The following is a 69,018-nucleotide window of genomic DNA, read 5'->3' as shown; positions in this document are numbered from 1 at the left end:
TGTAACCTGGCCAATGATCCATCAATCGGTCATGAACTTGAGGCCTTTCCCTACCTTTGAGGCACTCCCATGGTGGCTCTCCATTGCCCCTAGGACTGAAGCCACAGTTGAGCATGTGGCCTGGGCAGATTTCTGCAGAACCACTAGGTCCCCTTGGTCCTGGATCAAACCTTCTGCTTCTCCTCATGTCCCCATCCCCTTTTATGCCCCAATGTTAGTGTTGACTCTTACAAAGTATTCAATCCACAGAAAACTCCAGGCCCTTGGAGAGACTGACAGGAACTGATGCTGAGTGAAACGAGCAGGACCAGGAGACCATTATATACTTCAACAACAATATCATATGATGATCAGTTCTGATGAACGTGGCCCTCTTTAAGAATGAGATGAACCAAATCAGTTCCAATGGAGCAGTAATGAACTGAACCAGCTACACCCAAGGAAAGAACTCTGGGAGATCACTATGAATCATTACATTGAATTCCCAATCCCTCTATGTTTGCCCGCCTGCATTTTTGATTTCCTTCACAGCTAATGGTACACTATTTCAAAGTCTGACTCTTTTTGTACAGCAAAATAACTGTATGGACATGTATACATATATTGCATTTAGCATATACTTTGACATATTTAACATGTATTGATCAACCTGCCATCCGGGGGAGGGGGCTCCCCCCCACCCCCGGGGAAGGAGGGGAAAAATTGGAACAAAAGGTTTGGCAATTGTCAATGCTGAAAAATTACCCATGCACATATCTTGTAAATAAAAAGCTATAATAATAATTAAAAAAACAAAACAAAACTCCAGGCCTTTCCCCAGACAAACTATTATCATCATCCTCTGCCCTGCCTTTATTTTTGACTTGATGAAGCTAATTTTCTTAACCTAAGAATAAGATGCCAACATTGATCCCTCTTCAATGTCATCATTTATCTCCATTAAACTGCTGACTGTTAGGTACAGAGAAAGGGGGAGCTTCCTCACCTGGAGCACCCTTTGCCCACGAGATCGCAATCAGTGGCCATTTCTCATCTTAATTTTCACCTTAAAGAAACACACAAACAACAACAACAACAACAAAAAGGTGATAGACTTCCATTCCCTAAGTGTGGTAGACACTTCCCACGTCCCATGTGTTTGGGCTTGGGTTTTGGTGTTCCCCAAGTATTCTGACTTTGTGACCTGGCTTGTAAGACGAAATGTTTAAAATTTATAGCCATTACATATAATTTTAGCATGTTTAACATATATTGGATGACTTGCCATCTAGAAGAGGAGGTGGGAGGGAAGGAGGAGAAATTGGAACACCAAGTTTCACAAGGGTCAATGGTGAAAAATTATCCTTGCATATGTTTTGAAAGTAAAAAGCTTCAATTACATTCAATTAAAATCAATTAAAATGTTATATCCAATACTCTTACATGATTAAATGAAACTATAGCCATAAATATTAATTTTCAGGTTAGAGGGGCGGTATCGAGTGACGGATGGAGCCAGCCTTGCCTTCATAGTCAGGATTAGCTGGCTCTACCACATTCCAGCCACTCGAGGCCAGAGAGGGCACTTAACCTCCCAGTGCTCCCAGAGCTCCCCCCCTCCCCCCAGGGAGCTCCCTGCAACCCCTCCTTTGGAATATTGGAATCAGCCAATATTCCAGTCATCGCAATTCTGTTGTGGCCTGATTGGGTCATCCAGGGGGTAATGAGACGTTTCTCTGCTGCAGGAAACCACGGCTGGGATGAATTCATGGACAAATGAGTGGCTGTGAAGTGAACTGGATCTAGCCAGGAAAACCACGTCTGTGCCCGGGCTGCCCCTTGTTCCAATCAGTGCAAAGGGAGGGGCACTGGCTCGAGGCAGGCTGGGTCCCCTGAGAATGAATGGGTCTCTCCAGCCAAGGGAGCCAATGTGGAGGCAGGTCAGCCAGGCTGGTCCGGGGCTCAAGAACTTCTTGTCGCTTTTGGTTACGCCCAGTGTAGCTGCCAGTATTTTCTAGTTCCAATTTTACTGCCACCCAAGGAGAAGCAGGTGGGGATCCAACAACTTGGGACAGAAGACAGCCAGATTGATGAAATCCCTAAAAAAAGCCCCAGCCCGTCCCCTCCGGCTGGAACAGGCAGACAGCTCCAGCACGTTTCCAGCAGTTCTGAATCTTCTCCCAGACCAGCCATCTAAAATCGCTTCTGGATGAACATCTTTAGAATAAGCCTCACACTCAATATCCTCAAACCTAGAAAGTCTCCCAAAGATGATCAGATTATCTTGACAGGCACTGTGCTGGGGACAGGGGGGAGCACCAGAACCTTGGGAGAAAGGAGGCAGCCCCTCCCCAACGGTGTAGCCCATCCTCCAGCACTGATGAACCCCACTGACTGAAAAGCATGGAGGAGCACGGTCCTAGGAGAGATGGGCTTTGGGCTAAGATCCCTACAGAAAAGGAAGTGCTCTGTAAGAAGCTGGGATTTCTGGAGATATGGAGAAATCCCACTGGTCCTTGTGTTCTTTACACACACACACACACACACACACACACACACACTTATAGCTTTTGTTTTTGCATCACCTAGCTTCCCTCCTGGGTTTATTCCCCCATCACTTCCCAAAAAACAATCTCTTAAGGGGGGAAATGAGGGTTTTGCAAGGTTAATGTTGAAAAATTATCAGTGCCTATCTTTTGAAAATTAAAAAGCTTTAATAAAAAAAAAAAAAGAACCATCTCTTATAACTTTTAAAAGGAAGAAAAACCATTTGAGAAAGCAATCAATACTCAGAAAACAATCTGCCTGTCTGCAGAGCATCCTAGTTCCGGGAGTTGGGAAGGGGCCTTCCTCTGTCCCTTCTCTTGGCCAAGCCTGTTCTTTGCAACTTAGCCAGTTGGAGCTGGAAAGCCTGTTGTTTAAATTTTCATTTTGAGCATTTATGCTCCCTCAGAAGTCGGCTATAAATTAGGATATGATTTCTTGTTTTGTTGATTTCTAGACTTTAAAAAGTGATGATGAAGATATTAATACTGGAGATTAAATGTAAACGTGTCATTTCCCCCCCTTGGAGAGCCAATTGTTAAACATTTGCCAGAACATACCTGTGCAAGGTCCAAGTTCTGGTGCCTTGAAGGACAAAGGTCCGGGATCTCATTGGTGGAAGGCCTGTTGCTCCCATTCAGGAAGGAGAATCTGTGTCCTTATATGGTCAGACTATGGCTTCCCAGACCACCCCCGTTTCTCCCTTCTCCTGGTTAGGTTACCTGGACGCACCATTTCTGCGGAGCTGAGAAGCTGTGGCCAGACCCTCAAGGATCCCAGGGGATCACTCACTGTGACCCTTAGATGACGCCAAAGTTAAAAGGCGCCAAGTTCATTGTTATTCTGCCCTAACTAGAAGTGCTTGGGCCATCTCCTATTAGGGAGATGGAGCTCTTTGACTCTGGGGTGGGGTTGGGATCTCGGACTTGAGTTGGCCATGGTCCAAAAAGTGGCTCCTAGAGCAGAGCCTCCTAAAGAAGGACACCAGGAAACAAGAACAGGGCCCGAGCCGGCTGTGGATGAGGAGGAAGATGCCGGCTGCCCGGTCTTGCCTTTCCCAGAATGAAAAAATGAGTCGGAGCTGGGCATCCCACCCATGGTGCCCCCACTGAAGGGAAGCAGGGAACTGCCACCAAAGTGGCCCCAAAAGCCACCCAAGGCGGCTTCCCCCATCTGTGGTCCCCTGCCGGCCCCAAGCTTTGGGGCTTAATCTCAAAAACAAAGCAGTTGGGTCCCTCTCGTGTCCCCGGCCTTGGGCTCCCACTTGGAAGCTTGCTTTAGGAAGGGAATGGTGGAGGTCAAGGTGGTGCCGGAGAAGATGCCGCCTCCAGCGGTTTCCTCTCCCGGCCCGTCCCGCGAAGACCCTCCGGGGTGTGCGCCCCGCAGGAGCGGCCTCCAAGAGCCGGGGCCCCCTGGGCTGACTGAAAAGAATCAGAGTTCCAGATCTGCCCGCGAGGCTTGAGACAGGCCGAGGAGGTAGCTGGCTAGAGATGGGGGAGGGGGTTCTCCTGGTGTCCGCAGTTGTGGGCCCCTACCCCTCCCAAGCGCCGCCCATCCTTCTGGATCTTTGGGGGGAGGGGGATCCAGCCCGGCGCTCCACGTCAGCCAGCCCCCATCGATCCCCACTTTGTTCCGACCTCCCAGGACACGTTCTCGGGGCGGGGACAAAGGGCGGACACAGGCCGCTGTGTCACCGCTGGGACTGTCTTCCTCCCCCGTGGGGGTGGCCCGTGGGAGAAGCAGGGGTGAGGGAGAGCGCTGAGTGGGGGCGCGGGGCGTGGGCACGCAGCCCATTAGGAGTCAAGTAGGTGAAATATTGGTCCCAGGACAAGAGCTCTCTGACCTAAGTGCAGCCCCAGTGTCCCCCGATGACAAAGGAGTCACGGGGCCAAATCAGAGGGAACTTTCAAGAGATCGCCAACGGGCGGAATAATGTCCACAGGCTCTCTGTGTGACCGGACCCAGTGGGGAAAGGACAGAGCCGGCCCCCGGACGAGAAGCTGGCCCACGGAGAAGGAGGCCCCCGCCCGGAAAAGCCGGCAGCTCTCAAGCCCCTTAGTCCCATAAATGACTGACTGACTGACCAGAACCCTCCTCCCTCCCCAAGTCTGCTCCCCGAAGCTTGGGGGAGAGGGTCGAGGCTGGAAAAAAAAGCCCAAAGGCCAGAAATTTCAGGGCAGAGGAATTGGGGAAATAGTCCCGCCTAAGGGGAAGCTGACCCCTCTCAGTCCCACACACCCTGCAGGATCGAGACCACCCAACGGAGGGGTCATACCCATCCCCAGTGATCCATCAGCCAATCAAAAAACAGCTCTCAAACGTCAACTCTGGGCCTGGGCCAAACTGGAAGGCGCAAGAAGTTTCTGCCCTCTAGGGCCTTCCAGTCAAACTGAGGGCAGCAACAAGTCCACAGCGCCAGCTCTCCCCCAAAGTGGAAATCATGAAAAGAGCAAAGCATTAGCTGCCAGAGGGGCAGAGGCAGCTCCCGTCTGCCTGGCGCTCCCGGCTCAGGCTTGCAGAGACATACAGAGATAAGCAGGGCCCCCAGGAAGAGAGACAGAGACACACAGGCAGAGAGGCCGAGGCAGAGCTGCCCCAGCTTCTAATGCCGGCTGACCACAGTGGCCAAGGTGCTCCCACGAATCCCTTCTGTCTCGGCCATTCCCTGATGCCCTGGGCAGAGCCGCCTCCATGCTGGAATATCCTTAGCTCCAGCTCCAAGGGAGATTTTTAAGGTAATTATTATTATGGAACAGCTGGAATCCTCAACCCAGTGTAGCTTCCACTAGAGATCATGGGAAATTTGGGAGCTTTAGGTTTCAGGCTGCCCACTACAGTGGCAGAAGCCTGTCTAGGATCTAAAAGAGATTCGTGTGTATTTTTTTTAATTAAAAAAATAATCAATTTTTAACACTAATTTTTTTTCCTTTTAATAATAGCCTTTTATTTTCAAAATACATGGAAATCTAGTTCTCAACATTCACTCCTGCAAAACTTTTTAAGGCTGGTTTTTAACAAATTTTTGAATTTCAAATGCTTTCCCTTGCTCCTGTCCCTCCCCCAGCCATCAAAAAGGCAAGCAAACTCACATCGGTCATGCCTGTGAAGTCATGCAAACCAGCCGTGTTGCAAAAAATAAACAAGAAAAAGAAAGGGACAGAAATATGCTTCAATCTGCAGTAAGAGTTCGTCAGGAGGACTGGAGTTTCAGCCTGGTGAGCTTAAGATGATGTTTTCAAATGAAAATAAAATAAAATATCTAAAATTGTGAAAGAAAACTGTTCTTTTGCAGTGAAGTTGTCCCACTGCTTTTAAAAAGCAGTTCCCAGTGTTGGATATGACCAAGGTAGAGATTTGAAGGACTTCCCTCTGGGCCGGGCTGCCCATGTCATCCTAACCAGGAGGCCGAGGACAGAGAAAAGCTATGAAACAATAATCTAACCTTTCTTGAGGTCAAGTTTCTCCCTCATCCAATAGAGGAGTAAACAGGCCCATACAGCTAGCGCCAAATCACACAGATAGAAATGTTGGGGTTCACCCAAGATGTTGGGGTGCGGGGACGTGGGTTACGGTGTCATCGCTGAAAGAATTCCTCCTCAAACGATCTACAAACCAAGCAAGGTCACTTATTTGAGACATTTCTTTGGGGGAAAGAGGGAAGCATCCCATGGGCTTCCTCCTTAAGGGAGATGAGGGTTTACCTAGAGAAGGGAAAGTAAGAAAAAGAAAAGAAAAGTAAAGTAAAAAGTAAAAGGAAAGAAAGCATGAAAAACAAAAACAAAAACTGGAGAATTGAGCAGAGTGGGGAAGTTGGGTAATCTCAGGGACAATCTCGGGGAAAGTGATCACAGGAAAAGTCTGTGATTGGAATAAGTTATGTGTGGAAAAAGTAAAGGCTCTTTTGGTTCTAATGGGTTCTCTGAGAGAGAGTGAAGCGATTCCTGGGCCCCCACCATGGCTAGATTTGCATGGAAAGGGTAAAGGGTGCTTCAGTTCCAATATTATGGGGACCAGGGCAGCGGATCAGACTCTCCCACTATGAGACAGAATTAGGAGTCCACTTTGATGACCTTCCTTGGCTAAAAAGCTTGACTTCTATCTTGGGTTGGGTCTGAGGAGCCTGCAGGCTGAGCCCAGCAGGGGCCGGTCCTCCAGATTGGCCCTTTGGTGCTCCAGATTGTCCCCAGGCCTCAGCCTCCCGGCTCAGCAAGGAGGAGGCCTGGGGCTGGGGGTTGGGGGGGCTGGGTGGGGGCCAGTTTTCCTTCCTCCCAGCTTCTCTCTAAGGGAGGTTGCTCTATCTCCGTTTTTTTCCTCCCAAGGGAGAGCTATTTACATGTTGAATAACAATAATAATAACAAATGATAACCTTGCCTTTTCCCCTAGCCCAGAATGGTGGTATCTGCTTCTTACAATGAGACCCTTCCTATCTCCATTATTCCCAGGATTGACTGAGGATGTGTCTATCTAATCTCCATCATCCTGGTGGGGTGCCCCACAAAGGGATGAAGAAAAATAGCCTCGGGCCACGGAGACAATGTGTGCAGGCCTGGGGCCTCCCCACCCAGAGGAAGAAAGGCTGGAGGCACCACACCTAAAAATCCTGGGAGTTCCCAGGAAGTCTCAGCTGAGGCTGGGAAGTCTGGGTGCGGGCTAGACTGGCTGGGGCCTGCAGCGGGGCCCCAAGTGGGGAGAGGGTGAGAAAGAGCCATGGGCCTCCACTAAGCTCTTGCTGTCTCCGGCTCTTCCTCCTGTTTGCCTTCTGGCAGCCGTGGAAGGGAAAGACCAGATATCCCAGCAGCAAAGAGCCTGGGAGACACAATTATGAAAAAAAAAAAAAAAAAAAAACCAATTCTAAGCATTACCTTCCTGCTTCAGAAAAATGGGACAGTCTGGTCCTGACTGACCCATTCGCTGGGTGACACTGACTGGGAGAACCTGGTCCTGGCCTGTTTCTGCAGCTGTGATTGGCCTGGATGAGCTGGTCACCCAGAACCTGCTGGCTCCTGCTTTCGGTGCTTTTGTGAGACATTTTCACCAATAATCATTTACCTTCAGTTTGATGGGAACAGGGCCTTAGCCTGGAATTCATCGCAATATACATTTATTAAGCACATGTTGTATACTGGGCATTGTAAGAGGATCTGGGAACTCAGTGGCAAAACACAATCTTCAATGCAAATGAAAACAACTCTGAGGTTGTCACCTCTCAGATTGGCTAAGATGACAGGGAAAGATAATGATGAATGTTGGAGGGGATTTAGAAAAAAGTGGGACACTAATGCATTGTTGGTGGAGTTGTGAGGTGATCTAACCATTCAGAGAGCAATCTGGAACTGTGCCCAAAGGGCTATAAAACTGTACATACCCTTGGATCCAGCAGTGTCTCCACTGGGTCTGTATCCCAAAGACACATGTGCAAAATACATGCAAAAATATTCTAGCAATTCTTTTTTTATTGAAGCTTTTATTTTTAAAATTTATGTAAGGATAATTTTTCACCACTGAACTTTGTAAAACCTTTGTTCCAATTTCCCCTCCTTTCCCTTCACCCCCTGCCCTAGATGGCAAGTAATTCAATATATGTTAAACATCATAAACATGTATGTAAATCCAATATAGGTCTACATATTTATACAATTATTTTGTATAACAAATCTTTTTGTAGTGACAAGGACCCAGAAACTGAGTGGCTGCCCATCAGCGGAGAATGGCTGAATAAATTATGGCATATGAATATTATGGAATATTATTGTTCTGTAAGAAACGACCAGCAGGAGGATTTCAGAGAGACCTGGAGAGACAGGAACTGATGTTCAGGGAAATGAGCAGAACCAGGAGATCATTATACACGGCAACAACAAGATTATACGATGATCAATTCTGATGGACATGGCTCTTCTCAACAGCGAGGTGATTCAGGCCAGTTCCAATAGAGAGAGAGCCATCCAGAGAGAGAACTATGGAGACCGAATGTGGATCAAAGCTTAGTATTTTCGTCTTTATTTTTTGTTTGTTGTTGTTTGCTTGGTCTTTTTGTCTTTCTCACGTGTTTTTCTCCTGTGACATGATTTTTCTTGGGCAGCATGATGAACATAGAAATAGGTTTAGAACAATTGCACATATTTAACCTATATCGGATTGCTTGCTGTCTTGGGAAGGGGGGAAGAAAGGGAAAAATCCTCAAGGTTTTGCAAAGGTGAATGTTGAAAACTATCTTTGTATCTATTGGGGAAAATAAAGTACTATTAATATATACTAAAAAAAAAAAAAAAAAAAAAAGCCCTACAACCTTCTCTGGACTCTGGAATCAGAGAATCTAAGAATAAGGGAGCGTGGAAGCAGCCATCCTCCCTACTGGTACCTCTGTCTCTAAAAACTCTCTAAACCTAGCTACCTAGGACAAAAGCCACACTGACCTAGCCTAGTTTCTTCTCCTTAATCCAGATTTGCAAGTTCCCTGGCCCATACCTAGCATAAGTCGCTGACCCCTTTTCAGTCACTTCCCTTGCTTTTGATAAAGCTGGACTCTGTTATGGCTTCTTGGAGGCCAAGCTTGATCTTGGTGGGGGAGCCGATGGGGGAGGGAAGCTGGTGCCATTGGATGTCTGGGGAAGGGCTCAGCCCAAGGTCACAAGGATCCCATTGGAACCTATTTTTTTTCCTTCTGCCTTTAAAACTCACAATTTTCCTTCAATTCCTCATACGTCTGATATTTTTTGTTGTCCCCTCATTTCAGTCATGTCTGACTCTCTGTGACCTCATTTGGGGTTTTCTCTATTCTCCTTTTTAGCTCATTTTACAAATGAGGGAACTGAGGCAGACAGGGTGAAGTGACTGGCCCAGGGTCACATGGCTATGGAGAGTCCGAGCTTGGATTTGAACTCAGGAGGATGACTGCTGGCCAGTTCTCTGTGCACTACAGAACCCTCAAATATTGTGAAATGTTGACTTCTTGTGGCCCTTTAGGCCACCCTTGAGCATGGGAGAGATGAGCTGGAATTTGAAGCCCTGAAAGAGGAAGTCAGGGAGGGAATCATGGACCCCCAGATTAAATCTCAAGAAGTCACTCACCAACTCTCCCTCCACTTTAGTCTTGGCTTGTAGCCTTTTGGAGTTTAGCATCAGAGTGGGAGCTGACCTTGGTGCTGAGCTCCATCTCATTGAAGGTGCCGAAACATGGCTGAAAACATCATACCAAAAAGCAGGGGAGCCAGTGCCCAGTCTCTTCCCTTCACTGGGGACTGGGAAAGCCTGGGCAAGCATGACATCATGAAACTGATGTCCAATGCTGATGAACTTCTCCAGGCAATCTCATTTTCCGTATTCTTCAATAGGCCATTAAGATTGACCATAACTCTAGAAAAAGAACTAAGGAAATTGAATGTAAATCAACATATGTTGTGTTCACTTCTTTTTTCTGTTTTTTTTAACTTTCCCATGGTTTTTCCCTTTTGCTCTGGTTTTTCTCTCCCAACATGATTGATAAAACAATGTGTTAAAAATAATAAATATTTTTTAAAAAAAGATTGACAGTATCAGTGATCTCAGTCAGATCAATGAATCTCATGCACAGGGCTCTGCTCTGCTCCCTAGATTTCTCCTGGAGTTGTCAAGAAGCAAAAACCATATCAACCATTCAACAGTTCTTTCCGAAGCCACGCTGGCTCTCAGGTAGATTCACCTTCCAGGTGAATAATCAGCCAATTGAAGGTGGACTCTGGCAAGAATCTTAGCAACAATGACTAAGAGAGAGAGAGAGATCTCTATCCTCCTGCCCCATGATTGTCCAGGACAGTTAATATTCCCTTTACCTTTATAGAAATGAGCAATGGAGGCATCCTTGGACTCCTGGGGGAATCACCTCTTCTTGCCATATTTGGTTTCAGTCAGCCTTTGTGTGAGTGGTGGACCCCCTGCCTTCTAAACCTCAGCTGGACTAGCACCAGAACCAGGCTCTTTGCTACAAAAGCTCTTCTTCAGTTAGAAGTTTAGCTAAAGAGGGACCGTCTGAGGTCAAGTCAGTGGCTTCAGCACTGATTGATGACGTTCTGTTGAGATCAGCATGGAAGTGTTCAGCCCATCTCTCTAGGACCACGTCCTTCTCGCTAATCAATGTGGCTCCAGCAGCACTCAGTAGCTGAAATACCTCATCGATTTTGCACCAGGGGCCTTCGGGGCCTCCTAAAAGCACTTTGGAGCATTGCTATCAGCAGAAAACAAAATTTCCTCTGCCTGCTCACTCAGCCAAGAATCTCGAATCTCTGGAAGTTTCACTTTCACTTGACTTTGATGGAGTCAAATGCTGCCTTAACTTCATTAACTATAGGATCAAGACTGGGTGAAGTAGGAAAAGTGAAGTGAGATTAGGGGTGAGGACTAGAAAGACCAAAGGGAATGGGAGTGATTTGTGAGTGGAGTCTTGGGGAAATCTGAGAAGCCAGTGGGTGGAGGAGAAGAGGAAGGCAGCTGAAGAGATGTGGTGAATCTGATCTGGGGAGGGATGGCTGAACTTCAAAGGAGAAGAGGTAGCTGAGTGATGGGTCAGAGAAGAGTTCTTGCTGTGTGACTTAAGACAAGTGGCTTAACCTCTCTGATTCCATTTCTTCATTGAGATAATACCTGCATTCTGCCTCCTATAAGGATGCATCAATGCTTTTCTATCCTTCACACCCTTAGACCCATCCAGGGACACATTCACAAGACTGAAAGGTCTCCCCTTACTTTTCTCAAAGTAACCTTGTGGTTTAAGGCAGGGTGACCAATGAATTCAACTTAAGGAGCACAATACAGCTGGCCATGGAGCCTGGATTCTCATCCTGGGGCAGCTATGGACCCTGGCCAAGACCCTTGACCATTCTGGACTCAAGGTCTTCATCTATTACAACTAATAGAGAGGGCACATAAGGTGATGTGGAGTCCCCAGGCTTTCTGTGAAGCCTTTATTTCCCTGAATGCTCATGGTGGTGAATAAAGCCTCTAACCAGGGGCAGAGGGTGAAGGAGAGCTGAGAATTAAGTCTATGAGTGGAATGGACAGAGTGGAGGGGGCCACTCCCTGATCTGCTCCCTTCTGGACACCGGGGAGGCAAGGCTCTTTCTTGAGGGGAGATTGAGGAGAGGATGGCCAGCCTGGAGCTCTGCCAACGAGCACCGATTTGCTAGCTATAGCCCCTTGGCTAGGTCTATCTCAGAGGCCTCTTCTGGCTTGAAAGGCCTGATTCGGGCTTTAAAGGATGTGTTGCAGGAAAGAAGGAAGAGAGAGGAGGGGCAGAGTATTGTAGTAAGGGAAAATAGGCGGGGCTTGAATACGCAAAAGAAAATCTCCAAGTTGGCAAGGAGCAGTTGCCACGTCTGATGCCAGCCTGGTGCCAGCCAGCTCACAATGAGGCATCTCACTTACTCATGTTCTACCCTTCCCACTCCTGTGCCCACCCAGGGACACACATTCTTCGTCCATGGCTCATTACGCCTCAACATGCCTCTGTTCCATCAAATTAGGGTTTTCCCAAAGGGTGGTGACTACTATGTCTCTGCTCTCAGGGGCTTAGGGTTAAGCCTTCCGGTGACCCTGCCTACTAACCCTCATGAACCCCATTAGCATGTTCCCCACTAATAAGGCAGCCGCCGACATTCAGATAACATTCATCAAAATATTCGCTCAGAAGCAAAGCAAACTCGATGCTGTTGTGACATGGCCCTCACAAACCTAAGTCACATTCTCTCACCAACGCACATGTCCAGTGAAGGATGAGCATATTCCTAAAGCCCCAGGGCAACAAGGTGTACATTTTAGAAAGACGCATAGCCAGGTCACAAGCGGCCCTCGAACTGTGGGCTTTGAGTTCTCCTTCTCGTTCAGGAATTGGCCATTAAAGCTCCTTGGTGAGTTTAGAATCTGTGAGACAAATATGTCTCCTGTTACTCAGTCCTGTGTGGGGCTACTACCTCCCTGGGTCTAAAATCTTAGCTGGATGAACTGCACTTGCAGGGATGTTTCTCTATGGCTCCATTTCTTCTTGTTTTTTGGTAACTTTTTTTTTTTTGGATCATCAAATTTTGCCAGTGTCTGTCCTTCCATTCCCTCTACCACATTTCTAAAAGGAAACGAAACAATTCAGCAAAATGGATCAGTACATGAATAGATCTGAAAACAGGTAAAATGCATCCCACCTGTGGATCTCCCACCTCTACACAGAAATGGGGTGAAACTGTCTCCTCATTTTAGGGAACCCTGTTTGTTCTTTGTTATTTCATAACATTTGTACAGCACCCCGACACTGTTTTGTGATTCTTTCCATTTGGATGGCTTTGGTCGTTGTGTATGTTGTTTTTTTTGCCTCTGCTTATTTCACTTTGCATAAGATTGTGGAAATCTTTTCATGCTATTCTATCTTCATATTCTTTCTTTCTGATAGCCCAGTCATATTTTATTGCATTCGTGTGCCGCCACAATTTGTTCAGTCGTTCCCATCTGACGAGCATCTGCTTTGTTTCTAATTTTTTCCTGACAGAAAAAGGGCTGCCATATTCTGGAGAATATGGGGGGGTTCTGATCTCTTTAGGGTAAAAGCCTATTAATGGAATCCCTGGATCAAAGAGTATGAGCATTTCAGTTACTTCATCTGCATAATTCCAAATTGCTTTCAAAAGAGTTGTTTAGTTTAATTTAATCAACCATCAAACCAAATTTAATCACATTTAATAGTTTAATTTAATCAACCGTCAACCAACAAGCTCTCATAAAGCACTTAGTACCAAGCACTGTGCTAAAGGTGGAATACAAACAAGCAAAAAGAAAGTTTCTGCCTTCAAAGATTTAAATTAAATTTAATTAATTTTTTCAGAAGCTTTTTTGGTGTGTGTGCAAATATATTCATAATCTTCGATATTCACCTTTGCAAAATTTTGTATTCCAAATTTTTCTCTCTCCCTCCTCCCCAATCCATTATAGAAATCTGATATAGGTTAAATATGTGCAATTCTTCTAAAGATATTTCCATATTCATTACACTGGAGGAGGGGAGGCAGGAATCAGATTAAAAGAGAAATAACCAAGAGAAAGAAAAAAAAAAAAAAACCAAGCCAACAAACAACAACAAAAGTGAAAATACCATGATCACATTCAGTCATCATAATTCTCTCTCTGGATGCAGATGGCACTTTCCATCCCAAGTCCATTGGAAATGCTTTGAATCACCTCGTTGTGGAGAAGAGCCAAGTCCATCACAATTGATCATCACACAGTCTTGTTGTTACTGTACACAATGTTCCCTTGGTTCTGCTTACATTCTAGGGGGAAGAAAATTCACAAAAATAAATCCAAAAGTAAGTGGAGAGAGAAGGTGGGGAACTTGGGAGGATGATGCAAAAGTTCAGAGGAAAGCAGCCTGGTGGCTAATGAAGAGATGGCTGGTGGGGAACCCTCCTTAAACAAAGACTCCGGGAAGAGCCCTTCACTCGCCAATCAGAGGGAAGGGACCTAGGGGCAGAGAACATTTCTGAGATGGGAATTCTAGAACTAAAGTCATCTGACAGAAAGAACTCTATGCTAACAACATATTAGTGTGTCTATCTTTCTAAAAGCCTTCCAACATTGACCATTAGCAGTTTGTGTCATCTTTGCCCATTTATAGGGCATGAGGTAAAATCTCAAAATTGTTTTGATGTGCATTTCTCTTATTATTAGTCATTTGGGGCATCTTTCCTTGAAGTGGGAAGTTTTGTTTTTGGAGAACTGCATCTTTTGATCATTTATCTGTTAGGGAGTGACTTTTGTTTGTATTCTCGTGATTTAAATATTGTGAATACTAAGCCCTCATTTGAGAAATTTGAAACAAAGTTTTTTTTTTTTCATTGAAAAGATTTCCACCCTCAATTTTCCCTCCTCCATTCAACTGATTCCCTTCTGATGCACCTTCTAAGCTGTTCCTCTGCTCATTTGGGCTTGCTTCTTGACAACAATTACAGTATCCTCCATTTTCAGTTTTAGGCTTTGATGATAACTTCAGCTAAAGTAGTACCGTATTATTTTAAGAAAAAGCAATGACATTTATCGCTTAAGTTGAGATAAGCCTCTCCAACTTGACTCCTTTGTCAAAGTTCTTCATCTTCTCTCTCCAGAGGATCCAATTTGGAGAACTGTCTTCCAATATCTCTTCCTCTTCTTAGCAGCAGTTGACTGTAAAAGCCAAGTTCCTCTTGTTCTTTTCATTTTTGTTCCTGTTCTTCTTCATGAGAAGCAATAGAGGACAAAGGTCATTCTCTCTTCTCGACAAGTCTTATATAAATAAAAGCCAGTGCCCAGTGATATATTAGCAACTACTGCCTCAGATCACTCAGCACCTGCTTTTCTCAAACACAGAAGCAAGCTGTTGCCCCAGATAAGTTAACTGTCAAAATTCAACTTCTTTCCACAGAGTGAGAAGGGATCTCAGAGATGATCTGACTTGTCAGGGCACAAATAAGATTTTCCTATAATTAACCGGCAAGTTATTTGGAGTATTTCTCACAGCTGAGCAGCTAGGGAATTCGGGGAAAATCCAAAGGTAGCAGTGACCACCCATTCCAGCTATATTTATACAACCCAGAAGTCCAGGGGACTATGTCATGAATCACTAGTGGCTGGGTAAGGCTTAACGAGATCAGAATCAGAGAGGAGAGACATCTCAAAGATGCATTTAGTGATCTTATTGGAGCTACAGTCCTGAGAAACTGAAGAAGGAGAGTGGGTTCGGGTGTAAGTCATAGGATCAATTGTTCCCTCAAGTTCCCTCAAGATAAGTGAGCCTGAGCAATAAAGGAGGCAGAGGTGATCATGTTTGGGAGCCCATTTCTTGAAAGGCATCATCTATAGGAATCTAAGGAAGAGATAAGGACTTTGAGTATCAAAAAGAACTCACCAGAAAAAGATCAGGAAATATTCCTTTTTCTTCAGTCAAATGGATCATCTCTTGTTTATAATCCAGAAAACATCTTTATATATTCAGTTAGACAATGGTCAGCTCATAGTACATAAAAGAGTAAAGGAAATGGGAAAACAAATCAGACAAATGGACAGACAGACAGATAGATGGATGGATGGATGGATAGGTAAATGAATGGATAGATGAATAAATAGATAGTTGGATGGATAGAGACAGAAAGAGATAGATTGATAGAGAGATAGATGATACATAGATAGATGGGTGGATAGATAAATGGATGGACAAATGGACAGATAGACATCAGATAGATGGATAAATAGACAGATGGACAGAGATGGAGAAAGATTGGTTGATTGATAGAGAGATAAATGGATAGATAGATGATCAAATAGACAGACAGATATATATATACATAGATTATAGATAGAGAGATAGATGAATAGATTAGATAGATAAACAAACAACAGAATTGTTATTAAGCAATTACTCTAAGCCAGGCAGTGGACCAAACACCAAGGATATAAAACCAAGAAAATAAGCCAGTCCCTTCTCTCAAGGAGGTCACAGCCTAAATACCAAGGAGAGCTGGAAAGAGGGAAGGGATGGTAGGTGAGAGGGTGGAGCAGACTGAAGTGTAGGTTCAACTGAGCATGCAAGGGCCCTCACAAATGGCAGTCTTGACCAGACACTCACCCACCAGGCAGCAGACCTCAGGGCTGTAAGAGAAATTTCAGAAGTAGGTACAATAATATTCCCTCAGATTTGAATAGGAATTTCTCTAAAAGGTGCATTTTAAGAGGCCATCAAGCCTTGGCTTGAAGTCTTTCAGTGAGCAAGAACTCGGTCTCCTTGAAGGTAGCTCTGATTGTTAGGAAAGCTTCCTTTATATTATCAAGCCAACAGTGATCTTTTAGTAACTGGATGAGGTGTGAGGTGGCCACTGAGGTCCTTTCCAACTCTGAGATTCTGTGATTTTGATTTTATTCCTAAAAAGATTAGAGTCTAATCAAGAAAAAGAGCATGTACACTGACATCCCCCTCCCTCCATGACTTTAGGGAGAATGAAATCAATGCAAAAGAGGGCTCTGGGTAAAGTGCAAAGAGAATTGGAACTTGAAGGAAGGGAAGGATTTTACCAACATGGAGGTGATGAAAGATGGGGACATCCACTGGGATGAGGGATGATGTGGTTAAAGGCACTGAAACAGGAAAGGACACGATGAGAACAGCTCATGAAGCTCGCACAGTATGCAAAGTAGGTTACGCCAAGCCTTGAGGAAATCATCCAAGGCCCAGTCCTCAATGAACCCTAGAAAAGAAAGTGCTGGGGAAAGCAACGTCTTGTTCAATGAGAACTGCTAGAAATACTAGAAAGTAGCTTGGCAGAAATCAGGTTTACAGCAATCTTACTGCTCCCACCCAGTTAGCGCCAACTGAACATGACCTAAAAAGAATCAGAGAATAGAAAAAGATATTTCTGGCTGGAAGGAGATTTCTTGCACAATCAGAGAGAGAGAAGAAGAAGCGAGCAAAATAATAAAATAGAGACTTTTTTTATAGTGATAGCTCCTTATTTTTCAAAATTCATGCAAAGACAGTTTTCAACATTCACCATTGCAAAACCTGGTGTTCCAGATTTTCTCCCTTCCTCCCCATCTCTCCCTACCCCTAGATAGCAAGTAATCCAGTATCAGTTAAACATGCAATTCTTCTAAACATAGAATATGTTTATTACATTAAATCAACGGGGCTTTACATGAACAAAACCAGTGCCCCTAGAAAATAGGACAAGTTTTAGAGTGAAGAAAAAAAATAGACTTTGCAGCAAATAGCTTAGCTAGGACACTGGTGTCCGGGCTGTATGGGGAACCGAAACACACATGGAAGCTGAAGAGCCATTCCCCAGTAGACAAGAGGTCAAAGGATATGAACAGGCTATTTTCAAAAGGAGAAATGAAAATGAAAGGACGTTTCAAATCACTACTAAAAAGGGAAATGCAAACTGAAAGACTTCATCCCTATGAGAAGATAGTAAATATCAGTGGAACGAGGAGAAAATAGGCCGTGAATGTGCTTTGGGTGTAGCTGTGAATCGGTTCAATCATTTTGTACAAGAATTTGTAACCATACTCTTGGATTCAGCGATAATCTTTCTGGGTCTCTCTCTCCTCTTCCTCCTCCTCGTCCTCCTTCTCTCTTTCTCTCTTTTTTTTTGGTCTATTTCTCTCTGTTGCTTTCCCTCCATCCCCTTCCCTTTCTCCCTTCCTGTTTTTTAAAGGGCACAAATAAGTTAAATAAGTTGGATATAAGCGTCAGAGCTATAGGAAATGATTCTGGAATGGGAGAGCCTTAAATGTCAGGAAAAGAGAGGAGAGGAGAAAAAGGAGGAGAGGGGAGGAGAGGAGAAGAGAAGGCCTCCTGGGAGGGGCAGGGATGCTCTCTGTTTCCCTTATCTTCCCTCCAGGACCATTTTGGGTTTTTTACTCCTCCTTCTGTCATTATGGGTGTTCCAGTTCTGTCTTTTTATCTCTGCATCTTCTCACCCAAATCCATTTCACAGAGTCCTTCCCAGTCATGTCATTCACTCACTCTGGGGAGCAGGCCCCAGGCTCTGGAATATGGAGGATCTGGATTCAAATTCAGCAAAGTCACTTCTTAGCAGCATGATCTTAGGTCAGTCACTTCCCTTTTGTCCGTTTCCATTTCCTCAAATGTAAAATGACAAGCATAACAGCACCTGGACCCTGGGGCTGTTATAGGGTCAGATGAGATAATATTCATAAAGCGCTTAGCCTCTGCCTGGCACAAAGCAGGTGCTAGAGAAGGGCGGCTCCCCTTGCCTTCATACACCCCGCCTTGCTGCAGCATCGCTATTCAGAGAGAACCTGTTTAATGGCTAGTTCTTTGCCATCACACAAGTTTCCCTGGGACCACCCTGGCTCTGCCTTTGACCTCCCCGAGAGAGGGGTCACTAGCCAGATTCCTGGGTCAAAGGGTGTGGACAGCTGGGGCCTCTTTTCTTGCAGAATCCCAAGTGGGGATGGAGAAGGGCGGGCCCGGGTCGCCCTCGGCCGCTTGGTGCGCTCCCAAAGAGCATCCGGCCCCTTCTTTCTGCCATTCCCCTTCCTGCTCAGGCCCGTCTCTTGTGCATGTCCTGCCACCCCCTCCCTGAAGCGGCCTCTGCTGGCCCAGGGTGCCCCGGCCTCCCCGGGAGGAGGAAGACAGGCAAATGCTGCAGAGACTTGGATCCAGTGGGGCTTATGGGTCATGTGTGTGTGTGAGTGTAAGTGTGTGAGTGTGTGTGTATGAGTATGTGTGTGTGTGAGAGAGTGTGAGTGTGTGTGTCTGTGTCTGTGTGTTTACCGGAGGTCTCTGTATCCATGTTCCAGCTCCCATGCCCCCAGGGATGGTGCCATCTGAATGTTGCACCTGCCGAGCCCAGAACTTGGCACACGTTGGGTGCTTAATACGGTTGATTTTTTTAGAGACTGGCTCCCCCTACTTGGCGCAGCCTGAGTGAGCAGCCTCCCTTCATGGGCCCGATCCTCCCGCTGCTCTGGGACAGCTGCTTCCCCTTGGGCAGCTGGGCCCCCCAGGCCCAATCCGGGCTCGCCATCTCGGCTTAGGGCTGGCACCACTACCCCCCCCCCCCCGCAGCTCAGAACTCCGCAGCTCTGGCGAGCCATCAACCTCGGTCTCCCAGAGGGTAGGGATTCCCCACAAAGTCTCTCCAGGTCCGGGCGCGCTATATGTTATTGGGAAGAGTAAATCAAGTTCAGTTCCACCTTCCAGATGCCGCCAGGGCCTTAGCTGCAGGTCGGCCTCGGGGCTCGGCACCCAGGGCGGGCGATGGGATTCTGCCCAAGGACCATCGCTTTGGGGGCACCATTTGGGGGGCAGGCTTGGGGGGCCCATGGTGGTCCTCAGGATGCCCATCCTTGCATGGCAGAGATGGGAGAAGGGACTCTTGTTCACCTCGGGTCTCTCCTGTCTCGAGCCCACTCACTTCCCAGAGGAAAGGACCGAGGTCTGGAGAGCGGAAGGGCTGGTCCAAAGAGACACAACCGGGACTCAGATGAGCCAGAGCCCCGTCCGAGGACCTATCCTGCCCCACAGGAGCTCTCCTCCTCTGCCTCTGCCCTCTGATGGGACTTTCTGGGGCTCTGTCTCGGCGTCTCCATCACTCCCAGGGGGTCCCTCCCAGATGCTTCCTGATCAGTCGCCTCCCCGGGGAGAACGGCGGCTCCCTAAGGGCAAGCACAGCCTCGGCGGGCGCGTCCCTGGCAGGGCTGGGCCACCAGCCGGGCAACGTGTGGCGATGGGCACGTGGGCGCCCCCGCCTCCCTCACCGCTCTCCTTCCTGAGCCCACCCAGACCCCAGGGCCGCCATCAGGCTCCTCGGGCGGTTTCTTTTCTCAGCAGCATCCGAATTGTATCTCCGGAAAGGGTCATTGTACTTGGGACCCTATCTTATCAGTGAGGAGGCGCACAAAGGAAAACGGCCTTTGACAGATTGGTTTGACCTGGGTGGAGGCGAGCACAGGATCTGCAGCCTGGCCGGGCCAGGGCTCCCGCGGCCTCCCGGCCCATTGTCTGCGTCTCCAAGAATTCGGCCAAGCCGCGGTCCCGGCAGAGGTCAGAGGACGTGAGAATGTGGGAAAGGCCTGGGAAACGGCCGCCCCGTGCCTCGGCCCAGAGGCCGCGATCCCTGGCTGGGCCTGAAGGGCCAAGGGCCCCGAGCTCTTTGTCATCAGCCTCCAAACCCAGCCAGAGACAGCCGGCATCGGGGAGCCCCGGGGGCGTCTGGTGCCCGGCCCAGGCCTTCCAGGCAGGGGCCGCCCACTTGCCCCCTCCTCTGAGAAGGCGCGGGTACGGCTCCTGCTCCAGAAGGGAGCGTGAAGAGGGAGGGCTCCAGCCTGACCGGCAGCCCTGCTGGGAGCCCGGCCCAGGACAGGGTGAGGGGGGGAACTAGTGGCCCCAAAGCCCCTTGTTCCCAGACCTTCCAAGGAAGTGGGGGCAGGGGGGCCTGGTGGCCCATCTCCTGACTCCCCATTATCTATTCCCCGCCCCGACTCCCCCCCTGACTCCCCCCCCCGCCCCCGCTCCCCACCCCCCGCCTCTCGGCCCCGACCGCGGCGCGCCCTGGCAGGCAGCCCCAGCCTCGTTGGGTCACCGTCCTGGCACGCCACGGGACGGGCCGGGAGGGAGTGAGGTCACCCTCCCCCGGCCCCATTGTCCGGCCACACATTCCCAGGTGCTTTGGCTCCAGGCGCCGCGGGTGACTCAGCGCTGGGTCTCCCGCGGCTTCCTCTGGGAAATCTCCGGTCCCCCGAGGGCGGAGGGCGGCCGGACCCGGTCCCTGGAGGGAGCTTGGGAGGCCGCCCCGGCTCTGGGACCTCGCATCCCCACCTGCGCCAGGCCCCGCCCCGCCGGCCGCCTTCTCCGCCCCTCTCCGGGCAAGGGAGCCTCCCTTGGGGGAGCTTGTGGTCGGGCTGCCCGGTGCCGGCTCCTGCTGCCCACGATTCCTCAATCGCCTGTCTGGGAGGCTGCTCCGGCTGCCCTTCTCACCCCTAAGCCCGGGGCGGGGCTGCGGGGGCAGGACCAGGGAGCCCCCCTTCCTCCCCGGCTGAGTCACTGCCCTAGCGAAGGCCGAAAACAAAGCACCCGCCCTAAGGGGAGCAAAGGTGCCCGCGGAAGCGGGGATGCCCCTCCCCCCCCCAGGCTAGGGACACATCGACCCTCTCTGAAGACTCTGGCTACCCAAGAGGCCAGTGGCCGCCCCAGCCCGCTGCACCCCCACTTCTCGGCCTGCTGCACCCCCACTTCTCAGCCCACTGCACCCCCACTTCTCGGCCCAACCCTCCTACCTTTCCCGGAACCATGGATCTAGTAGTGGCTCCTGGGAAAGCCCAAAAGCAGCCCCCAAGTGCGGGCTGTGGGAGCGCAGCCCCTGCCCTCGGGGAAGGTCGGCGGTGCCCCCCAGGTCACAAGGAGCCTGCCCCGTGGGGGTGCCCCTGCCCCTACAGCCAGTGCCTTCCCTGCTGGGAGGGGGAGGGCTGGGCGAGGCAAGCAGAGTGTGGTGGGGGGCCTTACTTGGGAGTGGGAGTTGACCCCTGACCCAAAGGGGTTTCCAACTCTGAAGTTCTGTCACTCAGTTTCTTTGACTGTGAGAAGGCAATGCTCATGCTGCCTCCCCCAGGGTTGTGAGCATCAGACCAGGAGCCGAAGGACTGTCCACGGGCTGTTCTCTCCTCCTCCCTGGTGTTTTCCTCCAGCGAGGCCTGCGCCAGCCTCGGGCGGCTCTTTGTTCCCCCACCTCGTCTTTTTGCCCGGTTTGAGGCCTGGGTCCGAGGGCTGACCCGGAGCCCAGACAGGCCGGAGACATCCCGGCAGGCTTTGGGTCTGGAGGGCAGAGCGGGCGATAAAACAGATCTGGAGGAAGATCATTATACACTTCCACAACAATACTGTATGATGACCAGTTCTGATGGACGTGGCCATGCTCAGCAAGGAGAGGAACCAAATCCGTCCCAACGGAGCAGGAATGAACTGAACCAGCTGCGCCCAGAGAAAGAACTCTGGGAGATGACCATGAACCACCACATGGCATTCCCAATCCCTCTGTTTTTGTCCGCCTGCATTTTGGATTTCCTTCACAGGCCAATTGTAGACTATTACAGAGTCTGATTCTTTTTGTGCAGCAAAATAACTGTATGGACATGTATACATATATTGTATTTAACTTATACTTTGACATATTTAACATGGATTGGTCAACTTGCCATCGGGGGGAGGGGGTGGGGGAAGGAGAGTAAAAAATGGAACAAAAGGTTTGGCAATTGTCAATGCTGAAAAATTACCTGGGTCCAGATGAACTGGGGGGGATCCAGCACGGACCCTGCCCAGCCACTAGAATTGTGGGGTGGGGAGGGGAACTGAGTGAGTCCCCAAGCCAGACTGGCTGGAACCCCAGGTCCCCCCCCAAGCATCATTCTCTGGGCAGCAGCCAAGAGGGGACCCAGAGAAATCACCCAGATTTGAACTCAGGTCCTCATGACTTCAGGGCTGCCCCTCAAAACATTAAGTGCCTACTATGTGTGAAGGCCTGTTTAACACAGGAGATTCAGAGGCGGACATACTGTGTGTCCCTGCCTTCAAGTGTGTGAGATGTCGAGACCGGGGGGGGGGGGGGGGGGGGGGGGAGGAAGAAGGGGGGGAGGCGGGGAGAAACAGCATCCTGTGTGGCCCCTGCCCCCCCCCATTCTGCAGCCGTTTCCCTGGGTGCTGACCACCAGAGGCAGCTTGGGAAGGTGTCCCTGGGGGAGGGACAAGACTGGGGATGAGGGACACCACGAGCAGGTGGGAGGAAGGGGGGGATGTCATCAGAATGGAGGCCACTTTGGCTTTGGGGTCAGCCTGGGCTCAGGGAGTGCCGGGGCCATCTGGCTTGGTCCTTGCTCAGGGTCGCCACCCAGCTGCCTCCCAGAAGTCAGCGGGGCTCCCCCCCCGGGGGTCCCCACCCCAAGAAAACTTTCCCCACCCTGCCCACACAAAGTGAGGATCAGGCTCCGATGTAAGTTGTCCCTACCCACTTCTGGCCTATGTGAAACAAATCGCAACCGGGAGAGAAAGAAGGGATACTGTGGAAAAACTTTATCGATGCCGGTACAAAAGCATGGCTGCTCTGGCTAAAATCCCGAACCCGGGCGGGCTTGGAGCGCGCGCAGTGGGAGGCGCCAGGTTTCTGGAAGACCTCGCCCCCCGTGCTGAAAGGGCCTCTGAGGGGCCGCGTCTGGGCCCTCTGGGAGTCCTGGCTTGGGGGCCGCCGGGGCCAGTGGAGAGAGCCCCCCAGGGAAGCCGGGCCCCACTTCTCCGTCCTACCCACCAGCCATGCAGAGGTGGGCCTTGGGGCCCTTCAGCCTCCCTTGGGGTGTTCCAGCCCCGTGGAAGACACGGCATTTTCCTAGTTTTATAAATAAAAGTGAGTTCGAGGTCCATGGAAACCCTTTGGGACACTTAAAAATAATTAGGAAAGGAGTACGGGAGCTGCCCGGGGAGGAGGAGACGCCTCCTGTGAGCGACAGCCTCTCTCAGGGGACCCGCCAGGGAGGGAGGCCCTGAGGCTCCCCCTCCCCACAAGCCGGGGCCTGCACACGTGCACATGGGACATTTTACAGGAGGAGCCCGGAGAGGAGGGAGTGAGAGGGACAGCCCCCGAGGCAGCCGGGGATCCTGGGAGCAAGAGGCCAAAAAAAGGCGGGACGTGGCCACGCAGGCCCCCGGGGACTTTCGGGGGAGTTCGGCTGCGGGACATGGGGAAGCTCAGGTCTGGGGCTAGGCCGAGCCCATACCTCCTCTCCTCGCCGGCTCCTTCTTTCCCCCAATATGTGGGGAGCGGGAGCAGGAGCGGGGGGCAACCTTACCGCCCCGGAGGGGAGAACTCGGCTGCTCCGGGACCAGCAGGCTCTCACCAGGTCAAGGCCCCACTGGGGGGGGAGGGGGGCGCTGAGCTGTCCCAGCAGGGTTGTGCTGGAGACAGGGCCCGGAGGTTCTCCTCGGGTGGGCGCTCCCGCCCCCGCTCTGCCCACCCCGCCAGTCCGCAGGAGGCCCCCTCCTCCCTCCTGTTGCAACAGTCAGGCTGCAAGGACCTTATCTAGCCTGGGCTGGAGCTCTCGGCAGCCTCTCCTGAGGGCAGATGTTCTCTCGGCCTCAGTTTCCCCAGCCCTGCAGCCCTGCAGCCGAGCCCGGGGCCGGTTCCGGTGGGACCTAACACATGCTGGTGAATGAATGAAGGGAGGAATGGCTGGTGCAGAGGGGAGGGCGAGGCCCTGGAGAGAGTCACTGGTGGCCCTGACGACTCGCTGGGAACGGGAGGGGCACAGAGGCCCAGGGCCTTGCGTGTCCGCCAGGATGGGAGGTCCTCCCCTTGCCACGGCCAGTCTGGACCCCTCGGGCTCCGATCACAGGCTAAGTGATCCAGGCCAGCAGCTCTGACCGACCCCGAGAAGGGCCGGCTGCCCCCGGACCTCGGCCAGCTTCGCAGAGGACAGTCTGAGTCAGCCTCTCTTGGCTCGGATCCGTGCCCCCCTGGGCATCTTTTGCCCCTCGTTGTGGTGCCCACGGGCAGAGCGTTCTCTGTGGGGAGTCTTCCCGCCCTCTAATGCCCTGGTGGCAGACGGTTCCCCGGGGAGGTCTGTGGAGGCCGTCCCTGGCCGGCGGGCGCCAGCTCCCGGAGCCCGGCTCCCTCAGGGCGCCTCCCGGGGGCCTCACTGGGCGTCGGCGGCTCTCTGGGCTTGGTGGCGCGGCCCCTCCTGGGCCAGAGGCCTGGCCGTCTCCCAGCCGCCTCTGCTCCATGGAAGGTTTGCATCTTCCCGGTCCCACTGGGACAGAACGCACGCGTCAGACGGGCATGAGGCCCCTCCGCACCCACGCAAGGGGCCCCTGTGCGAGCCCACCCGGCCAGGCCAGGGGGCAGACCCCGGGCTGCACTCGCCAGGGCCCGACGGCATCCAGGGCCACCCAGGACCCTGTCCCAGTGACATCCCCCGGGAGGCCGCCTCCGCTCCGTCTCCGCTTGGGGAGGGGACGGGATCTTCCCCGCTCCCCCCAGTCCCCCCACCCGGCCGGGTCTTGTGGAGGAGGGGGAGGGGAGGAGACGCCCTACCTGCTCCGAGTTCAGGGCCTCCCAGTACTTCTGCTGCGGAAGGGAGAGAGATGGAGGGCCGTTGGACCGGGAGGAGGAGGCAGGGAGGCCGGGGACAGGGAGGAGGAGGTGGGGAGGTCGGAGGTGGGGAGGCCAGAGGTGGGGAGGCCGAGGACAGAGAGGCTGGAGACTGGAAGCCGGCCAGCACCGGCAGCAGGTGCCCCCAAAGGAGCGCTCGCCAGCCCACGGACACAGGAGGAGCCAAAAAAGCCTCTAATACTAGTAATTAGCTCCTGGTGATTATGGAGGGATGGAGCCGACCCCCCCCCCCCCCCCGTGGGGTCCCCTGCCTACCTCCAGCTCCGAATTGATGGAAGACACCTCGGAGGAGCTGCTGGAAGACACCTTGGCGTGGATGACCTGGATGGGGGGGTAGGTGGGCGGCTCCAGCAGGGACGGGGGGGCCTGCAGGAAGGGGTCCCCGGCGGGGGCATGGCCGTTCCCCAGCGACCTCGCGCTGCTGCAGCCTGCCTGGGAAGCGGGGCCGGGGAAAGTGGGGGGGCCAGGGAAGGCAGACGGGCCGCTTATCCCTGGGGTCCCCCAGAGAACATTCACGTGGGGCTGGTAATGGAGGGGAGTGGGGGGGGGAGCCCAGGTGCCGTTACCCAGGAGGAAGCCGAGCTCCGGGGCCCCCAGCCCTGAATCCTCTCTCCCTCCCCCCATCCCCAGCAGCTCATGTGACAAGGCAGCTGAGGGCGGCAGGAAGAAGCCCCCGCCAAGCCGGCTCTGCCGGAGAGCGAGCACGAGGCCCCTGAAAGCTGAGCCGGCCGGGCTGGGGGCACGATGCCGACTCGTGGGAGGCCGGGCGAGGCCACTCGGTGCCAGCTCTGGCCCTGGCAGCCACCCACAGCTGGCCCCAAGGCGGCCTCCAGGGTCATGGGGCTGCCACCCACCCCCCAGGGTCATGGGGCTGCCGCCCACCCCCCAAGGTCACGGGGCTGCCGCCCACCCCCAGGGTCATAGGGCTGCTGCCCACCCTGGCCACCCCAGCACAGCTCTGCTGACACACGGCCAGGCATGGGGAGAGGTGCCCAGGGCGCCAGCCCTTTGTCAGGGCCCTTTCTGGGGGCCTCCCCTTGGGGAGCTGGAGAAGGCCCAGCTCTGTCTCCCATAAATCCAGCCTCAGACATTGGGGAGCTCATGGTCCCTGCTCTCTGGGCCTCCTCAGTTTCCGTCTCTGCCCCACGAGGCCCATGGGGGACCCGGGACCTCACTTAAGCTGTGGATTCCCCACCTACAAAATTTCGAGAGGGGGACAGGAGTGGGCCTAGGGACCCTCCCCCGGGATGTGACCTTGGACCCCCTTCTGTGTTTTGGTGCTTAGCCCCCAAATGGTTACGATCCCTGGGATTTTGAGGGAGGTTTTGCAGGTTATTTATTTTATGTGGAGGGCCATTTGTGAGATATTTGTGGGGAGATGGAGCGACCCGTTGGATTTTAGAGAGAGAAAGGGGAGGGAAGGGGAGGAGGTGGTTGGGAAGTGGCTTGATTTTTTTGGGATGTTTGGGTCCCAGTCCGAAAAAAAACCACCTCTAGGGCAGAGGGGAACCCCCTTTTTAGAGAGGGAAAGATAGGGGGAATTTTTTAGGGTCCAAGGATTTGCCCGGATAAGATTTGGGGGAAAAAACCCTTTTCCCCAGAACAAGGGGTAAAAAGGGGTTTAAGATTTTTTAAACCCCTTTCCCCGGGTTTTCCCCTAAAGGTTTTCCCCCTTTTTTTTATTTCCCCTTTTCCAAGTTTGTTTTATTTTTTCCCGGGGGGGGGTTTAGGAACCCAAGGGAGAGGGGGGTTTGAATTTTGGTTTTAACCCCAACCAACCCCCCCCAACCAACCCCTTTTACCCCCCCCAAAAACCAAAACCCAATTTTTTCCCGTTTAAAAGTTTTGACCCCAACCACCATTTTTTTGTTTGGCCCCCAAATTTTGGGCGTTTGGGCCCAAATCTTTAAACCCCAGGCCCAAAGGTGGGGCCAAAGGGATTTACCACGTTTGATTGGGGTCCAGATTTAGGGCGCGGTAACGTTTAGACAAAAAATTTAGATTCCCCGGGGAGGGGCTGTCCAAGAGGTAAAGGGTTTGGGAGGGGGGGCAACCAGAACCCGGGGGGAAAAGTTTTAGTATTTCATTTGGGGGGTTGTTTTTCCCATGCAAAAAAAAGGGTTTAAAGGGGAAAACCATTTTTAACAAAATAGGATTTTAAGGGTTTGATGACTTTAAACCCGGAGTTTAGCCCCACACGGGAAAACCCCCGCCCCGGCCCTTTCCCCTTTTCCAAAGGGGGTTTTGGGGTCCCGGGAACCAAAACCTAGATTCCACGGCCATAAACAAAAATAAAACAACCTTCCAACAAGAATATTTTACCCACCCTCCAACAAAAAGAGGAAAAGATGGAGGGAAGGGAAGAAAAAGGGAAGGGGAGGGAAAGAAATGGAAAAGGGAGAAAGGGAGACAACCAGAGAGAGGGGAAAAGAGAAAGAGAACAGAGAAAGGGGAAGGAGAGAAAGAGAGAGGGGCAGTGAGAGAGGGAGGAAGGAAAAGGGGGGAGGAGGCAGGGGAAAAGAGAGAGAGACAGGAGGGAGAGAGGGACAGGAGGGAGAGAGATGGAGAGAAAGGAGGGAAAGAGACCCAGAGAGAGAGAGAAACAGAGAGAGACGGAGCACAGAGAGGAAGGAGGGATGGGGGGCAGGGGAGAGCTGGCAGTGGAGGTAAAGGGCCGGTCTGGGGTACGGGAGGGGCCACTTTCGGGCCTCCCTCCCTGCTGTGCCGCTGCTTCCCCTGGGTGATCGGGTCCAGGCCCCGGAGTCCGGCGTGTCCCCGGGAGGCAGCCCAGGCGGCCGCCGGCACTCCGGTGGCTCTCGGGATCCTGGGCTGGGGGAGGGGGCGATGTCTCCTCGGTGACCGGGGGTGTCCGGCCCCCGAGATTCGGGCCCCAGCCCTTTTGTTCGGGGGGAGCTTTTGTCCATTCCCAGGATCCCGCGGGCCTCGCCCCCTCCCCCCCCCCCCGGGCCGGGCCAGAGCAAGGATACGGCGAGGTCCAGCGCTGAGGCGCCCAGGGCCGTGAGCAGCCAGGGCAGGGCGCGGAGCAGGGAGTCGGGCCGCCGGTCGTGGGCCACGATGGCCGAGGCGTACAGGAAGCCGGCCAGGGCCGAGAAGCCGCGGGCCCACAGGTGCAGACACGGAGACGCCCTCCCGCGGTACTGGGGAGAGAAGGCGCGTTAGCCTTGGGCGCGGGGGCTCCCGGGGGCTTCGGGGGGAGCCTTGGGCGCGGGGGCTCCCAGCGGAGGCCGGGCCGGGCTGGGCAAGAGCCTGAGGGCGCCTCCCTGCGCTGTGTGGGGGGGGCTTTGGGAGGGGGCAGGAGAAAAACACGCAGCCCGGCGTCCCCCCCCGCTCCCTCAGGGAGGGTCCCATCTTCTCGTTTACAGATGAGGAAACTGAGGTAAACAGGGTTAAGTGACTCGCTCAGGGTCTCTCAGCTGCCTCCTGCCTCTGGGCTCAATTCTCTGTGCGCTGTGGCTCCCTCTAGTGGCTATAAATGGAGCATAAGTGAATCCATGAACCTGGAGCCTCCCCTGCCTGCTCTGGGTTCTCGGAAAAGAAAGGGGGCCCTGGGAGAGGGGGCCCTGGGAAAAGGGGCTCAGGGAAAGGGGGCCCTGGGAAAGGGGGCCCTGGGAAAGGGGACCCTGGGAAAGGGGCCCTGGGAGAGGGGGCCCTGGGAAAAGGGGCTCAGGGAAAGGGGGCCCTGGGAAAGGGACCCTGGGAGAGGGGGCGGGAGGCCTTCGCAGCCTGGCCGGTGCTCTCGGTCCCCAGCCTTCCTCGGGATGCTTGCTGTTTTGGCCACTGAGGGGGGGGAAGGGCGGGTAGGGATGTGGAGCCAGATAGAGAGAGGGAAATAGGAGAGAGACAAGAGAGATGTATGTGTGTGGGGGGGGGGGGGGGGGGTCCTGAAATGTTCCCGAGTATAAAAGTGCTCATGCTCTCAAGGCAGTCGGGGATTTGAGTTCAAATCCTGTCTCCTGGCTCCCTAGCAGAGTGACCTTGGGCCAGTCATTCCCCTTGGGGCTCTCAGTTCCTTCCTTCTTTGCAGGGAAGTGGCTGAGGAGCTGGCCGTGATGCTGAACCCTGCTCCCCCAGCTTCTCTTTCTGCTCTTCCTCCAGCCTTTGTTTCCCCTCTCTGAAGCTGAAGGCGGGTCCAGCCCGGGGGGAGGGGGACGCAGCCACTCCCTCTCCAAGTGACCCCCCAGTTCCCAAGCCCTCACACACCCTCCCTGAAGAAATGACACGAGACATCCTGATTCAGAAAGGTACAAACAGCTGGGGGGGGGGCACGTGGGCAGTATTTCAGTGTCCTGTGGCAGGGCCCCCTCCCCAGGTGGGGTGCCCTCCCCCAGACTCTGCTGACCACTCATCCCCCAGTTGCACCAGGCACTCTGGCCCTGCTCCGGGCTCATCTGCAGCACCTCTAGGCCAGAGCTCTGAGGGCTGAGAGGGGGATTGAAGAAGCAACTTCTGCTAAAGGCCCCTGAAAATGCTGCTGTTCGGTGCCCCCGACCAAAGAGATCGCATCTTCCCAGAGGGAACCACCCCAAGCGGCGACCCCCAATGTGCACTCACTATTTTGGAGAATGAAGGGATCCGGGAAGTCCAGGAGACAATCAGTCCAACCCCCCCAAGCAGGTAGCCGAGGGCTTCTGTGTTTTCCTGGGGAACAAAGCCGACAAGGACAACCTTAGCAAACACATTTCTAGGGAGACATATCAGGAGTTCCCATTCTGTGGGGGAACTGTGTCAGGAGATCACATGGGGGGGGGGAGCAGGGAAGAGACGACATGCAAATAGCCAAGTGCCCAGAAGATATAAGCAGAGGCGAAGAAGCCCGTTAGGAAGAGGAGGACATGAGCAGGGGGAGGCACTGCGAAAAGCCTCCTGCAGAAGGGATGATTTGGGGGGAATACCGAGGGAAGCCCAGTGGTCTGTGGGCAGAGGAAGGAAGCAGGATTCCAGGAGGGGCAACAGCTGGGATCAAGGTGGAGCCACAGGGAGCAGCCAGAAAGCTGCACAGCTGCATTATTGGGCTCATAGAAAGGGTAAAGAGAAAAGGAGCATATGGGGTAGGAAGAAAGGAAGAAGTTTGGGTTGGTCCCTGAGGGGACAGAATCCTGGAGTTTATCCAGTGGGAGCCAATGAGCTTTGGGGAGATTCCTCTGGCAGCGAGCGAAGGGCCCTGGGATCAGGGAGAACCCCCCTCCCCTGCCAAGTCTTTGGCACTTATGTACCTGCAGCACACTTCCCAGAAGCCTTCTCTGTGCTCCGCGGAATTCCAGGGAAGCTGGGGCTGGAGGAGCCAGGGCCAGCCAGCCAGTGCCCATCCCCAGGGGCACAATGAGGACAAACATGCTGGCCCGGAGTTTCCTCCTTGTCCTCTCCTGGGAGCCTCGACCTGCGGCAAACACCCAGATCTGAGAAGTCTCAGTCTGTCTGATGGAAGCATTGCACTCTCTGAGCCTGAAGGCACCTCATCTGTCTCATCCCTGAACAAGACACCCCCTCTACCCTGTCCTGCCAAGGGACCCTTCAACCTTTGCTTGAAGCTTTCCAGGAATGGGAGCTCATCATTTTGGGATGACTTTCTTCATTAGGAAGTTTTTCCTAGTCTTTAGCCTAAATCTGCCTCTTTGACTTTTGGCCCACTGCTCCTGGCCCAGCCCTTCAGAGAAGACTGCTGGGAGAAGGAGTGCAGGAATCCAGTCAGTGGGAAGAAGGCCGAGTTTGGAGTCCAAGGTTCCAGGAGAGCTGGGACTGCTAGACTCGGTTTCCTCCTCCATAAACGAGGGGGTTGGTAAATGTCTCTGAGATCCCTTCCAGGGCCAGGTCTCTGCTCTCCCGAGCCCTCAGCCCCTAAGTCTTTTCTCCAGGAAGAATGTCCCTGCCCCTCCCACCAAGCCCCTTGGGCAGGGACTCCAGCTTCTCTAAAATCCTGCTTGTCTCGCCCTGCAAATATTTCCTTAGACATGGCACGATGCCATGGAACTGCCCAGGGCGGAAGCCAGTGGGACCGACCTCAGATCCCAAAAGCTTCCTTGGCTTGCAGTCCACCAACACCCCCAGATCTTTTTCAGATGAGCGGTTAACCCTCCCTCCTTCCTTCCTCCCTCTTGTATGGTGAAGTCCATTTTGGGGGGGAGGGGAGACCCAGTAAAAAGCTGACCAGGAAGCAGGGATGTCTCTAATTCTGTGCTCCAGAATCTAGTCTCTGGTCAGCAGGAAGGAGAATGTGCTGGAATTTGGCAGCAGTAGCTGGGTTTTCACGCCCATCTTCCCCCAGCTCTTGCAAACATGGAGAGCCATTAATGAGCCGTCCAATAACAAGTCTGGAGAAATGACGCTTCTCATCAAGGCTGACGCTTTTACTCAGAATGATGCAGTCCAGCTCTCCAGCCTCTTCTGTCTCAGTCTCCATCACTTTGGCCAAGCTCCCAATCCCAGGTCCCACTCTGCTCCCCTCCCCGCTGTTCTCAAGGCTTCGTCCCTCCTATCTTTCCTTCTGCTTTATCCTTTCCTAAATCTGCTGCTCAGTCATTCATGTCTGACTCTTTGTGACCCCATGAATCATACCCCATGAATTCATGCGGTTTTCTTGACATCGATAATGGAGTGGTTTGCCATTTCCTTTTCCAGCACATTCAGTCACACAAAAATGAAGAGACTTTCCTGGAGTCACACAGATCGTAAATTCCGAGGCCAGATTTGGAATCCAGACCTGGAGCTCTACCCACTGAACTTCCTTCACAAATCACCTCTCTCTTCTGAACCGATCCAACTCCTCTGGAGAACAATTTGGAACTACAAACTTGTGAAATTTGCCTCGGAAATACCATGTCTAGGTCTTTTCCTCAAAGAGATCAAAGGAAAAGGAAAGGAACAGATTTATGCAAAAATATATTTTTGTGGGGGCTAAGAATTGGAAATGGGGGGGGGAGTGCCCAAGCAGGATATAAGAAATGGCAAGGAGGATGCTTTCAGAAAAACTTGGCAAGATTTACATGAACTGATGCTGAGTGAAGTAAGCAGAACCAGGAGAACAGCGTCCACAGTAACAGCAGCATTGTAGAATAAAGAACTGTGAACACTTGGCTGTTTTCAGCCAGACAATGATCCAAGATGTTCTCCCAAAAGACTCAGGATGAAAAATGCTCTCCTCCTCCAGAGAAAGAGCTGGTGGAGTCTAAATGTAGACTGAAGCATCCTTTCTCTCTTTCCTTTATTTTTATTTGAGTTTATTTCTTTTTTTTTATTATTTTTAAATTTTGTTTACTTATTTGTTGAGGCAATTGGGGTTAAGTGACTCAGAGTTGCACAGCTAGGAAGTGTTAAGTGTCTGAGACCAGATGTGAACTCAGGTCCTCCTGACTTCAGGGCTGGGGCTCTACCCACTGCACCATCTAACTGCCCCTGAGTTTATTTCTTGCACAAAATGATTAATATGGAAATGTTTTACATGACTTCACATGCATAACCCACAATTGGATTGTGTAAAATCTCAGGGAGCAGAGAGGGGAAAGAGGGAGAGAATTTGGGAGTCCCTGCATATGGACATGCCATCATTTGTCTTAAGGGATTTTTTTTCTAGTTATGATGGTTGAAAATTTATTTAAAAAAATCTATTCTAGCAAAAGAAACTAGCCCGTAACTATGATTTATGTTCCACAAGCAATTTATGCAGCATCTGACAATCACATTCCCCTTGTGAACACCCTCTAAGTTCCTTTTCGATATGTCAATAGCAACATTTTCTAAAAGGCGAGCAGGATCGCAGCTTGGAGGTGCTCTGAGCGTGCCCCCGTGTGAACTGAAGCCCACTTGGCCCCAGTGGAGCCATCCTTCCTGAGGGCTGTGTATGTGGTCTCTTAAGTCCCAGAATCCGGGACCACAAGAAGCCTCTCCTGCCCAGCAAATGACCGTAAGGCCTCCATGACACCTTAGCTGTTCCTCCCAGCCTCGGAGCCCTCACTGCAGCTTGGACCTTCCCAACCATGGCAGGCTTTCCGGGCCGAGGTCGCCAACTCCCACCCGCGGCAGCCCCAGCCTCCCAGGCACTCACCCAGCTGGGGCCTGATTTTGGAGCCGCAGATGGGGAAGAGCAGCAGCATGAGATTGACCACCTCGATGGCTGCCAGGTAGATGCCGGTGAAGACCTGAAGGAAAAAGGTTCCTCAGCTCTCCCAGTGCCCAACTCATGGACCTTCCATTGGGGACATGTAACAGCGCCAGGTTAATGTGCGGTGCCATCCCAGCCCCGACCCGGGAGGGCAGGCGCCGGCTCAAACCCTAACGGAGCTGGAGGCGGTGGTGGGAGCAGACAGAGGAGTCAGTGGTCGGTGCTGGTGATGAACAGACCAGAACTGCTGGACCGGCCCGCGGGCAGCCCCAGCAAAGCAGCCAGGCTTCAAGGAGTGCCAGCCGCTCCTGCCAACAACCCACTCATCAGATACACACACGTACGTCATATACACCCACGCCCTCCATTCATACACACTCATTGTATGTGCACACACAACAGACAGCCCACACCCATACGTGTGTGACACACATATAACACACTCACCAATATGTGTGTGACACACATGCAACAGAAGCACCCACCTGTGCACAAAACACGCATGTAACAGACACAACACAATGCCCACATACACACAAACAACTCAACAACGTACAATATATTAAATATATACACAATACAAACACCCGGCCACACACCCATCCCTGCCCACCACACACACACAGACACACTTACACACACACCAAGGGAGGTTGTGCAACAAAGGTTTGCTCCCACACCTGGAGTGCAAACTCATCCCTTTGTGTTTCTCCTTTAAAGGTCCTCGGACTGTGGCCTGGGGGGCCTCCCCTCTCTCCGGAGCCGGGTTCAGGACTTCTGTAGCCACAAGGGTCTCTCCTAATACCCCACCTTGGGGGCAACGCTCTCAAATTCCATTAAGCCGACACCCAGGCGCGGTACTCGTATACCCGGAGATGCAAGACTGGGGCAGGGGCTGCAGAACACGTCCATCACCCCCCCTCCCACTTTCCAGATATGAAAATCAAGGCCCGGAGAGGGCGCTGTGTCCAAGGGAGAGTGGCTTTGTGGCTAGAGCCCTGCTCTAGGCTCACATAGTCTTGGATTAGAATTGCACCTGAGATATCTCCTAGCTGAGTCCTCAGTTCACTCATCTGTAAAATGGGACGATTTTCCCACAGGACTGTCCAGAGCAGCAGGGACAAGCTCATCCAGAGCCTTCCAGCGCAGGTTTTCTGAGGCAACGTGCCGCTTCCATTCCTTTTCTGAGTTTGGCCACAGGGCCAGAGGCTCAGACCGAATGATGTGAAGCACTATTTGCTAAAGCTCCGTGGTCAGAGAGACATTAGATGTGTGGGCAGCTTCGCAAAATCTTGAAATTATTCATCACAAATGTAATGAAAATTGAGAAAAACCAATGAAATTGCCAGCTGGGGGTGGCTCTTAGATGAAGCCCTTAGAGGTTTCTTTTTATTTTCCTGAGGCAACTGGGGTTAAGTGACCTGTCCAGAGTCACACAGCTAGGAAATATCCCGAGCCCTGACTGCCAGTCCTGTCCAGGTGGGACCGAGACGTCGGCCACCATAAATCTGAGCATGGGTGACCGTGGAGGAAGCTGAGAAAGGGGGAGGCAAATACGGAAAGTTTCTCCATGAGTCTGCCTTCAGGGACGGGGCCGTGGGCAGAGCTGGGGGGCCTGGCAGGGCCCACTCAAAATATTGTTTAAAGACGAAAAAGATCTGGATGTGTTTGAGAGCAACAGGAAAGGACCTGGGGGGCGAGGAAGGGCTGGAGAGGAGAGGGGGAGGGGGGAAAGGCAGCTGCCCAGGGACGGGGGAAGGGGAAGGGCAGGAGCCAGTCTGCAGCCATCCAGTTCCTTTGGATTCAACAGCCCTTTGCTTAATAGAACTTAATAGAATTTGCTGAGTGCCCAGGGAAGCCCTGAGCTGAGGAGGGGGAGAAAGGGACAATGGTGGTGCTGCCCTGACCTCTGGGAGCCCCCCTTCTCTATTGGGAAAAGATTAGACACTGACAGGTTCTGGCAAAGGCGTTTCTAGCTGCAGAGGCTGCTGTTGCTGGGGAAAGGAAAGGCCCAGAAGAGGAAGCCTTCTGGGTACACTGGGTACAAGGAAGGGAGGGTTACACGTGTCAGCCAAACTGACTCAATATGGCGGCACCATGATGGAAAGTGGTTCATTTGTCTAGTGTGAGACTGAGAAGGAGAACAAGACCGGGGACGGCCTGGGGAGGGACTGTGGGACCGCCCTCCCGGGGACCCGGACCCTGCCCCAACTCTCCCGAAGTCACCGATTCCCGCTCTCCCCCGGTCTGTCCTCGCCCGCCGGCGCTAGCTCGCTCTAACTATAGCAGTTATGTCTGCAAACGCTGACATTCGCAGAGTATTTCGCAAATATATCATTTGATCCGTAGAAGAATCCCGGGAGGTGAGCGCTGTGGTTATTCCCATTTTAAAGATGAGGAAACAGGCAGATAACGGTTTTGTGATTTACCCAAACTCCCCTGGGGTTGTGTCTGAGGTGGGATTTGAACACAGGTCTCCCTACTGTCCCTCAGCAGTCCAGATCGGTGTGGGGAGGGCCCAGGCCAGGGAGTCAGCTGAGCTGCAGTGCTCCTAACCGGTCACACGGGGCAGAATTCTCCACAACAACCAGCCACATTACAGCAGCCCGGATTCTGGGCTCCAGAACACAGCCCCGGGGGCTCCGCTCCCAGGATTCCACCCCTGTGGAGCAGGTGCTGGGCGGAGGGGGGGGGGAGGGAGAGCTGGGAGGGAAGGAGGTAGGAAGAGGGAGAAGGGAGGGGGAGGGGAGGGGAAAGGAAGAAAGGATGAGAGGGGAGGAGAGAAGAAAGGGTGAGATGGGGGAAAAAAAGGGGAGGGGGAAGGGAAAGGGGGAAGGGAAAAGAAAGGATGAGATGGGGAAGGAAGGGTGAGGTGAGGAAGAGTGAGGGGAAAGAGTGAGGTGGAGGGAGAGAAAGAGGAAGGGGGAGGAGGATAGGGAGGAAAAGAAAAGGTGAGACGAGGGAAGGATGGGGAAGGAGGAAAAAGGAAAAGGGGAAGAGGAAAGGAAGGGGGAGATGGGGAAGGAAGGGTGAGGGGGAAGAGTGAGCTGTGTGGGAGGGTGGCCCTGCTGAGCAGATGCTGGGGGGGAGCGGTCCCTCCATGGAGCAGACCCAGGCCACTAGTTCTTGCTCCACGGCTCGCCCTTGAGGCACTGGGTGACCCCCACTCCTCCTGGCCAGCTGCACTCCCGGCCTGCCCCGACTCCCCTCAGGAATCTCTCTCTGGAGCACCCCCTTGTTGGGATCAGGAAGCGGGCGGCGGGGTCTCTGGTGTAGCCCACGTCTGACCCCTGGCGGCCACCACGGTGCTCACAGCGCCAGGCGAGCCTGGCCGAGTACCGGGCCGATGCTTACCTGGATGGGGAGTTGCTTGGAGAGCAGAGCCCCAAAGGCGTCACTCAGACTGCCCACGAAGCGGTAAATCACGCACAGCACGGACCGGTCCCGGCTGGACTTCTTGCAGCACCCCAAATAAAAGCACCTGAGCAGGGAAGAGCAGAGGGAGCGAGAGGTGGGTGGGCGCCGGCATGTGGCCCTCGGGCGTCTGCTCCGGGGGGTGCAGGCAGCTGGGGGGGCAGGGGGCTCGGGGGCAGCCCCGAGGAGTTCTGGGCACGCAGGGGAAGGGGAAGGAGGGAGCGCCAAGCAGGCTCTCTGACATCTTCCTCTCTTGCTGTCTCTGTCTCTCTCTCCCAGAGCAAGAAAAGCTTTATCTCTGCACGAGCTAGCTGGGCGGTACCACAGGGAGCAGGGCCTGGAACTGGGTTCAAATCCAGCCTCGAACACTTATTAACTTCCATCCTGAGCAAATCACTTAAACCTCTGCTCGCCTTAGTTTCCTCAGCTGTATAATGGAGATAACAGTCGCACCTGCCTGGTAAGGTGGTTGTGAAAATCTAAGGGTTTTTGTAAAGCACTGATCCTTCTTTTCCATTCCTGTGTCTAGGGCTTAGCACAAAGTAGGTGCTTCATCAGGGTTCATCTGCTTGTATCAGGGAGGGCTGCCTTGACTTTTGCAACTCTGTGCTGGGCTCTTCCCTATTATCCAGAAGTGTGGGAGCCTTTCCTTGCTCCCCCCGCCCCAGATCCCCCTGCTGAAGTGAGGGAGCCCAGAAAATCCCTTCGGGGATCTCCGAATGGGCTCCCATCCCTAAATTCTAACAGACAAACTGAGTCTGGGTTAGCAAGCGAGCCCCACTTCCTCCCGCTTCTTCTAAAACTGTCCCAGGAACGGCATCGTTCTAGCCGAATTAAAGCTTTGAGTCCTGTGAAGGTGATGGAGGGTCCGAGACATCAAAAGGAGCACTGGCTTTGGAGTCAGGAGCCCTGAGTTTGAATCATCCCGCCCTTCTGGCCCGGGAAACCTCTGCCCTCCCCTGGACCTCCAGGAAACACAGGTTTTCAAAGCAAGTCAGCAAGCAGCTATTAAATGCCTACTGTGCGCCACATACTCTGTTAAATGTAGAGTATTTAAAAAAGGGAGAAGCACAGGAGGGCCCGTGCTCAGGGTGCCGGGTCTGAGCCAGGAAGACCTCAAGTCTGGCTTCAGATACTAGCTGGGTGACCTTGAGCAAGTCACTTAATGCTGTCTGCCTTAACGGTACTGTCAGTGGTGACACATCCCCGGCTTATTGGCAGGATGCAGTGAGATAATACTGGCAATGTGCCCGGTACAGGGGTAGGAGCCAGATAGATCCGTGCTGTTATTGGAGGCACAGTCAAACGGGCAGGGGCCAGGAAGCTATGGCCGGGGTGGACGGAGGGAATGTCAGAGGGAACGCTCACCAGCGGGCGCTCGCCCTCCGCGTTACTGAACAGGAGCTGCCATCTCCCAGAGGCTGGCATTTTCAGGGCCCTCAGTCCTTCCCCTGGCCCACACTCCCTGTCTCAGCCTCCTGGTTCCCACCTGCCTCGTGCAGGAAGCCTTTTCCCATCAATCCCCTGAGTCCTGCCACCTTTTCCTCGGTGGATGATTTCCCAAGTTCTCTTGATTGGAGCTTCTTGGTGCCTCCTCTAGGTAGGAATTCTGCTGCCTTTCCTTGTAAGGCTGGCCCCATGTGCCCCTGGCACGTAGCAGGCACTTTGTACATATTTCTTGACTACCGAATTTCAGATACTTTCTTTTCATTTTTAATCCTGTTTTGATTTTTGTTTTTACATCCCCTTCGGTCCCGAATCCATCCCTTTGCAGGGGCCTGCTGGGTCCTCGGGGGCTCGGATGCTCAGGAGAGAGTTTAAGGGGCTAAATGAGGGGGGTGGGCAAGGAGGGGCTGCAGGGGAAGCAGGAAGAGACCAGGCAGGCAGTAATGGTCAGAGATCCTGCCAATCCTCAATCAGATCGGTTCCTCTCGGTCAGTCTGGCCAGTGCCCTGGGCCCAGATTTAATTATCTGTCACAGGCCATTGGGGGGACAGAGGCTCTGAGACCATTTAGTCCAAAGCCTTCATCTTACAGATGGAGAAACTGAGGCTCGGGGAGGAGAAGGCAGTGCCCATGGTCACACAGTGAGGAGCTCCAGGTCCCCACTTCTAAATCCAGCCCTCTTTCCCCTCTTACAGCCCCCCCTCCCTTCCCAGGTTCTGGATGAGAAACTGAGGCTCAGAGACGTGAGCTGCCCAGGTTCATTAAGCTCATCGAGTTGAGCCAGGTCAGGGTCCCAGGTCGCCCACACTGTCTCCACTGACACCTCAGGGCATCCTGCTCCCTCCTGTGGCGTCAGAAACTACAGTAAAAGAGTTGTTGACAATCAGAACAAGACGCGTGTGGAATCCCTGGACGGGCCCATGGACTTTCTCAAGAGCTGCCCCGGGGGAGGGAGCTGTCAGCCCCCAGGGGCCCCGTTGGCCGGCCAGGGTCCCTTCCAGAGCTGCCCCGGGGGAGGGATCCGTCAGATCCCGGCAGCCCTGGGTCCCTTCCACTCCATTTGCCTCTAGACCAAGGGAGCAAACACTGATCCTATTTCTGGGGCTGCTGACAGCTAGAGTGCTCCGGGTTATTTTAAGTCGGGTTTCCCCTCCAGGGCCTCCCATGCCCAAGGCCGGGCGCAGGGACTGTGGCCTTAGCCATGGAGCTAGCCCAGGGAGGAGGGGCCAGGAGCACTCCCGGGGGCCCAGCAGGGCTGGGTCCCTTCCCGCTCCTGTAAAGTGATGGGAGCCGGCTGCTCATCCTCTCCCACAAGGACGGTGCTCTCTAGGGACTGAAGGGGCAGGTCTGGGGCCCCTCTTGCTTTAGTTTTCCAGTTCGATTTCCCCCTGAAACAGTCTCCGCCAGCGCTGAGGGACGAACGCCTTGGGCTAACATCACAGGGAGAAACTGGGGCCCAGGAGGTCCCGGGAGCTGCCAAAGACAGCAGCGGCCCTGGGATTTGAACCCAGGGCCCTTGAGCCCCGATTCCTCTGCTTGCCGAGAGACCTCGCGGGCCCCTCCCCACTTTCTCTTCACTTTCTCTCTCGGGCTTCCCCAGAGCTCGGGACCGGGGACCGGGGAGCCCAGTTTCCCGTCCCTCCCCCTCCCCCTTCCAGCGTCCGCTCTCCAGCTGCGGGAGCGGCTTCCTCTGTCTCAGGACCCTCATCCTGCGGCGGAGAGAAAGCGGTTCTGGGAGAACAGTCGCGCCCCGGCCGCCCCCCGGCCGCCCCCCGCCTCCGTTTTTCCGGAGAGGCGACCTCCAGAAGCCTGGCACCGCTTCGCCCGGGCTCGCACGGGCAGTGAGAGGCGCAGGGAGAATTCGAACCCAGGGCCCCCGCCCCGCCGAGACCCGCGCCCCCTCCCGCGGCGCCCCCTCCCCCCGGCCCATTTACAGGACGTGCGCGGCGATCCAGAGCAGGGCGGCCAGCAGCCACAGGCCGAAGGACAGGCACACTCGGTCGCGGGCGAAGCAGCGGGCCAGGTAGTCCCAGTCCCCCAGCGCGGGCGGCGCCTCCGAGGCCGGCCCGGCCGCCGCCAGGGGCGTTTCCGCGGCGCCCAGGCTCCTCCGCATGGCCGGCTCCGCGCCGCTCCCGGGCTCCTGCGGCTCAGCGCGCCCCGAGCGCGGGCCCGGCCATGCCCGCGCCGCGGCCCCACGACCCTCGGCCCCCGAGCTCCGGGGGCGCGGACCCTGCGGGCGCCCCCCGATCCCGGACGGACACCCAGGCGGGCGGCGGCGGCGGGCCAGGCTCGCCCGCCCTCCGCGCCCCAGCAAGAGTTACTTTGTAACAATCGCTGCCTGCGGCTTCACCTATTGTTCGGGATCCGGGCGGGCGCGGCGGCGGCGCCCTCTAGTGGCCCGAGCCGGAAAGGCCGCGGCCTCGGGCCGCAGAGCGGGGAGGGCGAGGGCAGGCGGGCTGGGACACGTCTCTCAGGGTTTCGGGCCCAAAGCGCAGCTCGCCCGGTCCGGGGCGGCCTGGCAAGGGTGGGGCGGGAGGGCTGGGCTTCCAGCCTGTCGGTGCCCGGGTGCGGAGCCCGTAGCCGCGGCCGGGGGGCAAGCTGCTCCTTCTGTCCCCCCCTTCCCGCCCCCCTTCCCCCCTCCCCCCTGAAACTCCCCCCTCCCACCCCCCACCCCCGGCACAGTGCCCGGCACGTGACGGGCGCTCCAGAAAAGGAGGCCGGAGACAGGTTGGGAGGGAACTTAGAAGTCACCGAAGCTTCTCGGGGAAGGCAGACGGGTGGAAGGGGCCACTGCGCCAGGAGGAGGCGGTGAGGGACAAAGCAGGAGCGTTAGCCGAGTGAGTGGAAAGAAAGGGAAAGAGCAAGGGATGTGGAGGGACACTGTCAGCCCCCGGGGAAGGGGGCAGCTAGGTGGTACCGCGGAGAGCCCCTGACCCGGAGCCAGGAAGACTCCCATGGAGTTCCAGCATGACCTCAGACGCTTTTTGGGTGACCCTGGCCAAGTCACCTGCTTGCCCAGATTCCTCATCTGTACGACGAGCTGGCCCGCACTCCAGGACCTCTGCCGGGAAAGCCCGGCATGGGGCCAGGAAGAGCCGGGCGTGACCGAGAGGAGTGAACAACAGGAAGAGACCTGGACGCCCCACCAGGCAACGTCAGCTCGCTCTTCCAGCCTGACCCAGAGATTTCATTCCTGGGCTCCCCAGAGGCCGCCCAACAGTCATTCCTTCCAATAGACCCCCAAGGCCCTGGCGAGAGACGCTCCATCATGAGGCTGCCCCTCATGTGTCCTGGGCACGGGGCACTTTCTGTCGGCAGGGGCTCTCAGGCCTTGTTTTCTAGGCGGCATCGTTTGGGCCAGCTCCCTTCCCCCACGGGAAGTACCAGCAGGAAGAGATGGCCCACCCTGGCTACACACCAGAGCCACCCTGGGGAAAAACCTGGCGTCAAAACCGAAAAGAAAAACTCCCTCAAAAGTGTCGGTTTCCTGGCAATGTTCTCCTTAGGGCCATTGTTTGGCCAAAGGGCTTCTGGTGAGCCAAGCCCCGGACCAGGGAGACCAGCAGGCCCCGTCAGAGTGTATTGAGGATCATCTCACAGGCAGGTCACTTCTGGTGACAGGATCTCTCTGACTTTCCACCTTACCCCTCCCTCCTTTGCCCACCCCCAGAAGTGAAGAGGGCCCAGGAACCCCTTCCAGGCACTCACCCAAGAGGAGTCTTGGGACAGAACAATACTGTGCTGCTAGAAACAGGTTGGTTTGATTTAAAAGAAAAATTGGGGCTTGCAAGAAATAGTCAAGTGACCAAAAGTAACCCAGAGAACGATGTACACGGGAACAGCGATATTGTTCTAAGAAGGGTCTTTAATAATCAAGTCACTACAAGGCACCCATGAAGAAAGATGTTACCTTCAGCCAGAGAAAGAACTGATAAACGAAGTGTGAATGGAGGGGTTTCAGCCAGGGCAGCCTCTTCAAGAGCAGGGGGAATAAAGTGCACAGCAGAGAAAAGGAAATTTGGAAAGGAGCACAGAAGAGCAGGCCAGCATTGAAAATAAGGTGTTTATTAGTTTTAGAAAAATAGCATGAAATGGAAATTCATGGTTTGTTTTTGAGCTCTTTTTAAGATTGTGCTGCATGTATGGAAGTGGGTTTTTTAATTTCAAAATGAAAGAAAATGTTAAAAGACTGACATGACAAAGGGGGCAATCCCTTTTAACCGGTCCTTCTGGTTGAAGTGCTGTGCACTCTGGGCAATCTTCTAGGGTCATCTCTATGGGAACTTGCTTCCTTAAGGGAGAAAAGTCCTCTTCCATTCCAAGACACATTAGTCACCACAATGGCACAAAACCTTCCCCATTCCAATCATTCTGAGATTATCTGCAGGATAACAGCCTGGCACCTATGCTCCTGATGCCAGCATTCAAATATGATGCCCATGTCAAATAGCCCAAGAGCTCTCCAGCTGTCTAAGATTCCCCTTGGGAGAACACCCAATTTCCCATATCTTTCTGCTTCCTCTCCCTGGGAACAGCACTTTGTACCCAGCAGGCGCTTAATAATTAAGCATCACGTATCTAAGGGTCCATACCTTCCTTTAAGAACAGTTAAGGGGAAAGGGAAAGAGGCAAAGATTCAACTTGCTTAATCTCTTGTGGAGGACAACGAAATCTTTTTTTAACGAACAGACATTTTAAACTTTTAAGCTGCTCTCAGTGGTACCCTGGAGTGCCCAGGCTGGCGGAGGCCACCTCCAGCTCAACACGATGTTGCCAGGTCCAGAAGGTCTCATCTGTGCCCGGGGCACTGGCTGAAGGAGCTGGGCGTATTTATCCCAAGAAGGGCAGGTGCTGGATATGCCCTTGCTGCCTCCAGGTATGTCAAAGGTTACTGTTAGGGGACAGGGGGGCAGCACTGGGGTAGGAGCCAGCAGGTCTGGGGAAGACTGTCCAACACCTCAATGTGGTGAGCGCCGTGGACATTTTTCTCATCTGTCCAATGAGGTGGCATCTGTGTCCCCCACTAGGTTCAGTGGTAGAAGCCCCAAAGGGACAACTTGAGGCCTTCTGAGCCTTAGTTACCCAAAGGGAAGAGAGCCACCCGGGCAGGAGATGCCCATGGACCGGACCAGAAAGATGCTGAGGGGGCAGGGTGGCAGCCTAGCTTTTGTTGGTCTTGGTGTCCCCGTGTTTGGCACAAGATGCCCCTGGCTCTAAGATGGCCAGTCCGCCCACACTCTGGGCTCTAGCCTCCCCCTCCAACCCTTTGGGATGAGAACAGGACACTTGGGGCTGACTGGGCCCCACTGGCAGTCTGTCTTAGCCCCAGGAACCCAAACCTGAGAAATCCTTGTCTGGTCCTTTTCTCTCCCCCTTCCTGGCCCTGGGCAGGAAGCGCTTTTTTACCTCCCCCCCCCCCCCCCCCCCCCCCGAAGCGCTCGTTTTGAGGACACCCCCAATGGCAGATCACGGGGCCTGGATTCAAGACCCAATCCTGTTCCCCAGGGAATCCTGCCTGTTTCCTCCTGACATCCTGGACTGTGAGCTGAGGAGGCTCCACATAATGTAGAGACCCAGAGGCTGGGGGACCAGGGACAGTCTCCCTGTCTAAAGACAGTGATCTGTAGTAGATGGGAACCTGTGCCGTCTGTCCCTGGGGCCAGGGCTTATCTTGAGGCACTTCCTTGTTCCTCCCCTTCCCCTGGAGGAGGGGGCTGGGGTGGGGGCCCTCCGAGGCTCTCCTTGGCAGCCCCGTCTCTGCGACCTTTCCTGGCAGGACACTGTCACCCGCCGAGCCCCTGGCTGAGAGACTTACCTGGGGGCCTTGCTAAGAGTCACAGGCCCCAGAGGTAAGGGCAGAAAGGTGACCCGGCCTTCACGAAGGCATTGTCCAGTGGGAGCCGATGGCCGGATCCGCCAACCTCGTGGGGACATGGCCCCGGCCCCCGCGCAGGCCCTGGATCTCCCCACACGCTTCCACATTCGCTTCCAAAAACATCCCTCTGGCTCTTCAAAGTACAGAATGTGGGGGGGGGGGAGGGGTACCAGATCCGTGTCTCCCATCATTCCCTCGTTCCTTCGTCCATCCGTGTGTCGTTTACTTGCCGGGAGGCTGGTGGTTCCCAAGGCAGCAGCCTCAACCCTCATGGCAGGGGGCACAGGCCACTAGCAGGCTTCGGCCCCTGGCCCCACGGGTCAGGAGGGAGGCGTCCACAGGCACCTGCTCGGCCTCCGTCAGGCGTCCAAGTGCTTGGTGACCCTGCGGACCTTCTCCCTTTTGTTGCGGTTGCCGTGTTTCTTCCAGGGCTTCCCAGGGCCCGCAGTATGGCCGGCAGGGGCACCCCCAGGCCTGCGGCCCATCACGGCCTGCACGCCCCTGGTCAGCGCCCACACGTTCTCCTGGGAGCAAGAAGCCGCATGTCAGACTGAGGTGCAGGGGGAGTTTGTGGGCACCGTGGGGGGATGGGCCGAGGGGCAATGGCTGGAGCAGCCCCTCTGCCTCACGAGCCCAAGCTGTCCCAGGGCTGCCACTTATGCTCCCAGCACCAGCTCTTTCCCGACCCTTCCCCCCCAAGACAAGCCCCCCACGCTGAGTGCACACACCCGCCAGGACGCCCCTCGCCATCTTACTTGGTGGAAAAAGGCTCGGTCAACCACGTTCTCGATCTGTTTGGCCTTGGGGTGGTTCAGGGGCAGTGCCTGTACCTCGGGTCGCCCCCGGCTGCGCCTCAGTTTCTCGTGCTGTGGCTGAAAGTCTGCAGGCTCAATGCCAGGAGGAGGGTGGCAATACAGCAGCTTGCCCTGGAGAACCAAGAGTCAGACTGAGCTCCAGCTAGATCTGGGTCCCAGGGCAGCCAGCCCAGCCCCTCCCCTACCAAGCCCAGGGGAGCTTTCCACCATGTGCACATCCCACAGCTCCTCTCAAAAACTCAAATTTGAGAGAAGCGCCACACAGACAGCAGTCATCGGCCCCATCCGGCCATTGTGTCGGGCTTCAGGACACGCTTGCCCACCCCAGACTCAGCACCCCTCCCCAGGACCCCAAGGTCCAAGGCACCCCTCTTTTAGGTAGCTGGTTCCCAGCCCCACCTTCTGGCCTCTCTGATGGGCACCCATGGGCTGGCGGGCATAACCCAGGCTGCAAAGGGGCTCAGGCAGCCTGTGGGAATCCCGGGGCCTCAGCCCCTGCAGGGACAGGGGCCCCACGGAGCACCCTTACCCGCACGTAGTCCTTCAGAATGTACCGAGCAGCTCGGGGCTGGTCAGGCTGTCCGTGGGCAGTCATGAACCCCCTCATGCCTGAGAGAAAGACCCAGGGCTGAGGAGCAAGAGCCAGGGGCCCTCCCATAGGCCGCTGAGCCCTTCTCCAGCCCTATGACCAAGGGCCCTGACTGAGGGTGCCCATCAGAGCACCAGGACAGAGCAAGCTGCCCGCCTCCCAACGGAGGCCCCAAAGAATGGAGTGGCCCGGGTGGCCTTGGTCACCTTTCAAGCTTAAGGCTGGGACCCCGGGACCCCCAGAGTTTGAACCAAGAACAAGAGTGAGGGTCCCGGGGAGGAGCACCAGGGCCCTGAAGTGTTGAGCAGTACAAGCAGCCTGGAAGCCCCAACTTCCCTCCCCCATGTTCTGCTCTAACCACCCCTAAATCTTCAGTGCCTGCGCATCTGTACTGCCCTTCCTGCTGCCCCCCAAAAGCCCCTAAGAGCCTGAGGAAACACCTCCTGCCCCTGCCAACTTGGGGGTCTCTGGAGGGCTGCTCCAGGCATCCTGCTTCCCCTGAATCGAAACAGATGCAGGGAGAGTTCACCCACAACACGGGCCCCATCTGGCCTGTGCAGGAGGCTGGTGGGCACAGGACTGGGCCAACAGACTTGGGGGGGAGGGCCTGAAGGAAGCTCTGGCCACTCATCTCCCTGTCAGCCCCCCCCCCCCAAAAAATAAAAACAGTCCCAAGGGAGGCTCCCATGGTGCCCAAACTCAAATAATTGTGAGTGAACACAGACTGTCCCTGTCACGGTGGGAACTTCCGGAAGGATCTCTCCTTACTTTACAATGGGCAGGAGCGGCGAGGTTCAGGGTCGGGACCGGAGCCCTGGCCTGGCTTTACTGCCTCCCCTGCCCGGTCCCGACTCCCACGGGGGCACATCCAGAACTCACTGCCGTAAGCCGTCAGCAGCTCCTCTGAGGTGGGCACCCGATTGGGGTCTTCGTCTTCTCGGGGCCGTATGATGTGAATCCCATAGGTCGCCTCCAGGACGTGTCTTGGGATGTTCTGGCAAATGTAAGTTGGTAAAGGAAGCAAACTGCAGCTTTGTGCCGGTCCTGCTCCCTCACCCCCCTCGAGCGGGGCAATGACACCCTGGCTGGATCTGACCCCAGGGTCCGGCATTCCCAGGGGCCCCTGTGGCATCAAGGACACGGCCCCTCGAGCTCAGCGTCCTGAGGGGCTGGACTGCTGGTGGGAGGGGGGCCCTTGCTCCGTGGAACAGCCCACACCACTCAGACCTGCCCCAGGGAGGAAGAAAGGATATGAGGGAGATGGGGGGCACGTGGTCTCTCATCTGGTCAATGGGTAGAATCCCGCAGCAGATCATCTGGGCCTTGGTGGAGATGAAGGAGGGCATCACCAGGCCAGGACAGTCGCACAGACACAGGCCGGGCTCCACATAGAGCGTCTGAAAGGAAAGCCCGAGGTGGGAGTGGCTCCCGGCCAGGAGTGAGCAGAGCAGAGGGCAGAGGGCAGAGGACGTGCAGCCCCTGGGCCTACCTGGAAGTGTTTGGTGTGTCCTGGTGTGGCCGAGACAGACACCTTCTTGTTCCCGAAGATGGTGTTGATGGTGGAGCTCTTTCCGACGTTGGGGTAGCCCACCTGGAGGGAGGAAGGACCTGAGACGGAGCCAGACCCAGAACGGGCTCTCTGCCCCAGCCTGGCCCCCAGGGGGCACCGGGCTTCATGAAGGGGCCCAAGCAACCAGTTCTTTCACACTCACTCCCGGGAGTCCACGGAGGCTCACCTGGGTCCCTAAAGATCCAGGCTGTGAGCCACTAAATGAAAGGCAGGAAGTGGGCTACTGCCTAGCCCAGCTGCCCAGGCTGCCTCCTCACTGCCCAACACCCCACTTCCCAACCCTGGACGGGACCAGCCTGACCCTCCGGCCGCCTTCCCCACAGAGCCCACGCCCCTTGGCACCGGCGGCACCTCTCCCTGGAATGAGCTCACTCCCTCCTTCACCTCTGGATAGCGACTGGAGCTGGAATCTCACATCAGACACCAGCCGTATGACCAGCCAAGGCAATGGATTTCTCCGTGCCTCAGTTTCCCAATAGTTTGGAAAATTTCCTAACTGACTGACTCCCAGAACACCACAGTTAACATGAGGTCAGGCTCCCTCCCTAGAAGCAGAGGCTGTGGCCCTTTGCTCACCTCATGCCCTGGGGCCCCTTGGCAGCCAGATTGCTGGTCAATGAACGGGTGCTTTCTGGGGCCATGTGCCCAGCTCATATCTCCTGGGGACCCCCCTCCCAAGGGCCTCTCCTTCTCGGGGGTTCATTTCCTTGGAAATCCCTGATTGTGATAGGCATTAGACCCTTGGTGATATTGGGGGTACAGAGGGCGTATCTTTGGAGAATCTGGACCAGCCACTTACCAGCCCCACAGTGAGCTGCCCCTCCTTGACCTTCTTCCCAGAATGCATCTCTTTGAAGAGGTCCAGCAATTCCTGCTTTTCCACGAGGTGGTGGTCATTCTGCACACGGGCACTGCTGCCCCGTGGCTCCTGCTCCAGGCTGCCGCTCGCTCTGTTTTCTTGCCAGCTCTGGCCGGAGGACTCATCTTCGTGGCTGCCATCATCCTCAGAGCACGTCTGCCAGTGGTCATCGTCCTCAGGACAATCTTCATATTCACTGTCCCCTTCTTCACTCATCCCGTCACTCCCGTCTTCATCTTCGTCCTCGTCCTCTTCCTCGTCGGGGGGCAGCCGTGCACCCCCTGGGATCTCCAGGTCAGAGGCACCCCTCTGCATGCCTTTGGCCCCATCTTCCCAGTCTTCGCCCTCCTCGGAACTCTCAGCTGGTTCCTGACCAAATGAAAAAGCCCCGAGAAACTGAAAAAGGATCAGCAGAGAAAAATACAAACAAAAAATCCTATTTCCCCCATCCCTCTCCTAGACAAAGACCAGACGGAAAAACCAAACTGGATCTTGAGCGGAACCCGGCAGAATCTCCTGCTCTTGAGCCCAAGTCCGACTCAGACAAAGGTCCCCAGTTCTGGCAGGCCTCGGTTTCTGCTGCTGCTAGTAAAGGAGCCGGGGGCCGGCTGCTGCTCCATGGCCCAAGTTAATCTGTTTGCGATTCTGGGCTCCTGGTCAGAGACCGGCCTGAGCTCAGGGAACTCAACCCCACTGGTGTCTGTAACAGGGAAGGGGCCATGCTCTGGGTCTGGGAGAGGGACCCTCCTAAATTCAAGGGAAAGAGTTTCTGAAAGAGAGTGCAGTGCCCCCAAGAAGGGCACCGAGGGCCAGCCTAAAGGGGGGGAGGGGACAGAGAAGGGCGTCTGAGCCCTGGTTGTCCCTCAGGTGGAAGGAGTCTAGCCAAGCTCCCCCACTTCCTGCCTGACATAGAACAGCCCCCAAAAGGTCCCGAGAGAGCAGGGAGGAGAGCAGGGAACCTGCTTCTAGCAAACGTTCTGTGGAAGGAAACAGCCTGCAGAAACCCAAGATGTCAAAGCGGGGTGAGGGATGGGGAGGTTTGGTGGTGTTGGGTCTGTGGGGGGCACCTTCCCTGTGCTGCAGGAGGTCTAAAGTGAAAAGCAGCCCCCCTTCCCTCGGTGTCCTGCCCTGACAGCCCTGAGGCCGCTCCCCGGCTACCTTTGATCTCGGGTCCAGCCGGATGCCTTCAGCCAGAGCGGACCAGAAAATCACTTTCACGCCTTCTCGCTCGAAGAACGCGGCCCAGGCGCGGCGCTGCTCCTCCGTCAGCAGGTCGGCCTTGTTGATCAGAATCACGTTTTCCTTTTCTCTGCTGACTTCCTTCACGTAGCGCTCCTAGGAAAACCACGGTTGTTGGGAGGGGGCAAAGGTGCCTTTGCCGCAGACTCACAGGGATCCGTCCTCCCACCATCATCTCTCTGGGGAGAGGCCGGAGGCTCGGGAGCAGTAACCCCCAGAGCACAGGAGAGCCCATGTCACGGGCAGGAGCAGAGCCTGCCATCACCTTTGGCCCTGCACGCTCACAGGAACCGGAGCTCTGTTTTTTTAAGCCTTACAAGGGATTCTTTTTGTCCTAATTGTGCCCTAAACCAGAGCCCACGAGGGGCGGGCAGTTGCCAACTAGCAGAGATGACCATGCGAGTCGGGACCTCCACAGCCCTAAGTACTCTGGGTAAAGGAATCCATGAGACTTGAAACCCTTCTCCAGCCAGTCTCTTCACTGGGGCTCAGCAGCAACCTTCCTGATCCACGGGGGCAGCTGGGACCTCGGGGACGCATCTGAGCCAGGGAGAGGCGGGCGCTGGGCAACGCAAACGGTCCCACTGGTTCTGGGTCAAACAGGGTCGTGGCAGCCCAGGAGACACCAAGGAAGCGAATGGACCGAGATGGGCTCCCAGCTGACAGGAGGACACCCACTGACCCAAGCCTGGGTGAAGGAAGCGGTCCTGGGGCTCCTCCCAGGAGTTCCGCCAGAGCAGGCCCTCGCTCGGGCACTCACCAAGTCTTCGCAACGGAACAGGAGGGGATTGCGAGCGTCCACTATCTGAACGACGACGTCACTGGGAAACAAACAAGCAGAGAGGTGACGGCCGGGCCCGAGCCTCCCAGAGCCTTAAGATCAGCCCAGGGGCTGCCCCTCATCGGGCATTTAGGGAGCACGGGACCCGCAGCCCCGACCTCAGAAGCAGGTGGAAGGAGCAGCAGCATCGCCCGGGGGGAGGGGGGGCGCCACAGGAAAGGCTGCACTGCCAAGGGGCTCTCCAGCAGGGGGCACAGGCAGACCCAGGTTTGTCCTGGGGGGCTCACTTCTCGGTGTGGCCAGGGGCCTCCCCCCAAAGCGCTCAGCCCTGGGGGTGCCCGTGGTATCCGAAGCCTGAGCCGCCATCTCTGGGCTGGGGGGGTCACGACTCGTCTCCCCTTCCACGTGACCACGCGCCAGGCTGGGGGCCCGAGCCCGACCCACCTCCTCTCGATGACCCTCCAGAGCTGGCGCCAAAAGTCCAGGTTTCTCTCAAACGGGGTCAGGATCAGGTTTTGCTCCTCTTCCAGCCTGGCTTTAGGAGGAGAAGGTGAGCCCCGGGCGTGCCCAGGTGTGCCCGGGCTCGTGGCAAAGCTACCAGTGCTTCTAGGCAGGGTCCGGACCCCCAGAGCCCCCCCCAGCCCAGCCCCCCTCCCTCCTACCACACAAATGGATACTCGCCCCCTCCCCCCCCCACTGACCGCCCCAGCTGCCGCCTCCACTCCAGAAAGTTCTCTCTCTCGGCCTGCTGCAGCTTCTCGGTGCTGGTGCCCTGGTCCCAGGGGGGTCTGTGGGGAGCGGGGGAGTGGGTGAGATGCGGGGGGGCTGGGCACGGACGGGGGAGGGGGCACGGACACGGGGGGGGGGAGGGGGAGCGGGGTCCAAGGCCCATCCTCACCTGCGCGGGATCCGCAGGGCCCCCCGGTGCTCCCGGTGACGCGCCTGCACCTGCAGCTCCTCCTCCGGGGGCAGCAGCCCCGTCCGGGCCTCGGGGGGGACGAAGCGCACGTTCAGCTTCTCTGTTTGCGGGGAATCAGCAGATCCGGGGGCGTCACGGGGGCAGCCTCCGCCGTCCCTCCCCCAGACGGGTCCCTCCCCCAGACGGGTCCCTCCCCCAGACGCCCCCCGCGGCGCCCCCGCCCGCACTCACCCGCCGCGAACTCGGTGCCGGCCAGCTCGGCCGTGGCCAGGAACTCCTCCAGGGCCGTGGGCTCCGTCACGGAGCGCGGGTCCGCGCGGCCCCAGGCGCCGCCCTCGTCCAACTCCTTCGTGTGCAGCTGGGAAGGGAGGCCCCGCGTCAGAGCGCGCCACGCGCCGGCGGGCCCTGCCCCCCTCCCGGGAGCCGCCACGGCGGGTCCTCCCCCCCCGGGAGCCGGGGGCCCCGGCTGGCCCCTCCCTCCCCCCCCTCCCGGGAGCCGGCGCCCTGGCTGGCCCCTCCCTCCCCCCGGAGCCGGCGCCCCGGCTGGGCCCCTCCCCCCTCGCTCCGCGGCGGGGGACGCGGGCCGCGCCGTCCCAGGGCCCTGGGTTCGAATCCCGCCCTCCGCGCTCTCCCCACGCAGCCCGGGCTCACCCAGGGGTCCCGCCGCCGCCGGCTCCGGTTCTGCAGGTTGCGCTCCTTGATGAGGGCCCGCCCCAGGCCGACCCCGCCGCCGCCCGACACCCGCTTCCGACCCATGTCGGCGCCCAGGCTGCCCACAAGGACCAGTCGAGCCCCCGCGGCCCGGCTAGGAGACTGCTGGGGGGCCGCAGGCGGGGGGTTACTAGGGGAAATCCGGAGGTCGGGGGGGACTGGGGCGGGGCCCCGGAGCTGCCGGCGCCTCTCCATCCTCGCGCACGCCTCCCGGGCCACCTGAGGTCAGACGTGTCCCGAGGAGTCAGCGCGGCCGTGGCGCCCTCCTCCTGTAGGCCCCAGGAGCAATGGTACAGTCCGTGCGGTGCGCGGCCCAAAGGGCTCGGCGAGAAACGGGTGCTCGGCCAGAAAGGGGCCGCTCGGACGATCCGGCGGAAGGGGCGGGTCCCGAGGGGGGCGGGGCACGAGCGCGCCGTCCGCCACGTGACTGCGGCTCTGTTCCGCGCTGTCTCCCGGTGACGGCAGCGAAAAAACGTCCGACTTAAGAATTCCACTGAGATAGCGTGACGTTGAGGAACCACGCCCAGTAATTAAAATGCAAAGTCATTCATTACGTCATCCCCCGGCCTGCCCGTGTTGGGGAAGTTTCCAGGGACTTCGCAGACGGGGAAACTGAGGCCGGGGAGGGTCGGTCAGTCAAGGAGCAGCTAATTCCTGTTCTAAGGCTGAGAACGCGAAACGCGGCCCTGGCGGCCGGCGCAGCCTCCTAACGGGGGCTGAGAGCCGCAGACGCTCGGGGAATCCCGGGGACAAGTCCGGGGGAACCTTCTGGAAGGTCCCGGCGGTGACCGGGGGGGAAGTCAAACCTCGCCAGGCTCCTCCTAGCGGGGGGGCCCGGTAACCCTCCGTAAAATGGGGGCAGTGGCAGCGCCTCTCCCGGGACTGCCGCTGGAAGCGCTTGGAAGTTCTCACTAAATTCTGACTTAGCGGGTCTGAGCCTCGAAGGAGTCAGGGGGGTTGTAAATGGGGAGGGGGGGAGCCCTTCCGTCACGGGCCCGGGGCAAGGGCCGGGTGCGGGGGAGTCTCTCCCCGAAGTATTGGTTGGAAGGTCCCAGGATGCTTCCGCCCCCGCCCCGGGATCAGGCCGGAGCCCTGGGCCCCTTCCACCTTGTCCCTGGGGGGGAGGGGAGGAGAGGAGAGGAGAGAGCCCCCCAGCGGGGACCAGAGCTGTCTGCAGCGGGAGCGGGGAGGCCGGAGCCCTGGGCCCCTTCTACCTTGTCCCTGGGGGGGGAGGGGAGAGAGAGAGGAGAGAGCTCTCTCAGCGGGGACCAGGGTTGTCCTGCAGGGGAGCGGGAGGCCGGAGCCCTGGGCCCCTTCCACCTTGTCCCTGGGGGGGAGGGGAGAGAGAGAGGAGAGAGCCCCCCAGCGGGGACCAGGGCTGTCTGCAGCGGGAGCGGGGAGGCCGGAGCCCTGGGCCCCTTCCACCTTGTCCCTGGGGGGGAGGGGAGGAGAGGAGAGGAGAGAGCCCCCCAGCGGGGACCAGAGCTGTCTGCAGCGGGAGCGGGGAGGCCGGAGCCCTGGGCCCCTTCTACCTTGTCCCTGGGGGGGGAGGGGAGAGAGAGAGGAGAGAGCCCCCCCGCGGGGACCAGGCCGGCAGAGGCAGCCCGGGAGAGTGGGGGGGGCAGCGGGCTCCTCTTTCCCGCCCCCGCCCCTACTGCTGACGCGCCCCTCTCACCTCCAGAGGTCCCGGCCTCCAGCGGGGCATCTCCAGGCGGGAGCAGGGGCACCGGCCAGTGCCTGCCTTCCCACGCCTTTGGTGGGAGGGCCTCCCTCCCCGAGAGTGGGGCTCCCGGAGGGCGGGGCTCTCTGCTTGCCTTGATCCTGTATTCCCAGCAGCCGGCCGGGACCGCACACAGTGAGGGCTTAATAAATGCTTGCCAGATGCCGGACGTAGGTGACGCGCTTGCGAACCTTAGCAAGCCACACGGCACTAGCCTTGTTACTGGGGCGGCTCTTGGCTTGGCTCTGGCGGAGGCTCAGCTTCCTCAGGGGCCTAGAGGTCCCGCTGAGCCAATTCCGGGGACCTGGGGGACACGGCCCACCAAGCACCCCGATGCCTCCCCTTTCTCGGGATCCTGGCACTCAGTCAGTGTGTATTTGCCGGCAGCCTGGCCAGTGAGTTCAGACACGGGTTATCACGCCCCTCTCAGCCCCCGTGGGATTCAGAGACCCACCAATCCAACTTACTGGGAACTCCCCCTGCCAACATCCCCGAGAGGAGCTGTCCAGCTGGGGAGGACATCCCCCACCGGGAAGAGAGGCTAGCCAAAAAGTAAGACCTCAATGAAAGGAATTCTCTTTGAGCAAAGCTGTGGGAGTCGGGGAGAGAGTGTTGGAGCTGGAATTCCCATAGTGCCTGACTCGGTCCTGTCCCAGGCTAATAGAAAATCATCCTGGGAGGACACATTGAGCTCCCAGCGCTTCAGTCCAAGCTTTCCTGCTCCCTGCCCCTCCTCACCCGTCGTGCGGACTTTACTTTTTATCTGTTTGTTTACAGTCACTTAATACAGTTACTGAATTCAGCAACATCGGTGTAATTGTTACAATGCAACAATATGGACTATTTATTAGCAGGTAGCCCAGGAGCAGCCTCTGTCTACTCCTTTGTTAGAATGAAACCTCAGAGCGGGTACTGGTTGTTAGAATGCAGCAACATTCAAATGTTTGTTCTACTGGTTGCTCCATAGTAACAATAGTTGTTAGACGGTAGAACATTAGCTAGGGAGCTCCTCTCCACAAAGACTGTTCATTTTGTTTGTTTCTGCTCCCCCCCCCCCCCCACAGCTCTCCATTGATTCTTCTTTCATAAGAAAGGCTGTAGAACCTGGATGTTGGTGGAAAGGGGGGGCACGGAAGGAAGCCCATTGGCTGGCCCCAGTTGTCCTTGACAGGCCCTGAAGAAGAAGAGGAGGAAAGCTAGTTGAGTGGGAACTCTCAGGATACCAGGTGAGAGGCAGATGGCGGCATCCTCACCAGCAGATAGCCAAGGATTTGCTGGCCTGGATGCCCAAGAGCTTCACTCCTGAGGGCTTCTGCCACAAGGCCCAACCTCAGCTGCCCTGGGAAGAGCGTCTCTGGGCTCGGCAGTGACTCAGGCAGGATGGACCATCCCAGGAGCCCTTACCCCAGAGCTCGTGGATCAGAGCTGGGCACTTGCTCTGCTGCTGGGACTCCCCCAGCCTAAACAGTGAGAATGGCCGAGTCCTGCTAAACCCACCTCATCCCTCTGCTCTGAAAGGCATCCTTGGTCTTGTACGCTGATGGCTGGGCAGCCATCCCCACCGCAAGGCGGCCATTGGTTTGAGCTCAAGAGCCAGGTCTTTTCTGTGGTCAGTACTGCCCCTGGCCCGAGACCCAAACCCCAGCAGGCTGACACTCGTCTGGGGTGTGTTCTTCCTCTTAGGGCTTCTTACCACTTTTGTCTCCAAACTACTCCACTAGCTCTTGACTTACAAACAAATGTACTTACAAGTTCCAAGATCCACACCTGGACCTAAACCACCAGGAAGCGGCAAACCTGAGCGTTCTCATCCCTCCTAGAAAAAGAGGAAGGTGGGATCCTTCACATGCCTTTCCCAGCACCCAGTTGTAAGGCAAAAAAGTCATCTGGCATTGTGGGAGAAGCAGAGGGCTCTGGGACACAATGGATCCTAAAGCTGGGAACTGGATTCCAATCCTTCCCTCCAGTCTGCTTCAAAGGCAATGGTGCCACGTACCTGTTATAGTTGTTGGAGGGATGAATCAGACTCTGGCAGCTTCTGTTCCCGTTTGCCTCTGGCCTCCCTGGCCTCTAAGTTCTGTTGTCCATCTTCCAGCTGCTTATCTAGAGAATGGGTGGAGACCCACCTGGGGGTAAGTGGCAAATCTGAGCTGCCAACATGCTTAGAGGCCTTTTCTAAAGACACCGACCGTGAAGTCTCACCTGAAGATTTCTCAGCCCTGGATGTTGTGGACTGAAATGGCAGCGTCACGTATTGGACAAGAAAGCGAAAACTCTGGGTCTGGAGTCCCAGCAGGAGTTTGGATTCTGGCCAAGTCACTTCCCAGAGCCTCGGTTTCTTCATTTGGAAGTTGGACCAGATGGCTCCAGTGTGCACCCTCGTCTACATTTATGATCTGGTGGAGTTGTTCTTCAGTTCAGTGAATATTTGAGCTGTTCTTCAGGACAGACAATAACGAATTAAGTCAGCCAGCATTTGTCAAGCGCCTACTTTGTGCTACCATTGGGCTAAGCGCTGGGGTTACAACAAAAAGCAAAAACTTGGGTCAATCCCTGAACTCCAGAAGCTCCCAGGCCTGGAGAAAAGGTATCTTTATCTGTCAGAACTCAGATAAGGGCCAAAGTTCCCATGGCTTTGGGCAGACTCACATGGAAGCAGGCCGGCTTGTTCATAAGGAGGTGCTGGGAATAAGGTAGGAGGCAGGTTAGAATCCATTAAGATATGAGGAAGACAATTCCAAGATCCCAAGGATTCTCTGGTCTGGTGGTCAGCAGGGGCTTAGCAGAGCGTGGACCCGTCAGGGTCTGGGGATCTCCCACGGCCACAGTCACAGATCTTGGAAGTCGTCCCAAACAGACAAGTGCATGGCCAGGGTGATATTAGCCAGTGGGTTCCAGTAAAATCTGGTCCCTGCACTAGAACTCTGAGCCCCTTTGTTCTGTGTAACTGTCGTTGTCATCAACTCTAGAGCCTGACCTTGAGTAGGGAGCCTTCCCACTGCAGCAAATGTCCTCAAGGGTCACTTAGGATGATGGTAATTTAACCCTTCAAGAAATAGTAGTTGTAGTAGAAGGAGGAAGTAGAAACAGTGGTAATAGTAGCTGCAACAGTAATATTAGTAGTGGTGGTACATAGTAGTAGTAGTAGTAGTAGTAGCAGCAGCAGTAGCAGCAGCAGAAGCATTATTAGTAGTAGCAGCCACAGCAGTATTAATAGTAGCAGCAGTACTGGGAGTAGTAGTAGCAACAGCAGCAGAGGAAGTAGTAATAGCAACAAAAATAACTGATATTTACATAGAGTATTAAAGTTCATAAAGCATTTTTTTTTATGTTGTCACATTTGATCCTCACAACAACCCTCTAAGGGATACTACTAGTATCCCATTTTATGGATAAAGAGATTGAGGCTAAGTGGGATTAACTGACTTCTCCAGATTTACACAGATGGTACAGGCTTGAGATAGAATTTGAATTCAGTAAGTTTGGGACTCCAAGTCTATCCACAACCTACTTAGCTTCTCTTGATGATCTTGGGCAAATCCAGGACATATGTTCAGAACTATTTAGTCAGCCAACAGTCAGCAAGCATTCATTCAGTATCTACTAGGTACCAATTATTTTGCTAAGCCTGGAGATACAAATGCAAACAGAACTGTGGGTGATTGCTGATTGAGGGACGTCGTGTCACTCTGCAGGATTCTTTCCCCGTCCAGTGACCATCAGGCCTGGCCAAGGGCAAGAGTCAAACCCTGGCCTTGGCGTCAGAAGACCTGGGGTGGCATCGCAGTGCTGCTTCTTACTAGTGTGACCTTGGGCAAAGCCCTTCATCTCCTGCATCCTAACTTTCCCGTCTCTAAAATGGGAGATTTGGATCACAGAGAATGTCAAAGGCCCCTTCCAACTCTAATGTCTGTTATTTTGGGGTGAGAAGCAGAGGTTAAAGAAGAGGGCATTTTAATACTATAGCTGTAACATTTTAAGATATAGTTTGTCTTAACACTGTATTACTTATAGTGAGCCCTGTGACGTTACCAGTGATTCAGTTGTGAGTTGTATCAGGCTAATGTTCCCTGCTGTTACCCTGTGCACATCCCTGCCTCTCACACTGGCTTCACTGCCTGTCCGGGCTTCTGTTAGGGTGCAGTGAAATCATTGTACAATGGTCTGGTTCTGCTCATTTCGCGCAGCATCTGTTCCTGTCAGTCTCTCCAGACCCCTCTGGAATCACTCTGATGGTCATTTCTTATAGAACAATAATATTCCATAGCATTCATTTACCATAATTTATTCAGCCATTCTCCAACTGATGGGCAGCCACTCCCTTTTTGTAGTGGCTAAAAACTGGAAACTGAATGGATGTCCATCAGTTGGAGAATGGCTGAATAAATTGTGGTATATGAATATTATGGAATATTACTGTTCTGTAAGAAATGACCAACAGGATGATTTCAGAAAGGCCTGGAGAGACTTACACGAACTGATGCTGAGTGAAATGAGCAGGACCAGGAGATCATTATATACTTCAACAACAATACTAGATGATGACCAGTTCTGATGGACCTGGCCATCCTCAGCAACGAGATCAACCAAATCATTTCCAGTGGAGCAGTGATGAACTGAACCAGCTATGCCCAGAAAAAGAACTCTGGGAGATGACTAAAAACCATTACATTGAATTCCCAATCCCTATATTTATGCCCACCTGCATTTTTGATCTCCTTCACAAGCTAATTGTACAATATTTCAGAGTCTGATTCTTTTTCTACAGCAAAATAACGTTTTGGTCAGGTATACTTATTGTGTATCTAATTTATATTTTAATGTATTTAACATCTACTGGTCATCCTGTCATCTGGGGAAGGGGGTGGGCGAGTAAGAGGTGAAAAATTGGAACAAGAGGTTTGGCAATTGTTAATGCTGTAAAGTTACCCATGCACATATCCTGTAAATAAAAGGCTATTAAATTTAAAAAAAAAAAAAAAAAAAGAAAGAAAGAAAAGGGCTGCCACAAACATTTTGGCACATACGGGTCCCTTTCCCTCCTTTAAGATCTCTTTGGGATATAAGCCCAGTAGAAACACTGATGGGTCAAAGGGTATGCACAGTGTGATAACTTTTTGAGCATAGTTCCAAATTGTTCTCCAGAATGGTTGGATCAATTCACAACTCCACCAACAATGCACTAGTGCCCCAGTTTTCCCATATCCCCTCCCACATTTACCATTATCTTTTCCTGTCCTCTCAGGCAATCTGAGAGGTATGAAGTGGTATTTGCATTTTTCTAATCAATAGTGATTTAAAGCATTTTTTTCATATGACTAGAAATGGCTTTAATTTCCTTGTCTGAACATTGTTTAGTCATTTGTAAAACAAAATTGCTGTTACTATATACAATGTTGTTTTGATCCTGCTCTTTTTGCTCTTATTTTGTGAAAAATCTTTCCCTGTTTTTCTAAGATCAGTAAGTACATCATTTCTTATAGCACAGTAATATGCCATCAAGATCATTTATCACTTTCTCAGCCAGAGTGGAATTTATTAAAGGTAGTGAACCCCCAGGGGAAGGCCAGAATCAGAGGAGCCTCTGGGTCAGAGGAAAAGACTTGAACCCAATGTCATCCGCTTTCCATTCAATGTTATTCATTCTGGACTTGATTTTGATGATCAGATTTTCTTCTGACTCAACAGTTTTAGGATTTGTGAAGAAATCTCACTCACAAAGGCTGTTAGGCCTGCTAAGCCCGGTTCCATTCGTTATCTCACTGGGCCTTGAGACTGACAAGTGGGTTTTAAGCTATTTTGACCACTTCTGAGCAGTGGTCATCAAAGAGATCAGGAAGCTTGAGACAGATACTGGCTGGTTTCAGGGAGAAGTCTTCCAGCTTTCTCCTCCTTCCTCTGCAGTATTCTTTTTTGGGTTTTCTTAGGGTCTCTGGGAGCAGCCTTCATTTCACTTCGGTGATCACCACAAGTACAGCCAGGGGTTAAAATCTGAATCCTTTATTATCTCTTTCCAAGTCTTGTCTCCTTTCCTGGGGCCTGGTTAGCTTTCTTAGAGGCCTATCTTTCCTTGGTTCCGAAAGCTTGAGCTCCCGCCGCCAGTCCTTTGTGTACTCTGCCTCTTCCAGCTTGTTGAGGTCCTGAATGTGTCATGGCTTCTGTGGGGGAGGCAGGAGGACCACCACAGTCTCTGTCTTCCTTGGTTCTGATTCTGGCTGAGTTCTCCTTCCTCCTCCTCCTCCTCCTCCTCCTCCTCCTCTTCCTCCTCTCTCCTCCTCCTCCTCCTCCTCCTCCCCCCCCTTCTCCTCCTTTTCCTCTTTGTTTGGGTTCTCTGGAGAGTTTTGCTCTGACCTTGGGATGGAGGGATTGACTCAGACTCAGAGCCCTTTCCATCCTTTGGACTTGTGGGGGAACAATTAAAGAAGAAAAACTGCAGAGACGGAAGCTGAGGTCTTAGCCCTGGAGACTGGAGTCTAGTGTGAATAATGAATGCATGGGGACTCTGGGTGGCTCCAGCTTTTCTGAAGTCCCTTTAGACTCCAGATGGAAGGTTTTGATGGATTGGTTTGGGGGTTTTCCCTCTCTCCCAGGGGGTCAGTTTTCTGTATCTGATATCCCCCTCCCTCTCCCAGGGGAGGCTTACTGTTTCTTGAAAATGCATTACTCTGCTTTGTCTGACAATCGTGCCCCCAGCCTGCAAACAGCATTACTGTTTGTGTGTATCATCGAAAGGATATTTCGGGAGCACACAAGAGATTTAAAATACTAGCTTTTCACTAGAGTGGTGTTTCTGGGTGGGGACTCAAAACCATAACCTAGATTGTTTTTCTTTTTCTTTTCTTTTCTTTTTTTTTTTTTTTTTTTTTTTTGCCACATCCCTGGGTATAGATTATCAAAGTTTCTCTCCGCAAATGAGTCATCAGCAATCTCTGAGCCAGTGGTTGGCTGGGCTGCAGTTGAGATGGTCTCTGTGATTTCTATGGGCTCTCCTCCCTGTCAGTGCGCAGAGTAGCACTCCATAGGTACTATATTATTATCATTCTCACTTTACAATTGAGTAGCTTGAAACTAGCTCACAGAATCCTGTTGACTAGACCTTAGACTAGACTAGACACCCTGCTGACTAGAACTTAGGATTTCCTATTTCAAAGACTAATAGTTATAGGCCAGAGCTGCTTCTTCCCATCTAGTGCTTCAGGGTTGGGATTAGAATGGTATAGACATTTATAGACCATCTAGCAGTGAACAAGATCACGCCAACTTCCCCCACAGCAGGGAACACATTAGCAAAGATATATAATTGATACCCTGCTCGTGTGTTGGCCATGCTGGTCTGCCAGTCAGAAACCTCAAGGAAGAGGTCCTGAGCCCCACGAAATATACCAGTGGTTGGAGCTTCAGTGGTCTGGGCCAATTAGGTCTTAATGACGGCTTCTTATAGAACAATAATATTCCATAACATTCATATACTGCAACTTGCTCAGCCATCCTCCCACTGATGGGCATCCACTCAGTTTCCAGTTCCTAGTCATTACAAAGAGGCTGCCACAAACACTTCTGCACATGTGGGTCCCTTTCTCTTTTTTATGATCTCTTTGGGAGATCATAGCAGTAGAGACACTGCTGGGTCAAGGGGGATGCATGGTTTGATAGCCCTTCGGGCATAGTTCCAAATTGCTCTCCAGAATGGTTGGATCAATCCACAACTCCACCAACAATGCATTAGTGTCCCGTTTTCTCACATCTCCAACATTCATCGTTATTTAAGGAGAGTTTCAATGCCATTTAAGGAGAGGAAAAAAGCAATAACAGCAACATCTAGCTGATTTGAGATCCCCCTTAGGACACACTACTCTGGCCCATGTGGCAGAGATTTGAGTAGCTGCAGCTCCCAGAATGCCAGGATTCTGCCCCATGATCCCCCCTCTGAAGTGATGTTCAAAGCCCATCACTCCCCCAGCCCCTTCCTGTCTGGTGTTCTCACAGCCTCCTGGCCTCTCTGTGCCTTTCGGGGTGCTAATGTTCACCTTCTTGCCTTTGCTCACAAGAGACAATTCATCTCTGTGCCTTTTCACTGCTGGAAGGCTCTTCCTTCTCAGCTAAATCTCCCCTGAGATTTCAAGTCCCAGATAAAGTCTCACCTTCTACAAGGAGCCATTCTTGATTCCTCTTTCTGCTGGTGCCTTCCCTCTGAAGTCAATCTTCATGTTAATTAATAAAAGCCTTTTTGCATCTGACTCTCTGGGATCCCTTTTGGGATTTTCTGTGACAAAGATTCTAAAGTGATTGGCTATTTTCTTCTGTAGATCATTTTGACAATGAGGAAACTGAGGCAAACGGGATTTAGTGCCTTGCTCGGGGTCACACAGCAAGGAAGTGTCTGGGGGCAGATTTCAGGAAGATGAGTTTCCCTGATCCAGGCCTGGTTCTGTGCACCATGATTGCCCGTACTAATAATCCTTCTGGTATTATAAATAACGCAATCAAGATAACGGACATAATTGCTATATTGGCCCCAATATGTCTTGTTTGTTCTAGTTGTTTACACATTGTATCCACATTTAAGCTTCTCGAGGACAAGGGCTGTCTTCTTTGCCTTTCTTTCTATCCCCAGCACTTAGCACAGTGTCTGACACACAGTAGGTGCTTAATAAATGCTTGCTAATTTGTAGACAATGCTACTCGCTTTTCACAGACCCATGAGAATGCCGGCATCCAGGTGGGTGCCTTCTTTTGGAGTCATTGTCTGGGGAGGCTGGGTGACAGGGCCAACCATCTTTGGCCTCCAGTCTTCTGGTGTCTGGGAGGGTGAACAAGAACCCAACCTATAAGGGGGCTTGGCTGCTGTCTCTTGGCTCCCATGGCTGCTCAGGGTGGGAGGAGGGGCACCAAGACCTTTGGGCTCTTTGGCTGCCACAGGAGCAGCTGCAGCAGCAGCCAAAGGCCAGAGAGGACCCAGGCCCATCACTGCCTCATCAGGGGTGTCTTGGAGGGGAATGGTTCCACCTGGGTCTGCTTATATATGTTCTCTTACCAAAGGTGTGAATCTTGTAGAACTGTAGTAAGTACTAAGTACATGTACTGAACTAGAGAACCGTTAAGCACCAGGCTAAACAACCGTTGTCTCTCTCCATTCCGCTGACTTAGCACCTTGTTTCAATTTCCGGCCCATGTCAGAACTCGGTCCTGGTTTTGTCCCAGCTATCTTTCCGGACGGGAATTCTGCCTAAGGCTGCTCTCCCGGATCAGCAGCACAGGCCCAAGCCTCTGCCCGAGAGCTCCACATCGGCTGGGCTGGCTCCGGGCCTGGGCTGGCCAGAAGGCAGAAGCCTCCCTCCTATTCCTCCCCCAGCTCTCCCGTCCCTTAGGTTTTAGGGTTAAAATAATGAAGCAGCGTCAACGCTCCTAACAGACCCCCCGAGAGCACATCAGAGAGTCGGGGGCTGGCTTGTTCACGTTCCGGAAGCTCTCAGAAGCAGCTCCGGGAAGACAGGAGCCCTTTGGATCCCCAGCGTAAGAGCTGCCCAGAGAGTAGCTGAAAATCTTTTGGAGAAGTGAAATGACTGATCGTTCTATAACTTTAACTTGGATGAGCGACCTTTACCAAAAGCCATCACTGCTATCATGGGGAATCGCAGCGCAGTGCCCGCTGCAGCACCGAGGCGCAATCCACTTTCATTCGTTCATGATTCACTCAAGAAACATTCAGATCCTTGGAAAAATCCGTGTCTGCAGGAAATCGAGCCTTGCTCTCAGGACGGGAGGAGAGCACCGGACCAGGAGGGGAAGAGGTTTACATTCTATTCCTGGGTTCCCCTTATTAACTGTGTGACCGAGGATAAACTACTTCCTGTTTCTGGGCTCCCTGCCACGGTCCCTCCTGCCCTTTGGAAAGATTGGAGGGAAGGTCTGAAGCCCACCTTCATGACTGGGGGGTGTCATGTGGGAAAAGCCCCAGACATGGTCACTCTCACCCATGCCTCTGATCAAAGGCTCAGCTCAGAGGGCTGCTGCTCAGAAGTTCTGGTTAAGGCCAGTAGATGGCGTGGGGACAAAGGGAACCCCTTCCCTCCCTCCCTCCCCGGCTTCCCCCGCCGCCCCGCTCAAACAGGACCCCCTTCCTGGTTGCCCCGGCTGGGCCCCCGACGGGAGGGCTCTTTCCCCCAGCCCCCGTTTTGGTTAAAAAAAAAATAAACCCCGAACCCGAAATTTAAAGGGAGGCCCTTAGCCGTTCCGCCTGAAGGGGCCCAGAAGGAACTGGGGGGGAAACCCCAAAACCCCCCCGTAAAAATTAATTTTAAAACGATGGCGCCCTTTAGGCCTTGTTCCTTTTCCCCCTTTCCCCTTTCCAAGACCAACATTCCGGAACCAGAACCTGATTTTAGGACCCCTTGAAGTTCTCCGCGAGGGCCGGGGCCCAAGGGGGTTTCCTTCCCCCTTTTGGGTTTATAACAAAATATGGTGCCCGGGCTTTTTGGAAGGAAGAGGTCCCAGACCCATTCCTTTAAGGTTCCTTTGGGGAGCCCCACCATTTTCTCTTTAAAACCCCCTTGGGCCCCCCAGGGCTTTTGGGAATTTGAATCTGGGGCCCGGTCTGAACCCCCTTCCCCCCCCGCGCAAATTTGGGGCCCCTTTTTGGCCAGGAAAGGTTGGGAAAATTTTTGGGGCTCGGAAAAACAAGGCGGGACCCTAAAAAAAGACCCCCCTCGACCTCAGTTTTAGTGTCGGGGGCCCCCCCCACCGGGAGGAAGAAACAATTGCAAATGGAAGTACCCCGGGAAAAACAAACATTTTAAATAGGAAAACCAATTAAGTTCCCCCCCCCCAGTTGGGCCCCCTTTTCCCTGTTCCCTTTCCCAAGGGAAAAGGGCACTCCCGACTAAAGGGAAAAAATAAACACCCGGAAAAAAAAAAAACCCACAAAATTTTTTCCCCCACTTAAAAATTGGGGGGGCTTTTTTTCCCGCCCAAGCCCCCTCCCCCACCCTTTGGGCTCCAACTTGGTTCCTCAACTTTTCCCGGGGGAAAAACCTTGGCTCTTTCCAAATTCCGGAAAAAGGCATTTCCTAGGCCCCACGCCCCGTTACAAATTTTCCCCTTTGGTACCATTCCCACCCTTTGAAGGTTTAAAAAGGAAAAAACCCCGGGGAACCAAAACCATTAAATACCCCACCCCCTCCCCGTACCCCCAAACCCCCCCCCCCTTTCTTTTACCCGGGGAACTTTACCTCCCAATTTTTGGGTTTCCCCGGGTTTCCCCAGACCCCCATTTTAAAACTGGGTTACCTTACCCATATTACCTGGGGTTACCGGGGCCTTAAAATTACCACCCACTACAAACCCCCCAAATTCTGGGCCCACCAAATGGGGTCCGCCAACCCCACCCCCTCCCCTTTTAACCAAAGGGGACCTCCACGCCCTAGGAAAACCCGGGGCCTTTTAAAAGCCCCCCCAAATGGTTTGGGGGGGCCCCCCCGGGCCCCTTTTAAGGAAAACCTTTGGGCCTTTCCCCAAGGCCCAAGGACCTGGGGAAGAAAGGAGTGGGAGAGGCCGGAAGGGGGGGGCCCGGTTGGACCGGGGAAAAGGCCCCACCCGAGGGCAATAAACTGCGGCTTCGGGAACTGCCCCGTTTTTCCCCCGGACAGCTTTTGGGGGGAAGGGAGAGGGGGCTTAAGTGCTTTTTCTTTTACCATTTTTTCCTTTCTTTCCCGAGGCTGGGAAGGGCCCACTGACAAAAAAAACAAACCCGCCCCAAAATTTTTTCCCCGGGGACATACCTTGAAAATTTTCAAAAAGGGGTAAGTTGGGGAGGAGGGCCCCCAGTAGTTGGGAATGAGAGAAGGGGGCGTTGGTAAGGAAGAATCACGAAAGGCTTCCTGGGGAAGGCAGTGCTTGATGAAGGGATTGCCCAGGGTCACTCGACTGGCCCCCCCCCCCCAGTCAGGTCTCCCCACTGGCCCTGATAGAGGCTTAAACGGGGGGAGGGTGAGCTAAGGAAAGACCACGGAGGGCTATTCTATTGTTCTATTAGAGGCTTGGGTGGAACAGGTCTGGGCCCATAAGTGACTAACAAGTGTTTTCTCAGTTGCTTCTGGGCTCCAGCGCACATATCCCGGGGCCTTTTGCGTTTGTCTCATTTTCGGATCCAAATAATGACTGAGCTTGTGCCTCCGTCCTCCTCCTCCCTCCCCCCCTTCCCTCCTCCCCTCCCTCCTCCTCCTCCCCTTCCCAGGCAGAAGAATCCTCACCCTTTCCAGTCAGTTTCAGGTCCGGGGCTGGGGCCCCCCCTCCCCCCCTTTCCGACTGGCCCGGGGGCTCAGGGGCCTGTTGGGGGCCTTGGCACCCCGGGCCACCACCTTTCTGTCCTCTTCCGCCACTGTTGGAGGTCCCTAAAGACCAGAAACCACTAGGGCTGGGTCGGACTGAAGAAAGGGGCCGGGGCCCCCTCCCGGCCACCCCTGTCCTCGACGCCGAATGGTTCGCGCCAGCCTATATTTACCGCAGATCTTTCCTGGCCCAAGGATTGGCGAGCGGGGGACCGGAGGTAACGAAACGAGCCGGGAGCCGGACCGGGGACGGGCCAGGGACCCAGGGGCCGGGAAGGACGACCGGGACCCGGGAGAGGCTACGGAACCCTCCGGACCCGGGACCCCGGGGATAGAAGCCCATCCCGGAGGAAAACAACCCAGCCCATCCCCTTTCCACCCAGCCCGAGGGGACAGCAGCCCACTCCGGCCCCCCTTTTCCCACCCACCCCCGGAGGGAAGAAAAACCTTCCATTTCTCCCCCGCCAGCCCACCCCCGGGACTAACAGCCCATCCCACCCGAACAGCACACCGTAGAAACCCGGAGGGAAACGCAGCCCATTCGGCCTGGAAAGGTAACTCATGGAAGGCAATAACTCTGAGAACCCACGCCCGCTATTTCCCAACAACCACGGACCCCCTCCCCCAAGCGACCGACCGGCACTCACCACCACCAACCCACGCCCCCCGGCGGGAAACACCATCCCCTTCCCCCGTAAACCCGGGGCAAGCCCCCTCCCCATCCGGGCCCCTTTTTCCTGATCAAATGCCGGCCCAACACCAGAGCCCTCCGCGAACGTCCTTCCCATCCCTCCCTCCCTAACCCACCGGGCCCCCCCCAGCCCCCGGCCCGCCTCCTCCCCTCCCCGCCCGACCCAACGGGAGAAGGGAATTCCGGAAGAAAACAAATTACTACGAGGAGGACCCCGCGGCGGCTAAGGGCCAAGGGGCTGGGCGGTACCTCCACCCCCGCCTCACTCCTGGCCAACGTCCCGGGAACCCCCTCACCCTGCAAAGATTTCAATCAAGCGAAAAGGTCCAGATCAGCAGCGAGGACCCCACGTACACCGTGCTGTACCTGGGCAACGCCACCACCATCCAGTCTCGCGGCACACCGACGGCGGTCAAAATCGGGGCAAGAGCAAAAACAGGCACCGGGCCCATCAGCCCGAGGGCATCCCATGGTCACCCGACGACCCCGCCCCCCTACCTGCTGCACCGCGTCACCTACTGCGGGGCCACCCCCTGCCCCGGGTCTTCGCCTGCCCACCGGGCCACCAAAACCGTCGCCCCGCTCCACCCGTGTCGGTCCCAACCGGAAAGGCCACCCATCTGCTCTTATCAACGCCCCCCCCGCCGGTTCAAAAGACTCGCCGCGACGCGCGCCACCCAACAGCACACGGTGGGGGAACATCCCCCGGGTCCCCGAAACCCGCCACCCCACTGCCAACCCCCTCGAGGCACCAGCCCCCCCTTGGGCCCACCGGAGGACCCCGGGCAAGCAGGACACACCTGGAAGCAGCACGGCAGCCCGCGGGAGCCCCCTCACGCCGAGCCGGGACCCCCCCCCGGGAAAAGGGAGACGGGTGACCACCTCGATTGGGACCTACCTAGGGAGGGGAGGACCGGGACGCGGACGCGACGGGAAACCCCTGCACCCCGCTCGGGCCCCCCCTCGAATCGGGGACCTCCTGGGACCGGGACCCGGGCCCCCCGCCCCTGCCCGCTGGCTCGGCGGACGGGGAGCGCGAGCTCTCCCGGCTCATCAGCGACCTCGGCGAGCTCAGCATCGGCAACGACGTGCAGAGCCTCCGGGCCGACCTGCGCGTCACCCGGCTGCTGTCGGGAGAGAGCACGGGCAGCGAGAGCTCCATCGAGAGCGGCTGCCAGGACGCGGGGGGCTCGCCGGGCCTTGCCAACGGTCTGGACGAGGCGGGGCCGGAGCCGGGCCCGGGCTGAGCCCCCGCTCTGGCCGCTGCGGGCGACCTAGGACCGCAGGCGCCTTCCCCGCCGCCGCCGTCGCCGCCCCCCCCCCCCCCCGCCCCCTTCCAGCGGCTCCCGGTCCGCTGCTGCTGCTGCTCCCGCTGCTCCCGTTGCCAGCCGCGCACGCCCCGTCGCGTTGCTGGGACACCGGACGGCGGCTTGGGCGCCTCCCGCCCCCTCCCCCTCCCAGCCGAGCTCCGGCAGTGGCAACAACGGACGCCTAAGCCCTGGCCTCCTCTTTCTGGAGACCAGGCGGTGCTGGCCCGGCGGGCGCAAACCCTGCTTCTCCCTCCGGGCGCCTTCCGGGGTGGGGGACGCGCTGGGCGGCCTGGCTGGGAGCGGGGTCAGCGACCCGCCAATTTCCTCCGGCTGCTTGTTAGTGAGGGGGAGTGTGTGTGTGTGTGTGTGTGTGTGTGTGTGTGTGTGTGACAGACAGAGACAGAGAGATCGCAGCTCATTCTGTAAACAACCCTGCCTGTCTGCCTGCCTGCCTGCCCGTCACTGTCATTGCTCTGGCCCTGGCGGCCGCCTCCTCCATCTCCTCGTCCTTGTCATGTCCCAGCAGCGACAACACCCAGCAAACGGAGCGGCCAGAATCTGGGAGCTGAGGGAGAAGGCCGCCGGCCACGGGAGGGGGAAGAGAGGGCGTGCAATTGTTCGAGAGGAGGCTTCTGTCATCTCCGGATGGCTGAGAATTTCCTGTTTTTCACCGTAACTGGGGAACCGACAGAGGAGGGGTTAACTTCCTTTCTGCAGCGGTAACGTGAGGGCCAGGAGCCTCGGGTCATTTTCACGGCTGTTTCCATCCCCTAAAGCAAACCTGTGTGTGTGTGGGGGGGGTGCTCTGTGTGTGTGTGTGTGCGCGTGCCTGTGCCAAGATCTCGGGGCTCCCCCTCCCCCTTTGGTGCATGAGCTTGGGTTGTTTACCTCAGACTCAGACCCTTGAAAATCTGCCAAATTCCTTAAATGACTGTCTTGGGGGAGATGAAAGGGAGCAAAGTTGCGTTTTGTTTACAGTCCCGAAACCCAATATCGAGAAGGGAGTTTTCCTTGAGGAAAAGACCAGAGATCGTCCTCCCCAGAAGGATCTCGTTCCATGAGCTGGTGTAAAATATTTTTGCACTGTGGTGAAGTATTTTTGACATCTCTTTTGTACATAGCGGTGTTCTCAGAGCTAGATGTTTATAATCTTTTGCTGTGCAAAAGGAAACTTGAAAAAAGTGGTTCCCTTGTACATACAGAAAACTGTATAAAACACTTGGTTATTTTTTAAGAACAGCGATGTTCTGATGTTGTTTGCACACAAGTGGAGGTAATAAAGAGGCTAACTTAACAGAAGGACGTGTCTGCTCCACTGCTCCCAGTGGGGCTGGGGGGGGGGGCACCCGGGCTGGCCAGGGTGGAAGGGGGAGGATGAATTTGACTCTTTAATTGTGGCCTGACAAAGGGGTGGAGAGGCCTCTGGGAGTGTCCTCCTGTGCCATCTAG

At 54.8% G+C, this 69,018-nt stretch overlaps 2 protein-coding genes across 2 annotated transcripts; both read right to left on the bottom strand.

Moving 5' to 3' along the window:
* Positions 1-23,084: 23,084 nt before the first annotated feature.
* TMEM44 (transmembrane protein 44) lies at positions 23,085-40,711 on the bottom strand. The gene is made up of 9 exons (XM_031957326.1): positions 40,099-40,711; positions 36,659-36,785; positions 33,248-33,341; positions 30,423-30,586; positions 29,761-29,847; positions 27,810-28,346; positions 25,444-26,073; positions 25,111-25,143; positions 23,085-24,826 (listed from the first exon to the last, which is right to left on the bottom strand). Exons 1-9 carry the CDS (start codon positions 40,275-40,277, stop codon positions 24,713-24,715), a joined length of 1,965 nt encoding a protein of 654 aa, XP_031813186.1. The 5' UTR covers positions 40,278-40,711; the 3' UTR covers positions 23,085-24,712.
* Positions 40,712-42,213: 1,502 nt separating this feature from the next.
* Positions 42,214-51,604, bottom strand: LSG1 (large 60S subunit nuclear export GTPase 1). The gene is made up of 14 exons (XM_031957385.1): positions 51,463-51,604; positions 51,043-51,169; positions 50,791-50,911; positions 50,594-50,680; positions 50,337-50,423; positions 49,872-49,932; positions 49,031-49,207; positions 47,813-48,241; positions 46,933-47,034; positions 46,697-46,840; positions 46,323-46,446; positions 45,384-45,463; positions 44,795-44,965; positions 42,214-44,563 (listed from the first exon to the last, which is right to left on the bottom strand). Exons 1-14 carry the CDS (start codon positions 51,565-51,567, stop codon positions 44,399-44,401), a joined length of 1,980 nt encoding a protein of 659 aa, XP_031813245.1. The 5' UTR covers positions 51,568-51,604; the 3' UTR covers positions 42,214-44,398.
* Between the last annotated feature and the right edge of the window lie 17,414 nt (positions 51,605-69,018).

This window comes from Sarcophilus harrisii, chromosome 3 (genome assembly GCF_902635505.1).
Source record: "Sarcophilus harrisii chromosome 3, mSarHar1.11, whole genome shotgun sequence".
NCBI classification, from domain to species: Eukaryota; Metazoa; Chordata; class Mammalia; order Dasyuromorphia; family Dasyuridae; genus Sarcophilus; species Sarcophilus harrisii.
This window is presented reverse-complemented; position numbering and strand designations above follow the sequence as displayed.

Bases quoted from the DNA above. Each gene is read 5' to 3' on its own strand.
- LSG1 (XM_031957385.1), bottom strand. From the start codon at position 51,567: ATGGGTCGGAAGCGGGTGTCGGGCGGCGGCGGGGTCGGCCTGGGGCGG. The intron at 49,933-50,336 runs GTGGGTCGGGCT...TTTGTTTCCCAG, and splicing joins TGGAGGGTCATCGAGAGGAG to TGACGTCGTCGTTCAGATAG. The intron at 46,841-46,932 runs GTAGGCCCAGGG...CTTTCCTTTCAG, and splicing joins GACACACCAAACACTTCCAG to ACGCTCTATGTGGAGCCCGG.
- TMEM44 (XM_031957326.1), bottom strand. From the start codon at position 40,277: ATGCGGAGGAGCCTGGGCGCCGCGGAAACGCCCCTGGCGGCGGCCGGG. The intron at 33,342-36,658 runs GTAAGCATCGGC...TTTTTCCTTCAG, and splicing joins CCAAGCAACTCCCCATCCAG to GTCTTCACCGGCATCTACCT. The intron at 26,074-27,809 runs GTGCTCCGTCTC...CCGTGACCTTGG, and splicing joins CCCATCCCTCCTTCCTCTCT to GGGGTGGGCGGCAGCCCCAT.